The 72,089-nt window shown below is 41.9% G+C and overlaps 2 pseudogenes; both read right to left on the reverse strand.

The window, feature by feature from the left end:
* Positions 1 to 35,437: 35,437 nt before the first annotated feature.
* Positions 35,438 to 44,191, reverse strand: LOC148030261 (inorganic pyrophosphatase TTM2 pseudogene; annotated as a pseudogene).
* A 20,201-nt stretch (positions 44,192 to 64,392) lies between these two features.
* On the reverse strand, positions 64,393 to 66,015 carry LOC148030262 (inorganic pyrophosphatase TTM2 pseudogene; annotated as a pseudogene).
* Between the last annotated feature and the right edge of the window lie 6,074 nt (positions 66,016 to 72,089).

The following is a 72,089-nucleotide window of genomic DNA, read 5'->3' on the forward strand; positions in this document are numbered from 1 at the left end:
AAATTCAAGGTTGCAGAAATGCATAAGGTATGTGAAGCCTGTCAATTTGGAAAACAAGCAAGGAAACCATTTCCTAGACATGTTCAAGAGAGTAAGAAGCCATTGGAATTAATCCACTCTCATGTGTGGACTACTAAAGCTGCATCTGTTGGAGGCTGTCATTATTTTGTCACTTTTATTGATGACTATAGCAGAAAAGTTTGGGTATATTTTATGAAAAATAAAATTGAAGTTTTTGGGCATTTCAAAACTCTTAAAGCTATGGTTGAAAAAGAAACCGGCCTGCAAATAAAATGCCTAAGGTCAGATGGAGGGGGAGAGTACCTCTCAAATGAGTTTGCAAGGTTCTTGTAGGAGCATGGCATAAAGTAGAAATATTCATGTGGTCATATCCCACAGCAAAATGGAATTGCAGAAAGAAAAAATAGGCATACTGGAGAGGTATCTCGTGCCATGCTCAATGAAAAAGACTTCCCAGATTTTTACTGGGCTGAGGCAGTTGCTACAGCAGTCTACATAATGAACAGGACTCCCACTGCAGCAATACATGGCATGACTCTAGAGGAGAGGTATATTGGTAGGAAACTAGATATTTCTCATTTGAAAATTTTTGGTTGCATTTCCTATGTTCATGTGCCAGATGAGTTGAGATCCAAGTTGGATCCAAAAGCTGAGAAGTGCATCTTTATTGGTTACTCTCTGCAGCAACAGAAAGGGTATAGATGCCATAACCCTTCTACTCGTAAGTTTACAATGAGTAGAGATGTTGTTTTTGATGAGATGAGTAGCTGGTATAAACCAGTAAATGTGATTGATAATGTAGATGCATAAAATAGTAATGTTGCATAGAATTCACAGCAGCAGTCACAAGATATTAGTGGACCTAGAGTGTCCTCTAGCAGTGGTTCACATTCTTCGCCATGGACAGGCAGATTGAGATCAGAGAATCTCCTCAAAGCAATGCAGATAGTGGTATGCAGGTATCACGAAAAGGCAAAGAGAAGTTAGATTAGGCCATGTTTGATGTGAATGTAGGTCACTCTTATGTGGATGGTGAATCCAGTGACTCAGAACAGAGCATTGATGATGAGTTGGGTATTCATTCTGTTTTTACACCTGGAGTAAGGAAGACCAGGGATGTTTTGAGAGCACCTAGAACTGAGCCTACTTTGCGCAGGTCTATCAGAGGTAGGTATCCTATGGATAGGCTGAAATATGATGGATTTAGAGCCATTCACTATGCCTATATAGTCAAAGTGATACATGAACCAGATACCACTTCTTTTGAGCAAGCCATGGGAAAATAAAAATGGGAGAAAGCCATGGATGAAGAAATGGATGCCTTGGAAGAAAATGCTACATGGGAATTGGTACATTTGCCTAAAGATAAGAATGCAATTGGTTGTAAGTGGGTTTATAAGGTGAAGTACAATGCAGATGGTTCTGTGAACAGATACAAGGCAAGATTAGTAGTCAAGGGGTATGCACAAATATATGCCATTGATTATGAAGAAACATTCAATCCGGTTGCAAGGATGGCAACCGTAAGAGCAGTCATTGCTATGGCTGCATCAAAGGGATGGTCTTTACATCAGATGGATGTAAAGAATGCCTTCTTGCATGGTGATTTGCAAGAAGAGGTCTATATGGTGCAGCCACCAGGTTATGTGCATGCTGTTCATCCTGAGTTTGTTTGCAGGTTGAAAAAAGGCTTGTATGGCTTGAAGCAAGCACCTAGAGCATGGTCTAACAAGGTAGGACAGTGTCTTGTCACTATTGGCTTTCAGATTTCCAAGGCAGATTTCTCACTTTATGTGAGAAAAACAGAGAAAGGTATTATGCTGCTTGTCATTCATGTTGATGATTTAATTATCACAGGTGATAGTGATGAAGATATCCTTCATGTGAAAATGCTATTGAAGCAGAAGTTTGAGATGAAGGATTTGGGAGAGCTGCGTTATTTCTTGGGCATTAGGGTGATTAGATCACCAAGTGGGATACGGCTCTTGCAAAGGCAGTATGGATTGGACATGTTGTCCAAATATGAGATGACAGGCTGTAAGCCTATTTCAGTTCCTTTGGAGCAGAATGTGAAGCTGAGCGGCGCAGATGCAGGTGAGCTTCTTGAAGACCCTACTATGTACAGACGCATAGTACGAAGTTTGATTTATATGACTATTACCAGGCCAGAGTCGAGCTATGCTGTTGGATTGGTAAGTCAATTTATGCAGGCTCCAAGGAAACCGCATTTGCATACGGCTAGACGCATACTCAGGTATGTGAAGTCCACATTGCAGTATGGACTATTTTATGAGACTGGGAGGCTTGTGCCATTACAAAGAGCTTGAGAAGCTCGGGAAAACCATACTCATTGTAGATCTAGAGCCCATTCTCCTTCTAAATTGTTTGTAACAAATATCAGATTCACTCCCAAACAGCACTTGTCTCTTCTGTGAGATTGAGCATGAACCAACTGAAGGCAAAACGTTCAAGTCTAAGTATACACAAAGTAACAAATGTCACACACATAAACTTGTTGGTGGATTCCACACCTCGGATGCGCAACAGTATGACATCGCAAGGTTTTACATTATAAAGCAACTATATAATCCAAAGTACGAAAAGAGCATGAAGGTGGCCAAGTTTAGTGTTTCGACATCACAAAGCTAGCAATCCAAATGGATCTCAAATCCGAGCGCATTTGGTCTCTCAAAAGTGAAAAAACCACTTCGATCGGAAACACAAGAAAGTGAACCGTTTTTCTTTTTAAAAAAATCTTAAAGCTTTCTTAAGCTTAGATCTCAAAAGACACCATCTTGCAAAAACATTGGGGGGGGGGAGGGAGGTGCCATTTTTTTTGGCACCCCCTCAATCATTAAAAAATTCCATTTTTGGCTCTACAATGATGAGAGGGACCCTCTTTCGCTGTAATCTCCACCAATTTTTGGCTTCCTATCATTGCAGAGATCATTAAATTTGATGCATTAAACAAAGAGATCTGATTTTAGTATTTCTCTGTTCTGTCTCCTCTTGTGGATTATTCTTATGGATCAATGTAAAAGAGATGGGGATGGGCTGAGATGGAGGTTTTTGGTCAAATGATGATGCTGAGGTGGAGAAAGATGTGAATTAGAGTTGGATGGATCGTCAATTACCGAGGAAGAGCTTTAGTAGGTATCCAACATCGAAAAATGTACATCATAATGAGTGGTTCTATGAGAAAAATATAGATTTACTATTTTATGATGAATTCTTGTTTGAAATGGTTAGTAATGCTTGTACTCTCAATCATTAAAAAAGTCCATTTTTGGCTCTACAATGATGAGAGGGACCCTCTTTCGTTGTAATCTCCACCAATTTTTGGCTTCCTATCATTGCAGAGATCATTAAATTTGATGCATTAAACAAAGAGGGCTGATTTTAGTATTTCTCTCTCCTGTCTCCTCTTGTGGATTATTCTTATGGATCAATGTAAAAGAGATGGGGATGGGCTGAGTGTAAAATATTACACGACGCAGCGAACAGAATCTGAGAAAGAGATAGAGAGTACACAACAGATAAGAGGAGAATCAGTAAATTCTTTAACTCCAAACAACTGATACAAAGATGGCTCTGTCCACCCGTGCGCTTCCATTATGTGAAGCTTAGATGGCGATCTAGACAGAAGATAGGTGAAAAGCTTAAGGCTAGCTGGAACAACAACTCTGACTGGTGAGTGAGAGATGGCTGCGAAGGGTTTTAGCTTTTATAGCCCGCGAAGGTCGTAATGACCGACCTACCATATGAGCCTCCACTAGTCGGCCAAGGAATATTCCAGGGAATATTCCCTTTACCACAATAGGGGCCCCTTTTAACTCCCTTACACCGCAACTCGATGCAATGCGCCTAGAGTCGCTACCAGCTTAACCACTTCGTCTAACCCAAGGATTAGACCCACAACAGTCACCTTTTTGCCATCCAGTCACATACACCTCATCTGATATACAAGTCAGGACTCAACCAATGTCCGGGCTCACATTTGGCTTCTCCTCATAATGGGGGCCTTACAACTTTGAGCACCATGGATCATTGGTAGCACCTAATGAGGGTGGGGCATTGATCATATCTAACACTGAGATGGAGGTTTTTGGTGAAATGATGATGCTGAGGTGGAGAAAGATGTGAAATAGAGTTGGATGGATCGTCAATGACCGAGGAAGAGCTTTAGTAGATATCCAACATCGAAAAATGTACATCATAATGAGTGGTTTTATGAGAAAAATGTAGATTTACTATCTTATGATGAATTCTTGTTTGAAATGGTTAGTAATGCTTGGATTTGATTATTACCAATCCTCTATTTGATTAGTCATATTGAAAGAATCATGAAAAAATCAATCGTATAATAATTGTATACAAAATATGTAAAACCCAAGACTAGGCGATTGAAGAGAATATATGCAATTTTTGGTGTTCATTTGCCATTCCCATGGAATGAAACATGTTAAGAAAATCGTTTTCCAAAAGATTAATCTATTTAAACCTTAAAATCGGTAATTATCTATAATTTTCTATAAATAATTAGAACAAATAAAAAAAGAAAAAAAATAGATTTTTTGTATCATAAAACTAAGAAAAAAATAAAATTTATGTTTATGGACATGTGATGAAGCTAAAACATGAGGTTTATCCATAGTTCAGTCCTATTTCTTTGTTACAGTGAGTTTTTATTGCTTTTAATAAAGAAATTTATATTAAAAACCATATCTTACACCTATCAATGCATGCAAAATTTTAAACGGTAGGCAGTAAGGGTGTTGTTGAGTGGTTGAAGTACATTAAATGATGATGTTCATGGTGCATATCATATGGATTTTATGGTTGTTTAAAATTTAAAGGGACTAGTAGCACGAGGAAGCTTGGTTCTAGCCCTAAGCAATGAAGTACTATCGTAGTAAAAGAAAAATTATAAAAAAATTATATTCTCACCTTCACATTAGTGATTTTCAATGAATATTTGTTGGACCATGATGGTTATATTTACCCTTGCATTGATGCACCACGTGGTATCGTATCCTGGATGCGTAGCACATGTTCGTATGACTGATGTGACCGACATTGAGAGTGTGAGGTATCCCAAGCCGTAGGGCTAGATATTTGGTTGCTTGGGGGTTATTTAGTGAGGTTTATCTATCATCTCTTGGATCATTTAATTAAAAGAGTGGACTTTTTTTCGAAAGTGTTGTCGAGCCGTGCTGCTCTCGACATCGTCTCCTTCCCATTGAGCATTCAATGAACTCCATCGAAATGGTTGGATAGGTAATATTGTCACTCCTTTGAACATTGAGGCATGGAGCAACCTTTATCAAGAGTTGATGACTTCACTCCGTGCTTCCCTTTGTCACGCTTCCCTCATCTTCTCCTTCGTCACCATCTATCATCCTCCCTAATATTCTTCTTCTTCTTTATAGCCATCTACTACCTCGAAAAAGCTAAAAAGCATCATTCTTAATCATCAATGATGATGTTGAAGCTACCATTGATAATATCGTTCTTCACTTCCATTTGAGGCAACAAAAAAGCATCACTGGGCATCAATATGCATCAAATGGGCAAATGCCAAGAAGCATCAAACATTAAATGTCAAGTGCTGCCCTATTTTTGACAGTCCTGGGACTGTGTATACAGTAATGGCTGAAGGTAGAAGCACTCGCATAAATCGGCGGGAGCCAAGATCCAATGCCAAGGAGTCCAAAGATGATCGAGAAGGTTGCAAAAATTGTCGGGAAGCAGGGGAAGGAGCTGGAAAGGCCATGAGGGGATTGACCCAGTCTTTTTTTTTTAAACATTCCTAATTTTTGACTCTGATTGTCATTAGTGATTATGTCATTACTGCTGAATAGCATTTGCAGAAGGAAGTGGGCTTCAATCCCAAAAATGGGCATTTTCTTCATCACCATATATCGTCCTTCCCTAATCTTCTCCTTCTTTATAGCCATCTCCTACTTCGAAAAAGCTAAAAGCATCATTTTGTAGTTGCACATACCTAAAACCACCTTTGAAGTCAATAATGCAAGGAGGTGCTTAATTTTCGCTACAACATCTAGTAGGCCACCCACCTACTATTGTGGAAACATTTTCAAGTTCATGCAAGGTATAACATAAAGAGCAAGCTCTCGCATATGCTTGCATGTAGCTGCCACACTCCGTAGGTCTTTAGGTGATAGCCTATTAAGAATAGACATTAAAACTTCATTGGGTACATCCCAAATAGCTTGCAAAATAGTTTCTTAGTCATCCTTAGGAAGCATTGTAGTATTGAAGACCTTCTCTCCCTTAAGGGAAGGCAGGGACTTAAAGATAGCATGCATGTCAAATTTAGCCTTCTTCATTTTCTCTAGCAAAATATAATGCAATCAGCAGCCCATAAGCTAACACTCTCATGTGTTCCAAAATTCCAAAAATGTTGCATTATCACATTCAAGGAGCATTACACCTCAAAAGATATCAAGTGAGGCCATTTTCCAAGGTATGTGTAGTCCCAATAAACTTTGTCAATACCGAATGTATCTTTTAACAATGCGGAAAATTGTTTATCATGCAACAACATACTTTTTGTTGAGCTTATTTTATCATCATAGCAAGTCTCCACCATCTTTAGAAGGAATGCAAGTGTCAGATGTAGTAATACCCTCGTTAATTATCGATGATATGAGCAGATAACTTTTAGCTTTTATGGACTGGTAAATATTGAACCAATTTTGCTTATGAAGAGACATATCATCTGCACATTGGCAACATCTGAAGAGCAAGTCACATGAGGAAAGTCCAAAGCGAAGGAACAAAATTACAATATTTTCCTCTAGTCTTTGAGTCTTCAAAACGGAAACCTTCATATGAACCTATTTTTCCATGCATTGTGCCCTATCAGGAATATGCTTTGGAAGAGAATTTCATGCCCAATCATTCATGGGGTTTGCAATTTAAAATCCATGCCATGCAATCTATCAAGCGATTCTTTCACACAAAAAATTATGAATGCATTGAAGGATTTGTCCCTAGCCTAACTACAATTAGTGCTCGTTCATCATGCAAATGCAAACAAGAGAGATGGGCAACAGAAAATGAATTCCTAATGACACTGACTAATGTGATCAAATTCTTGGTGAAAAACTCCACCCTCAGATTTGCAGGGGTGGACATGCAACATCATGACATTCTCCCCTCCAAACCGCTAAGCTTGATGATCAATGCAATCTCTTCATCTTTTGTAAAAGCATCTACAATGTCCACATTTTCCTCTTCATCATCTCTTGGCTCAAGTCCATCATAAATCTCATCTTCCAATTTTTCAACTACATAAGCTGCATCATCTCTTCTCTTGAGTAATTTGATTCTTTTTCATATAATTGGAATTTGCAAGACCATGCCATCAAGCTCTGTTAAGGAATATGTAGCATTGTTATGGACATACTACACCAAATAGGGCCCAAACCTTGCGGGTATCACTATATTGATTGTCTAGAGACTGCAGCCATAGACCAACACCCAATCTTCCTCTTCAATATCTTTAGGTCTCAATCTGTGTCTGCTATCAAAGCGGTCTTTGTTGAAAATTCTGGCTTCTTTTAGCTCTTGAATTGCTTTTTCAATGTCTTTAGATCTTCTCTCCAACTAATGAATATGAAGAGCTAAAAGATCCTCTTTAGTCATCTTTTCTTGTTGCCACGGTAAAGCACTCCAAGTAAGTGTGCAAGTCTCTGTGATTGGCTTTTGCCCACAGATCAACTCAGCTGGCATATAGCATGTAGTTACACTATGAGTAGTGTGATCAGCCCATAATGCATAAGGCAACAACCTAGGCCACTCCGTGACCCGTCCACCGCGCATGCTTTGGCCAAAGCTTTCACAATCACGCGTATGGCCTCTTTCGCTTTTCCCATTGCCTTCTAGATTATATGCCGAATTCAAAGCAAGTCTAATGCCAAGGTGAGATAAAAACTCGCTAGCCTCATTAGCATCCAGCTCACCTCTATCTGCAATATTTTTTCCAATACATCCATACTTGCAAATAACATCCTCCAACATAAACTTACAAACCATTGATGTAGACTTCGTCCATAATGCTCTTCCTTCCACTTGATTTGCGAGATCTTCTCATGCCAAAACAATATAGTGCATCTGCTGTAAACCAATAGGCATAGTAATCAAATCAAGAACCCACTTGTAGTGAATACACAGTAGGTAGGTAGGATGAAGCTCATCTCTATGTGTCACTGAAGAGAAAAACTAACAACAGTGCGTGTCTCAACAAATTGTAAGATATCTCTATACTCTCCACCAATAGCGATATTTAATCTTCTCATAGGTTGCCCAAACAGCTCGATGTCTAGCCCAAAAGCTTTCATGAAATTCTTTCATGATTCGTACCTTTGAAGCTTTGTCACATACAACTCTCAATGGCTGCCTTCCTCACTTTTGTGGATGCTTCCAAAATAGCCCACTTTGCAAGAAGGAACCATAATCTTTTCTCTTGATCTTTTTGAAGTCTGTATCAGTCCACCCTTCCTTTCTAGACATAGTACTCAAATAACGACTAATCTATAAATACTCTCCTATATGCAAAGACTCATCAAAGCTTTCCAAAGCAGACACATGAGAAATATGATCAGCATGCATGGCTGAAATATCAGCCCCATCATCAACATCATCAATGCAAGAAAAATCCATATCATCATACCTCACTCGTGGGCTACTAGGTTGTCTTTACCTACTATGTGCTCGAACTCAAGATTCATGGATTATAAGTACCCGATCCACCTAAGCATGGCAATATCTAGAGTAGAACAACTCATGATCATACCTACAAGAGGAAAACAATCAGTGTTGACCACCACATCAACTCCAACAAAGTACTCTCTGTCATTCTTGAGAGCCCGAACAACTCCCAAGAGCTCCATCTTAATATGTGAATACCTATATTGCCGCTAGTTTAGGACTTTTGCCCCAAATTGAATAGCATACCTATTCCCATCTACATTCTCTTGGCCAACAGCCCATCCAATGCCAATAGGACTATGTATCAATAGTAAGAACAATAGGTCTCCCATACTCATAATTTGGTTTTAGAAGAGTTGGAGTGGCTCTCAATAATTTCTTCAGTTTTTGCATAGCTTTACTATGTCTCATCTCCCAAGAGAAATATTGCCCTTTTCTCAAGAGCTGGTAGAGATCAAATGCAATATGAGAAAAATGAGGAATCCAAAAAAGATAAATCACACAAGCTCCAAGAACCTTCAAACCTCCGAAGTAGAAGAGAAAGTCTTTGCAATCTTCTCTATGGCATCAACCTAAGAAGGCTTCTTGCCATAATATCCACACATGTGTCCAACAATCAAAACGTCTCTGGCTCCAAAAATATATTTCAATCTTGACAAGGTCAAATTCACATCTTCTAGCTTGCAAAGAATCCTCTCAACATCTCTAATATGTGGAGCCATAAAGAACCTGCATCCATGATCATCTAAAATCTCATCCTTCTCTTTCTCCAAACAACCTTTAATGGGCGGATCATCAATGAAAGGCATGGTAAGCTCTATAACAAAATCTCGTAGAACTTTGTTCATCCCATTCATCATATAGGAGATCGAATTAGTAGCTCCTTACGGAATCATACACATTCAAACAAGGCATAAAGGTGTCTTCATTATAGTCAAATCTTTGCTCTCAAGGGCAAGCTAGAACTAGTCATATCCGAAATAAATGTCATCGAGTGAATAGATAGCACGTCCACCAAAAGATTCGGCAAACTCATCCACAATAGGTCTTGCACCAACATTTCGAATAGTGACCTTGTTCACTGGTTGTAAGTCCTGTATGAATTTGAGTGTCCCATTCTTCTTAGGAACTCTGAACCATCTATTAGAATATGGAGCTAAAGGTGGTTCTAGATTTTCCATCTTGATCCACTCATTCAAAGCTCTACCAACTTGAGCAAGTGAGCCCTAGGCACAGGAATAGAACGTAGATTCTAAGGGACATGCGGAATGGTAAAAATAACCACAGGTGTCACAATCTTAGGATCAATGCATCCAATCTCATGTGGAAAAAAGAAAAAAGCTTTCCCATGTCTACACAACATCTCTTCAAAACATCTCACCTCTTCTCGAAGTAGAAAACCTTAAGTCCCAATCTTCATTTCTTTTAGTGTCTCAGCTAAAAACTTATGCCCGATACATGTAGGATCTTGTAAAGGAGGTTGCAAGGCAGCTCTCCTAACCATTTCATCACTGTCCAAAGGTAGCGGTCATGCAATTGGTCTAACCTTCTTGTCAATTGTGTTATATTTTGTCTGAACTCTGGCTTCTTTGCTACAACCTACGAATTTTAGCCCTTGTTAAAAATACCATGGTAAACACAAACTTTGTTGTGTATAAACAACAACATCCAACTCTTTTTTCTGAAATATGTCAGCAAATAATACTTTTTGCTGAGAATCCTCAGCACCCAAATTCTCTTGAAGCTTGAGATAAAATTTTTTGCAATGCATCGCCAAAGAATGGACCTGTAAGACATATGGCAACTCTTGATTGTCTCTATCTGGTCTTCCTTCTGCAAAACACCTGCAAGATTCAATTCTTTTTTTTCTTTTTACATACTTCCTGGCAGCTCTAGGCATATTAGAATTATATTGAAAACATAAAGTACTTTTAGTGGATACATCATAAACACATGAGTAAAAATTGTCGTTGCCAAGATGTGAGAGCTTTCCCTAACTCATACCAATATCATTTCATAAGACTGTGGTACCTAACAAAAATCTGGCTCTCCTTTTGGAAGAGGGGAATCCCTCAAGGAATCCTTTTTTGCTAATGGTTGACACAAACTATCATGAACTGGATAGCCCTCTTTTCATCCTTACTTCAGATTTGTGCATAAGTAGATCCATTATCTAGAACATTAGTCTCCATCTAAGACTCAGCAATAAATGGCTACCCCAAAATAATAGAATAAGAACAAGAATCATGTATAAAGAAATGATAAGTCTGTGCCAACCATGACCCACATCAATTGGCCATCTACTGGTATCATATAAACCTCACACTATGACATTACTCTTTTTGAGCCATGATCCAAAAGACCAACACAAGGAGTCTCTATCTCGCCAAGCTTGACTACAGTCTCTGTAGTCGCACGAGCCCAATGGCTATGAGAAAAATGGATACGAGGCACCAATCTAGGTGCATGTTCACTCTCATCAGCATATTGTACGGGCTAAAGTAAAGGATGAAGAGACTTCTTGGATTGCATTCATAAAGCTCCATCTGTAGACTCCTCAATAATCAACTCATCAGTATCAATCTCCTCAATCTGCAACATCATGAAATTCTCTTTTGGCAATCCCCAAGACTTCTCCAAGACTAAATTCAATTTTGCAATGAAGCATCCAATTCTCAAGTACATTTTTGAAGTCCATAGCCGTCTCAATGTTGGAAAGTAGCTAGAATCTAGGTTACTTTTTTGGCTTCGGATCCTTTGTCTTTGGGGCCTTCTGATCTTCTTGTACTTTCGGCTTCTCAACATTAGCCATACTCTGCTCCGGTCCTGAAGAAGAAGGCTAAAGAACTGGATCACTCCTCCTAGTCACCCTCTTTGATCCTTTAGGCTGATCATTATCTCTTTTCCTCTTCTCTTTAACAAGCACTTCAAATCCTTGAGATTTTGCGATGTAAGCACAGATAGAAAAGACATCAACTCGATCATTCTATCCAGTTCCTTTTCTAATCATATCTCCTATGGTTGAAAGTTCAGATGATGAAGCTTTTCCTTTCTTCCTTGCGTGTAGTGCATAGGACCATAAATGAGATTTGACCTTCAGTAAAAACTGCTCCAAGTGAAGATCATAGGTAGTAGCTTCTCTTACCACCTCCAGCATCACATAAGAAGAGCACAAAAGAGACTCCTCTAGTAATTTCTTCATACCTCTACCAAACTTTGGTTAATCTGTTGCTTTATACCAAACTTTGGTTAATTCGTTGCTTTATATCTCCAAAACATATAATCTTATCCTTCGAGACTACTAACTTCAGCATTTTGCATGTTCAAAATCTTGGTTGTCCTTCCACTCATGGACTGGACTATCGCATCACATGCAACTGTAATATTTCCGCACACTGCGTACCGTAAATATTGCCTTCCCGCACGCCGTGTAAACCCTGTGCAAGGGTATTCCCTACTTCGTAATTCTTTGTAACTTAATCCACACCATGCACGTTCAAAATGAGGTCTCCACGTTGAGAATTAGAGGCCGAGATTGGAGACCGTAAAAGCCGCAAGGGAACACCCTTTTTGAAGGGGCAATTTGGATAAATCAAGGCAATTTTTTTTTAATTATTATCCCTTCCCCCAGCCGATGCATGGCTGGAGGAGAGGGAGTGTGGGGAGGAATGGCCAAGGAAGGAGAAGGTCAGATTGCATGAGGAGGAGTCCTCCACGTGTGTGGAGGCCCTCTTTTCCCCCCATGCCTATATAAACACCCCCTTTTGGAGAGGGGGGAATAAGAAAGATTGCGGCAGAAGACTGTCGTGTGGAGGAATGCCCTGAAGGAAGGGGTGAAGAGAGGAGGCCGGACGTGAAGGGAGGTGGTCGGGCTGTGAGAAGGAGGGGACGGGCTGTGTGAAGGGGAGGGAAGGTCCCCTTGTGGAGGGAGGTCGCCGTAGAGGAGAGGATGCTGTGCGGGAAGGTCGCTGGACGCTGGGGAGCCGCCACCTCGCATGGAACCACCAGGCCGCCGCCGTCCTCGCCTAGACCACGCCCTTTTCCTCCCATGATCATTGGGACCCCCCCCAACGTGGCCACGTGCTGAGAGAAGCTTCTTAGAAGCTTCTCTAGGAAGCTTCTAAGGGGGCTTCTTAAGCCCCCCTTCCCACTAGTCCATTCATACCCCCCCCCCCCCCCCCCCCCCCCCCCGAGACTTTGAAGGGAAGAAAGCTACGAGCCTTCTCACCAATCACCCAATAAGTCCATCTCGGGACTTTGAGGAAGAGGAGGCTACAAAACCCCTTCCCACTAGTCATCCATGGGCCGGGATTTTGAAGAATAAGAGAGGAAGCCCATAAAGGCCCCTCCCACTAATCACTTACAAGGCCGGTCCTTGGATTTTAGGGAAGGAGAAGAAGAACTCTAAAGCCTCCATTCTTGCAAGGCCCATTCGCAAGAGCCCTTTTCCGCGAACATCATCGTAAGGCCCACAAAATCCTTCCTAAACCCGGAATTTCAAGGTGGATTAAAGTTCTCAAACCTCCATTGTCCAAAGGACCTCATAATAACCCTAAGGCCTTCCCAAGTCAAATTCCGCAAGTCGGAACTTCGGTCAAGGAAGCCATATCTCAAAGGAAATTGCGCATACAAGGGAGACGGACCAAGGTCATAAAAACTGCAAGCCAAGGCAAAAAGTTGAAATCCACAAAGGCTAACTGGAGATCGAATTCGCGATGGCCTCTAGAAAGATCACAAGGTGCGATGCGGGAGGTTCACCCCGAGCATACGTGGATATTTCCCGGAGTCCGCAAGTCCAGGTTTTATCTATTTGGATTCCACACAAAAGTATTGAAATTATTTACGATAACTTCACGAATTAGGAAGCACTCATGCATGTTTGAATTCAACTAGTCAAGTTAAATGCAATTGGAAAATGAATTGGCTATTTGAACATTTATTAGAAATAGCTCAAGATATGAAAATTGATCATTGGTATGTTCAAGGAATGAATGAAAAAAAGCATAGGGTGTCCATGCATTTGTAGGACCTTATTAGCAAGTTTCCTTTTGTGTATTCAAAAGTGACAAGCCTAGGACAACTGTTGCTTCATTACAAGGTTAAAATTATTGAGGCACACCTTTTTACTAGGCATGGAAAGATTAATGGCATGTCCCATTTTTAGATAGATCTTCCTTGTAATGATTCAGGAGGAAAAGTTAACACCCATAAGATGTTATTCGAAAAGGAATAGAAGGGCACGAAAATGATCTATGGACTTGCAAGTGGCATGATTATTTGATGTAAGTCCTAGTAGGACCTAGGAAAGTTAGTGTCCAGATTATCAGGCATTTTTTTTTCTTCGCCAAGGAAGGATAGGGTTATTGTGAACTATGTGATGCGTAGAAGCAATGAATCGCATGTTTACACGTATTGGTGTAGTTGGGAACTATTGATCTAGTTTATTACCTTTGGGAAGGGTTCATCCTTGTCGCAAGACAAGTATATTGTGTTGTCTAAATCACATAAACCACAAGGGATTCATTTGGGCATGGTTCAGTCGATATGATAAGTATCCCAAGTGCTAACTAGGGTTTAGTGCGGTAAGAATTCGACCTAGTTTTACACTTGTTGCCAAGTCAAAACCCGCAAACCCAAAGATCTTACACATATTCACTAAATGTCGAGTCAATTGGATGCTCATGCATAAAATGATCTAGGGTTTCATCCTAAGGATCACTCGTACAGATGATGAAACTCCGACTGAGTTGGAAATTCCTAGGGCCGTGGGCCAATATAATTAGGAATGGATTGGTTAAGAAGATACCCTAAACCTTGCTACTCGGCTGGAGGTAATTCCGTGACCGGAAAACGCCATTCAATGGATGGAATGATCCCGTGGAATAGATGCAACACATGTGCAAAAGTTGCAACATCGTATAGACTTGAGATTTGTCCACAAGAGAGTTTTGTCATTTCTCGAAATGGGGTTGGCAAGTTATTGAAAGAATTTAACTTACAAGAGGATGAGTAATCATCCTTTCTTGGAGAATAATTGCCAAGAAAAAGGAGAGTTAGGTATTTGCCTGAAAAGCAAATGACCAATCAATAAATTGAAGCGACATGGTCGCCAGGATTTACTATTACCTAAGGTATTGATTAAGTTGGGTTAACAGGGTATGGCCCTAACCCAAGGATAAAAGGGTGAACAAACAAACCCTTGGGGATCTTGCCAAGTCGCAATTTGATCCCAGGTCGAATGCTGGATGCATTCGGAGAGAATGATTCACTTTTTAACAGTTGGCCAAATAAAATGACCACTGGAATTGATTGTGCTTGTAATAGTTTAGAAAGCACTGTTTGCATTGTTTGCTCAAGGAACTAAAGGATGAAAAGATATCTAAAACTTCAGGTTGAAGCCTGAAGGGAGAGGCAGCTTCAGTTACCCCCGACTGCCTGCCTGACCCTAACCAAGGGGGTTGTTAACCGCGCCGGGAACGTGGACCGAACCCGCCGTGAGAGGTCTCTCCGTTGAGTTCTGCTTGGAGCACGAGGACGCTTGGGTGCCAGGGGGGGCTCTGGCCGTAAATCCCTCGCCTTCCGGGCCCTACACAAGAGACTAACGTGACTCGGGATTGGATCTCGAGGCCCGCATACTAGTCTACGGGCGGAAACTTGGATTAGTGATCCCTGGTGGATTACTGGATAGCCTTCGGGCGAATTATGAATACGCCTACGGGCGGGAACTCCTTGTATTTCAAATATAAAAGGATAAAATGATAATAAGGAAGTTGTTTGACATTGTTTTCTTTATGTCCTGTGATAAGATTACGTGAAGGAACCAGTGCATAACAGGGTTAATCAAAGAAGCTGTTTGTATATGTCAAACTAATGTGGTAGGTAATTACATAACTAAAACAAACCGAGGAAAGTGCGGAGGATGGACCATGGGTCCATCCTATGGATGGGTGGTCCCGGTTAGCCGGGAACTTTTCTCAAAGTCTTCAACGAACAGAGGATGATCGTCATCACCGAAACAAGTAACAAGAACGATGACTTAGAATTAACTATTACCCGATTCGCGCTATTTTAGGGGAACGGAATGGGACTATGCCTTGTGGCAGAGAGGTCAAGCCTTGCATCCCTCTCGTTTCCCATTCTCCTTGAACCAAGTGCAGTGTGAATCCGCTTCGGATCTGGCGTTTCTGCGTAAAGTAGTTCGCTCGGGTCTGACGCTAGTTGTTGCTAGCTAATGACCAAACAGGAAAACCCAAATTCAGGTCGATCCTAAGTGGGAACGGCCAGGATACTTCCGCTACGTGGCAGACGCGGGAAGACCTAGATCGCAAGTCCCGTAACATTCCATGGGAGTACCGGGCGGAGCTTTCTAGACATCCTTCCCGATGGACTGCTAAGACGTGTCCGGGATGATTCTAGTGGACACGTTACAGCAACGGCGAACACTATCATTTCATGAAGAATTTGTAGGAGTAGAAGAAGTTGGGGCAGAAATTAGAGTTGGGCTAAGTGGCTACTGCTCCCTTTTTTTCATCTTAATTTGAAGATCTTTCAAGTTCTTTGAAATTTCTTGCACCATATCTTCAACAGTCAATTTTGCAGATAGTCTGGCAACCGTAGTAGGAATAGACACATGATGAGAAATAGGAGAAGAAGTTGATGGAACAACTAGAGAAGTAGGAGAAGTCGAGGAAGGTGAAGACATAGTTGATGGTGATTGCATTCCATTCTGCAAGCGAGCCTTCCATCTGCGTCTCTTTGTCAATGTAGAAACTGCATCGACAACATCCTACCAATCAGTGTTCAATCCCATAGACTGCGTACGGTCTTCAAGAAGCTCTCCCAACTCCTCTTAAAGTGTAGAATCAGTTGCTTGCAAGAATAATTCCACTTTCTCCGAGCTTAGAGCTCTTTGCTCTAATGCATCCAACTAGTTGTATCGCTCTTCGAACTCCTGCAACAATTCGGAAACATTAAGTCCTTTGTTGGGCTGATAGAACCACTCTCTGAATGTCTTCCACGTAGCAATACCATAATCCTTCAGAAAATATTCATCTTTGAGCGATTTCTTGAAAATTTTCCAGTTTGAGTCTTGCATAAACAAATCAGTCACTCTAAACCGCAAAGCAGGTGTGACAAGCTATAGGATAGAGTTGCTCCAATTGGATGGAACTCTGAAGAAGTGCATTTGGATTTCAAAGGCTTTAAGATATGTTGAAACATTCTGGCCATCAAACAATTTTTACTCACTAACCACAGCCTTAATCACCTCGCTTGCACCATGCATATGTTCTTGTTCTTGATTCAACATTCATTGTTGATCCAATTGTTGTTGATGTAACTACTATTGCTACTGCGTAGATAATTGCATCTACTGATTCTACATCATAATGATCGAAGAAAAGTTTTGCAATAAAGTCTTCATCCCATCAATGGAAAAGGAAGAAGAAATCGATAAAGTGAGTGGATTATTCAAATAGTCTCCCATCTCAATGATGAGAAGCGACGCTTTCATGCTGGGTTCACCAAATGTTGCACAAGGTTTGCGCGATGGTTTATGGAAGTCACTCATCATAAGGACGCTTAGCAAGATGGGACAAAAAGGATTAAGAAGAGTATTCAAGTCAAGATAAATACATGGAGTGAAAGAATGGTTAGGATTGTCATTCGATTGATTTCATGTGTCGGCATGATAAGGAGAAGTGGGAATACTAAGATTTCAATCTTCTCGATATATTCTCATACATAGATTTCCTAAATTTTTAAGGTTCAAAGGTTGAGAAAGGCCTCTTCCACTTAGCATGCCTCTCAACATTACTTCAGGTCATCATCTTTAGAGATAAAGCTGACATTGGCACCACCTTGCAATGGCACATGAACAACTAGTCTTCCTTCTCCCATAAACATGCATGTTGAGGACTGTTGTGTCATGTGGTCCATGTATAAAACTTTTTTTCTTTAGAATGGCATCTTTGTTCTCATGAAAAGGCACCAGGAAGTGATAAATTATCAACATGGTATCACTCATGACTAGAATACTATCGTTTTCAAGATAGGATGATTGCAACATCTAAGCCTTGACCTCTGTAACATTCCCAATTACCAAGTACGCATTGTTCGCATGAACCTCTACTTAATAGGAGGTCATTAATTGAATAAAGGCAAATTTTTTTATTAATTATCCCTCTCTCCTCCAACCGACTGTCGTGCTGGAGGAGAAGGGAATAGCAAGAGCTATTAAGCTCCTTTTTGCTGGAGCTCGCAGGGGGGGCCGAGGGCATGCGTGATGCCACGAGAGTGGGGGGGGAATCCCCCTCCCCTCACCTATAAAAGCCCTATGCCATGGGCGTAAGGGAGAGGGGGGGATAACGCTACCGTGGAGAGCCGCGCCACTCTGCTGGCCGTGAGAGAGGGTGAAGATGGACAGAAAGGAGAGAGATGATGGCCAATGTGCCGTGATGCTATCATGGAGAGAGAGGGAGTAAAGAGGAGTCATGGAGGAGCGTAACGCTGCTGGTTGTGAGGGAGGTGATCAGCTGAGTAGTCGAAAGGCTACTAGAGAGGAGGAATAGTGGAGGGAAGCTCTGCGTTAGGAGGGAGGTGAGAAGTACACTAGCTGTCGCCGCCTGAAGCTGAGTGCGCCGCCAGCATCTCCATTTGCCGCCGTCTGAAGCCGAGGATGTCCCCAGTCACCAAATCGATGGCTTCCTCTCCCTCCACGTGGCTTCTTACAGCCATAGAAGCTTCCAAGAAGCTTCTTGGAAGATTCTAAGGGGGGGGGACCTCCCTAAGCCTCTTTTCTATTGCAAGTTCCATTAAAGTCCATTCTAACCCGGGTTCCTTAGAAAGCCCCCTTCCTATTGCCTTCCCAAGCGGGTTTTTATAACCCCACCCCCCGGGATTTAAGCACCTTCCCGTGGTCCATTTAAAACCCCCTTTTCCATGGCTTTCCACAAGCCCTTCCCACCAATCATGCACAAGGCTAGCCCTAGGATTTTAGGGAAGGAGAAGAACTCTCAAGCCTCCATTTCCTCAAGGCCCGTTCACAAGAACCCTTTCGCGAACCCCCTCTTTTTCGAAATAAAGAAGGCCCAAGCCAAAAACCCTAAGGCCTTCCATAAGCCAAATTTCGTAAGCCGGTACTTCTGTCAATGATCTGTACTTCCAAGGGAATCTCTGCGTATGGATCTCACCGAGTCCACAAGTCCAGGTTTTTACTAATTTTGATTCCATGCAAAAGCATTGCATTAATCATGATAACTTCATGGATTAGGAAGCACCTATGCATGCTTAAAATCACCTAGTCAAGTTAAATGCAACTGGAAATAAATCGACTATTCAAACAATGATTAGAATTAGTTCATGACATGAAATTTGGTCATTGGTATTTTCCATATAAAGAAATTGTCTATCCATTTAATGTCCTTAATAGTATGTTGCCTTGTCGTGCATGTCAAAGTGACGGCCTAGAACACCTATTGCCTATCATTATAAGGTTGAGATTATTAAAGTGCACCTTTGACTAGGCATGGAAAGATTAATTGCACGTCACATTTTTAGACAAATCTTCATTGAATGATTCATTAGGGAAAGTCCTTAACCCCGTAGGAAATAGAAGAGCGCGGAAATGATTCTAGGAATTTGCGTGTGGCATGTGATTGTAAATTGGAATAGGTCAATTCTAGAATTTTTTTTTTGGCATGAATTTCACTACGTTGTAGTCAGGAAAGGAGTGCATGTTGCACATTTGTCATATGAAAAATTTCATTCATCAAGAGTTGTATTTAGGGAAAGGTTGCATGGTTTATTGAAGCATGAAATCATAAAAGCTTAGAAAAAGAATTGTGGGCATGATTCTTGAATGCAATTCCTAGTAGGATCAATGGAAGTTATACCGCAATTTAACATGTGTTTTGATCTTAACAAGAAAAGTTAGGGTTATTGCGAATTTAGGGGTACGTAGAAGCAATGAATTGCGTGTTTACGTGAATTGTGAGATGTTACAACTAGCTTTCTCCTTTAAGATCAAGTTAACATCTCTAGGGATGGTTCGTCCTTGTCGTAAGACAAGTAGATCGAATTATCTAAATCGCCTAACCCGCAAGGGATTCGCATAGGATGGCTCAACCAATACGATAAATAACCCAAGTGCTAACTAGTGTTTAGCACGTTAAGGACTTGACCTAGTTTCACGCACTTGTTACCAAGACGAACCCTTGAACCAAAGGTCCTACCCACGTTCACGGAATGTAGGGACAATTGGACGCTCATGCATAAAACGATCTAAGGTTTCTACCCTAAGGATCACTCGTTCAAATGATGAAACTCGGATTGAGTTGGAATCCCTAGGACCGAGCATTGTCGGCCTAGTGTAATTAGGAATGGGTTGGGTAAGAAGACACCCTAAACCCTGCTTCTCGTCTGGAGATAATTCCGTGACCAGAAAATGCCATTCAATGGGTGAAATGATCCCATGGAATAGATGTGACACTTGTGCAATAAGTTGCAACGTCGCATAGACTTGTGGTTTGTTCACAAGAGAGTTTTGCCATTTCTTGGAATGAGGTTGGCAAGTTCTTACGCAAGTTTAACTTGCAAGAGGATGAGTAGTCATCCTGTTATATCACCTTTCTTGGGAAAAAAAAATTGCCAAGTAAAGGGAAGTTAGGTATTTGCTTGGAAGCAAATGATCAATCAATAAATTGGAGCGACATGGTCGCCAGGATTTACTGTTAATAAAACCTAAGGTATTGGTTAAGTTGGGTTAACAGGGTATGGCCCTAACCCAAGGACAAAAGGGTGAACAAACAAACCCTTGGGGATCTTGCCAAGTAGCAATTGATCCCGGATCGAATATGCTGGAGGCATTCGGAGAGAAGGATTCACTCCTTAACAGTTGGCCAAATAAACGACCACTGGAATTGATTGTGCTTGTAACAGTTTAGAAAGCACTGTTTGCATTGTTTGCTCAAAGAACTAAAGGATGAAAAGATATCTAATGCTTCAGGTTGAAGGCCTGAAGGGAGAGGCAGCTTCAGTTACCCCCGACTGCCTGCCTGACCCTAACCAAGGGGGTTGTTGACCGCGCCGGGAACGTGGACCGAACCCGCCGCGAGAGGTCTTTCCGTTGAGCTCTACTTGGAGCAGGAGGATGCTTGGGTGCCAGGGGGGCTCTGGCTGTAAATCCCTCGCCTTCCGGGACCTGCACAAGAGGCTAACGTGACTCGGGATTGGATCTCGAGGCCCGCATACTAGTCTACGGGTGGAAGCTTGGAATAGTGATCCCTGAGGATCACTAGATAGCCTTCGGGTGGATTATGGACAAGCCTACAGGCGGAACTCCTTGTATTTCAAAGATAAAATGATGAAATGATAATAAAGAATTTGTTTGATATTGTTTTTCTATGTCACATGATAAGATTACGTGAAGAAACCAGTGCTTAACAAGAGTAATTAAAGAAGCTGATTGTTATATGTCAAATTAATGTGTTAGATAATTACATAACTAAAACAAACCAAGGAAAGTGTGGAGGATGGGCCATGGGTCCGTCCTACGGTTGGGTGGTCCCGGTTAGCCGGGAACTTTTCTCAAAAATCTCGAAGAACAGTGGGATGATCATCATCATCAAAACAAATAACGAGAGCGATGACCTAGAGTTATGTCTTACCCGATTTACGCTATTTTAGGGGAACGGAATGGGACTATGCCTTATGGCAGAGAGGTTGAGCCTTGCATCCCTCTCGTTTCCCATTCTCCTTGAACCAAGTGCAGCGTGAATCCGCTTCGGACCTGGCGTTTCTGCGTAAAGTAGTTCGTTCGGGTCTGACGCTAGTTGCTGTTAGCTAATGACCAAATCAGGAAAACCCTAATTCAGGTCGATCCTAAGTGGGAATGGCCAGGATACTTCCGCTACGTGGCAGACGCGGGAAGACCTAGATTGCAAATCCCGTAACATTCCATGGGAATGCCGGGCGGAGCTTTCTAGACATCCTTTTCGATGGACTGCTAAGTCGTGTCCTGGATGATTCTACTGGACACGTTACAACCTCAAACACTATAAGTTGCTACAGCTGAAGTTGCAACCTCAAACGTTGTTGTAATAGCTATAGCAACATCAAATTTCCTCATTGTAATGAGTGTTAAGGATTTGCAGATAAAGAAAAATCTATTCCAGTGTGCTGGGAAGAGAGGGCAAGAACGATTTCCTGCATGATAAATTTCTTGCAATTCTACATATTGGTAGTTGTGTTGTGCTAAAACGTCATCAATTTGTATCTGCATTGTGGTTTGAACTCCACAAGCTCTTGCATTAGTGTGCTAAGGAGAAGCTCACCCCCATGCTGAATCAATGATTGAAATCATAATCTTCACTTTTTTAGACCAATTTGCAATCACAGGGACCTTGTGTCATTAAGCCATGTTGGTCTCGTTTTGCCATACACGCAGCTTTATCGGTAGTAACCTTTATCACTAGTAGCTAATGGCTTCCCTCCGTGCTTCCCTTTGTCATGCTTCTCTCGTCTTCTCCTTTGTCACCATCTTCCATCCTACCTCGATATTCTCCTTCTTCTTTATAGCCATCTGCTACTTTGAAAAAGCTAAAAACCATCGTTTTTAATCATCAATGATGATGTTGAATCCGTCTTGATAATATTGTTCTTCACTTTTGTTTGAGGCTTCTAATTTTTTTTTTTTAAAATCATTCTTTATTTTTTACTTTGATTGTCATCAATGATTTTGTCATTGCTGTTGAATAGCATTCACAAAAGGAAGTGGGCTGCAGTCCCAAAAATGCCCACTGCAATCCCAATATTTTCTTTGTGCTGGGCTGGTGCATCATTGGTTCCATCACCAGTGAGCAGAAACCACTTTGTGTTGTTCTTTCAAGTGCTCTACAAGGATTAACTTGTCGTGTGGAGAGGACCTTGCAATCACCTGTTGTCGTGATGTTATGAGGACATAGTGTGAAAATGTATGGAATGCATCATCATCCGACTTCTCTATTGATCTAGAGAGTCAATGTGATCTGAGCCATTAGTACTAGTGCGAGTTGCATGAATTATTCGAAAATACTAGATTTTTGGATAATTTTAGTCTATTTTTATATTATTTAATGTAAAAATCCAAAAAAGTTAGAAAAAGCTTCTAGATTAGGATGGCATGCAAAAAAAGCTAGTTGCTTTTTCAGCCAGTTAGGGAATTTTCACAAGAAGGACAGATTGATGAAATCGCGCACGATGCAATCGCGGTAAATAGACTAAAAACTGCAGATTGAACTGAAAGAAGAAGAAGAAGTGATCTGGGAGATCCGTGAGCAAGTGTCCTAAGGTTTTACTCCCCTTTCGGAGCTAACGGAGCCATCAGATTTGGGTTTCGGCTGATTTTTCTTATCTACGTTTTGGGTCTACGAAGGAGCTCTAGGAGAACTAATGCCTGGAGATTGCTTCTGAGTAGAGCAAAGATTCCAGGTTCTTTCAATACATATTTTTTCAATTCATTGTGATTTGTTTTTTTCATGTTTACCACTTGGGTATTCTCTATCTTCTCTTCCATCTCCTATCTCTACTTCCTTCTACTTCTGATCCCCGGTGGATTCGACCTTTCGACAAAAACCCCTCCGACATTGGTGAACCCGATGTGAAAGTCGACGGAAGGCGGGTAGACATGGGTGACTTATCACGAGGCATAGTTCCCGCTGTGAGTTCTATGGCGGATTTGAAGCAATATATTGACAGGTGTTCTTAGATAATTGAATTTGGAGATGCAAATATTGGTTTCAAAATTTTTTTATTGGACACATGTAGACAGTTGTATGAGCAACAGAAGCAGATGGAAGAGCAAGGACAAAGCATGTTGGAAGAGGTGAAGACTGAAAAAGAGGATTTGATCAGGGATTATTTTCATTGGATGACACAAGAATTGGGTTTCTTTGATGGGTCATATGCAGCAATATATCTCAACTATTTTGACATAGCGATGCAAAGGCGCGATGTGCCTGAGGTACAAAGGGTTGTCTATTTTCTCTAGCTGGTGCAGCAAAATCTTAAGGACCGAATTGAGGTAATACAACAAAGGCATGGTGCAACTTGGAAAGGGTTCAAGGATGCCTTGAAAGAAGAATTCCTTGAGTCTGACAGTGTTGATACACATGTGCATGATAGCAGTGATGGAGTTGTCTTGCCTACTGTAGTTTCTGTTGATGTAGATAATACTGGGAGTTTATCCAGTGATACTTCTTTACAGGTGAATGACCATGTGCAGGAGGCACATTCCTTACTTGAGGCTCTGGTTGATGAGTGTTTGCAAGAAGATGTTACCCTGTGGAAGGCTTCTAATGAAGCTATAGTCGAGGTTGTCTATTCAAAGTTGGTGGTTGAATTATTTGCTCCAGAAGTGAAAGTGAATGCAACTTGTGATTCTATGACACGTTTACAAGAGACTACTGAAGATATAGAGAACCACAAGGAAGAGACAGAAGTGTTAGACCAAAGGACTATGCAAGAAACATCTGACTCTCTGGCTACTTGTTTGCATGCATATGACAAGAGCATGTTGGCAACATTGAGGTATTTTATGAAGAGGCAAAGGGATCCATGTGTGGTTCATGTGAGACTCACTTGATTTCTAATGCAGGTGATGAATTTAATACTGTTGCTATGGATGAGGCTTGTGCTCAAGAGGTTCCACAATATTTGGAGTAGGGTAGTCAACAAGATGAGAAGGATGCACTAGATGATTGGACAAATGCATTGGAGGATGTCGTGGTAAGGGATGATGAGGATGCACAAGAAATTATGAATACTTTTCTTGATGTGCAAGAGGCAGAATCATTGTTTACTATTGAGCAGTCAGTTCTTGATGCTTTATGTGTTACAGGTAACATAGAAAAAGATGCTTTGGAAAAGGAAGTATCAAAGCCAGGGGATGCCAAGGAGACTATGCTTAAAGGAACCATGCCTATGGCTCTTACACAGTACAGTGGATACCTTATTTCTGGATACTCATGATGCTATGGATGACTTGGATATGGATGATGTTCTAAAGATCTTGGATATGAAAAATCAAGTAAAGTATCAACATGGATTGCTTCCAAAGCAATGGATTCAGAAGGAGCAAGGGTGTTGTTATGTCTATGAAGATGGGCACATTGTGAGTATGTTTATGGTATCCAGAGGGTCTTCAAAAGTGAAGATATATGGCTTGAATACATTGATAAAACCTTATGATCCAGGAGGGGCGAGTTTGGATGGTGAGATGTTCCTATGTTGGATGGAAGAGCATTGGATTTTTTTAATCCTGGAGGTGCTTTGTCTGTGCAGGAGTTACTTTGGAAAATAATGTTCTGGTCCTTCATCCAGGATGACTATTTTGTGGTGCATACTGGAGGATGCGCATGTTCAGAGGGGGTGGATGTCGTGATGTTATGAGGACATAGTATGAAAATGTATGGAATGCATCATCATCCGACTTCTCTATTGATCTATGTGAGAGCTTTCACTCAACCACCAAGACCCACGGACCGCTTATTGTTTCAAGCGTTCCAAGTCGAGCACTAATGGCTACCTCTCACATAACCAACGCGCCATCCATATCTACGGGTGTAGTGAGCTTACCTCTGTGCCATTCGAGTTACCTCCTCTCTCGCGCACTCCGGTAGCTCCATGATCCAAGTGCAAGCTTCAGGAAAGCTCCATCCCCAAGCTCCACGCTCCAAGCTCCATTGCCGTGAGCAAGACAAGAGAAGAGAAGAGAAGAGAAGAAGAGAGAAGAAGATGGAGAGCTTCTCCTCCCCGGTCCCTCACCCTCACACACTCACTCCCTCACACTCTCACACTCCCTCTCTCAAGCACAAGCTCAAGCAAGCAAGCAAGAAGAAGAAGAAGAAGAAGAAGAAGAAGAGGAGAGCTACTTTTGGCCACACACAAGAATGAGCTTCTCATTCACTTTTCAACTTTATATACAAAATCCTAAATCCCTTTTGGGCGGTCATCCCCTTTTCCCCTTTTTTACATGGCCGACTATAGCCTAGGCCCTTTTTCCCATTGTCCTTCTATCTTCCTAGCTTCCTTTCCACCGCCCGTCTACATTTACAAATTGCACGGGTGAGAGCCCGGTACTCCTTGAATTAAACCATGATGCGCTTATGCTCTTTTACAAAAGCTTTGACTGGCGCTTTTCCTTATGCGCCTTTCTCCCTTATTTAGGACTCTTCTCCTTGTGCATCTTTGTCTTCCATTTCTCTTTGCCTTGACCTTTGCCTTGGCCTTTGTCTTTTTCTTTTGCTTTAGATTTTTTAGATTTTCCACCTTCGTTCGTTTGAGGGTTAACATTACCCCCCTCCTAGACGAGTGCCAGTCCCATGGCACTCACCGTCGCAGGTAGCAGGCTGTAGCATGCATCGAAGACGTGGGTGACAAGGATACCTGTGGTTTCCATGGAGGAGTTTTGGTGATGGTGTGGAAGAAGGTCCTGGGGGATTGTTGGTGGCCAAGGTGGCTGGTGGAAGGTTGTTGGAGTTGGCGGTAGGGCTATTCTGTGTTGGGGATTGCATTGATGGCCAGCAAAAAGTGTTGGTTTGTTGGGGATTCTGCACATGACGATTATTTGCGGGCTTGTCAGACGGTAAGGGATAGGCATTCAGAGTTGGGTGTTGATGAAGAGCGAACGACACTTTCGTTGGAGTCTTCAACACCTGCAATTGAAAACCTCTCATGTGGTCTTTTCCTAAGGGTAGTGCCAGTCTTCTCTATTGTGCACAAGACATAGTGCAATTAGTTTAGGAGACAGGTCGAACTCTAAGCAAGCCGAGAGTATTGTCCTGCACTTGAGGACCCAAACTGTGTATATACTTCGGTGCAGGTATTAGGTGAGTGCTTGTGCATACTTAGATATTACTTAGCAATGGGTCAGTGAAGCAAGGGGCTAAGTTGATGGAAAATTTTGTCGATGAAGACGGGGAGTACACTTGAAGATTGCTTGAGACATCATTATGGTCTTGTCAAGGCCATGTAGCATAATTGAGCTCCTTGATGTCTAGCTCTTGGTAGCTAGTGACTACTTGTAGTGCTTGAAAAGTATAGTGTACTTTTCCAGTGTCTTTCATGCCTTGCTTACCAGTGTTGATTGTAATGGCATTGAGATGGAGTGCAAAAGAAATGGCAAGTGGTTCAAGGTGACAGGTCTAACCATAGGCGAGGCGAGCTCCCTAGGTATGTCCTGCCCTTGATGTGCCCTGAACAATTGTGGGGGATGTACAAAGTGCTAGGGGATTAGGGACGGAGCCAGCCGACCAAGGTCACTGGACGTACCTAATTTGAGAACCCCTAGGTGTGGTGTTGTGATCGTGTGTGTTTTTTTCTTTTTCTTTTTCTGGTTCTTTTTCTTTTTCTTTCTTTCTTTCTTTCTTTCTTTATTTTATTTTATTTTATTTTCTTTTTTTCCCTTTTTTTAATGGGAAAAGTGTTTACAATCAATGCCATACATTGAGGCTGTTAGCCTTCCATTTGGATTGAGAAATGTTGGGATTCAAAGGCTATGAAGAATTGATATTACAGAGATGATTGTGTCACCAGCCTTGATGCTAGAGGAATTGTTGTTGAGATGAAGAGATCGAACAATTGAAGTAGTACTTGGAGTGAGCTGTGCATGGACAACGGCAGAGCATCTTGCAAATTGAATCCTGGATGATGAAGAGACGTTTGCTCTTATTGAGAGTGTGGCTCCTGCCCGAACATAGAGTTTGGCCAAGAAGGAGGAGGTAATTGATGATTATGCTTTGGCATGCTCAGTTGCAATATGTGCTTTTTCTGCAGAGGTGTCCTTGGGTTCTCATCTAGTGGCGTTTCCGTCATGGCTTTTGTTTCTTGGTATTCCTATCACTTCCTCCATAATGGTTCTTTGTGGGGTTGGTGGTCTTGTGGTGACTTGGATATTAAATGCTTCTAGACATTGACCTGTGTCATTCTGCATCCACTTGTCACTTCGTGAGAGTATATGCTCACTTGCATTAAGTACATCCAACCAATGCAATCATGTTAAAACATAATTTTTTAGAATGCTATGATGCCCATCCCCTTACTTGTTAAGGTTGCATACATTAACGGTAGGTGAAGGAAGTATGTACAAGTGGGGATCTTGCCCCATTACTCATAAAAAATAAAAAGTTATGGCATGATGACTTGTCAAGCTACTTGTACATCATAGGGGCTTAGTCGATAGGTACTAGGCGAGGTGAGTCCAGTTGGCTAGGCGACCGGGGCAGTGCTGGTGCGGGGCTCCCGTGAGGTTGGGCAGGAAACATGTCGACTGGGACATGAATGGTGTAGTCCTGGGCCACGACCATTTCCAAAATGTCTTTAAACAGCTCATTAAATTCTTCCCTGTCCTGAGTCGCCTTTTCTCCCTTGAGCATCTGGTGCCCGAGCGTACGTTGAGGGTTTGTGCCACTGGTGTTGCCACCTACTGCACATTTCTTTGAGTCTCGACTCTCTTGGCCCGGGGATTCTTCGGCCTTCGTCCCGGTCGATGTCTCTTAAGCCCTCGCTTCTTTGCATATTTCTTGAGAGTGGGTACATGGCGTACCGGTGGAGGGGCACGTGCCGCATGTTCCTGTCGGTAGAGCGAAGAGCGTCCTTGCAAGCCAGCTGTCCTAGGCTCTCCATGTTTTTCTCATAGGGGGACTTGCAAGGTGCGAACCAAGGGCTAGGCCTTGATACAGGATATTGTTTGCATGGAAGGGATTTTAGTGTGGTTTATCAAGGGCATATGACAAGAAGGGGAGGGGTGAGGCATGCAGTGTTTGTTGTAGAGGGATGGCCCCCATGATGATGTTCGTTTTGCCTCCAGCCATTAGTAGATATTGGCTTATGCTACGTTGTGTGGACTGGTTGTCTTGGAGTGGGACAGGGCACATCCTCGAAAGGATAGACCAAAAAGGGAAGAAGGTGAATAGAAAGGGACTACACCCTGTCTACACCATCAAAGTTGTTGGTCAAGGCTTCCTATGGCAGTAATGTGGGTTGCATGCCCTTCACTTGGAGGTGGGGATGGTCACACGGCTTTTAAATGCGTGATGGGAGGAGGACTTGAGGAGCTTAGCCTGTCAGACCCAACTCTTCTCCCTGCACTTGACTATCATTGCTTGTGTGTGTTGACATTTGACACAAAAATCAGTGTTTATTTATATACATATTTATGAATCCATGTCACTTCACGAGGATAAGAACAAATTGTAGAACTCAGGGTTGTACTGGAGCGTAGCACACGCATCCAGCACTCGTGGCAGCTTACTTAGTACCGATAGATATTTTGCCACATCGAGCAGCATGGACCCTTGTCCGAGTCTACTGGAAACATGTAACTCCTCCTCAGTGAGAACCTTATCAAATAGAGAGTTTTCTTGGCTAGGTTCAGCCAAGTGCGTACCCCGAATGGTAGTCAACACTCGAAGGGAAGTTGGTGCCACATAGGTTGGGTCTCTTTGGGATCGTCAACACTCGAAGGGAAGTTGGTGCCACATAGGTTGGGTCTCTTTGGGATTGTCATTTGGCAAATCACTCCTCAAGACTATTATGATTTGGGCTCCTAGTTCGACCATTACAATGCGGTTTTCACACCAACGCTGTTCAAATTGACTTCGGCCCTCTGTTAGTTGCTTTAGTTGCTCTATCTCTAGGAGATTTGGTTGGCAGAGCACATCATTGAATGTTACACTTAAGTGTAGATCGTCGGCTTCCTTGTCATAGATGAGTCGCATGCGTTCATGCAGGAGCCTGTTATAGTGCTCGTCAAGGTGTTCTTGCTCTTCCCAAGATAAAGGAAAGGGCAAGTAATCTTCAAGCTGCTCCTTGGGGATTGTGCCCACGTCCGCAAGGACGTAAACTCATGCGAACACCTTGAGCTTAGAATCCAACTCATCTAAGCATTCTGCGATACTTCTATGTTCAACGAGGGCTTGCTCGGTTGCCATCTCATGCAAGGTTCTAGGAGTTTGTCTAGGCTTTAGCATAGCTGGGGGTTCAGGCCTATATGAGCAAGATTGGTCAACGCTAGGATTGCTCATGCTCTTGGGGTTTCCATGTTTCTCTTGAGGCTTGATTATTGCGTCATGGTTCTCCTTGGGTGTGACTGGTGTGAATTCGTCATCCCGTCGTGACAGTGTTGTATCCACTCTTGATTTGTCAATGTGAGTTCTATTGTCAGTGGATAGAGTGTTGCAAGCAGCCATTGATGGTAACGACTGCTTTGATTTGTCAGAGCACATGGATGTGTCTGAGGTTTCATCGCTATTAGGAGAGACATCAATGGATTCACTAGTGGGTGGACTTGGTGCTTTATTCCCCAGCTCTCCAGCGCTCTTGGTGTCAATGTTCTTGGGATCCACAACCACCTGTGATTGTTGTTGTCTTCGTTGTTTTCTCCTCTTTTTCTTGGTAAGTGAAGGTGCATATCTTTATATGCAAAACTCCAAGTTTGTAGAGCTTCTTGAGCAAATGTAGAGATCACCTTTCTCATTTCCTCTACATCTGTAGAATTAAAAGTAATAGACGATCCAATTTCATCCATTTTGTAGTTGCACATGCCTAAAACCACTTGTGAAGTTAGTAGTGCAAGGAGGTGTTTAATTCCCATTGCAACATCTAGCAAACCACCAATGGTTGTTTTGGAAACATCTTCAAGTTCATGCAAGGTATAACATATACAACAAGCTCTTCCATATTCTTGCATGTAGTTTCCACACTCCGCAAGTCTTTAGGTGACAGCCTTCTAAGAGTAGACATCAAAAATTTATTGGGTAGATCTCAAATACCTTGCATGTAGTTGCCACACTCCGCAGGTCTTTAGGTGACAACCTACTAAGAGTAGACATCAAAACTTTATTGGGTAGATCCCAAATACCTTGCAAGGTAGTTTCTTGGAAATCCTTAGCAAGAATTGTAGTATTGAAGACCTTCTCTCCCTTAAGGGAAGGTAGTGACTTAAAGATAGCATGCATGTCAAATTTATCTTGCTTCATTACCTCTAGTGAAATATAATGCAATCAGCAGCCCAGAACTTGACACTCTCTTGTGTTCCAAATTTCCAAAAATGTTGGATTATCACATTCAAGAAGCATTACACCTCAAAAGATACCAAGTGAGGCCATTTTCCAAGGTATGTGTAGTCTCGATAAACTTTGTTAATATCGAATGTATCTTTTAACAATGCGAAAAATTGTTTATTGTGCAACAACATACTTTTGTTGAGCTTATTTTATCATTATAGAAAGTCTCCACCATCTTCACAAAGAATGCAAGTATGGAATGTAGTAATATCCCAATTAATTATCCATGATATGAGCAGATAACTTTTAGCTTTCATGGATTGGTAACTATTGAACCAATTTTTCTTATGAAGGGACATATCATCTGCATTGGCAACATCCTAAGAGCAAGTCACATGAGGAAAGTCGAAAGCCAAGGATCAACATTACAATATTTTCCTCTAGTCCTTGAGTCTTGAAAATGGAAACCCTCATATGAACCTATTTTTTCGTGCATAATTGTGCCCTATCAGGTGCTCGTGCATGATACAAATGAAAAAAAGAGACACACACAATGGAAAATAAATTCCTAATGATGCTGACTAATGTGATCAAATACTTGGCGAAAAACTCCGCTCTCAAATTTACAATGGTGGTCGCACAACATCATGACAATGGTTAAGGATTAATATCCATTACCATTCATTGATCAAATTTTGGATCAATTAGCGGGTAGGAGAATTTCTTCATTTATAAATTTCTTTATTGAATATAATCAAATAGCTATTATAGAGGAAGATAAGTTGAAATCTATGTTTATCATTGTCTTCGGTACTTTGGTGTATCATGTGATGGCCTTTGGTCCACGTAATGTGCCTGGTTCTTAGAAAATGAATAGTTGATAAAACCTTTGGGGATATCTCCCAAGAGGAGTTAAAATTCTTTATTGATGATCAAGAGGTAGCCACCATAAGGGAAAGACAATGATCATTTTGGAAAAAAAATTGAGCATTGTAGACAATTTTGCATTACTCTTAATCCACAGAAGTGTGTCTTTGGAGTGCCCTAGCTTGTTATTCGGCCATGTGGTTGATTCAGCTAGTATTGCAAAAATGAGTTGGAAAAGATAAAGGTTATAGCTACTATGAGCCCACCACAGACTCCAAAAGAGGTACATAGCTTCCTGTGATTAGTGAGATATTATCTGAGATTTATTAATGCACTAGTAAAAGAGTATTGCCATTGATAAACTTGTTATCCTTTAGCAGTTCATTTGAGTGAAATGAAGCCTGTCAAGTATCCTTCGAGGATGTGAATGTGGAAGTAGCGAAAGCGTCAATCCTAAAAGCACCTAGAAGAGGTAAAGTTTTCTATATATCTTTGACAGCAACAATGCATAGTATCAACTGTTGTTTAGCCCAAATTTGGGAAGAGAATGGTATCATCCAATTGCCTTTGTTAGTAGAAATTTGGGAAAATTTGAAGTCAATTATACATACATGGAGAAATTGTGCATTGGAATGGTCTTTATAACGAAGAAATTTAGGCATTATATTCTCTATGAGAACTGATATTTTTCACAAAGGCAGAAGGCCTTAGATTGTTGCTAAACAAGTTAAGGCTGCTTGCACATTTAGCAAAGTGGTTAATCACTTTGCAAGAGTTGGATTATGAGATTAGGAGTAAGCCACTAAAGTTATAGGGTATTGTGGAATGTCTTGTGGATTTCGAATAGCCCAAGGAAGTTTTGGTTGAAGGAAGTGACACTAAAGGTTTATTCAAGTCTGAAAAGAGAAAGATCAAGAAACAAGCATTTCACTTTTTGATTATAGCAGGTGCTTTGTATTAGAGAGGATTAGACAAAACTTATCGCCATTGTGTAGTACCTAATGAGGTACCATTCATTCTTGAGGAGTGCCATGATTTAGCATGTGGGGGCTACTTTGTTGGATAGCTTACCACCACCCAAAAATCTCTCCATGTTAGCTATTGGTCGCCATCAATTTTCCAAGATGTGTTTAGTTATGTTAAGCATTATGATGTCTGTCAAAGATACGATGAAAGGGAGAATCGTAAAGTGATCTCTAAACCCCATTATGTTACTTTACCCTTTGAGAATGGGGTATCAATTTTGTGGGACCAATATACCTTTCATCAACTATGGGAAAATGATATATAATTGTACAATGGACTACTTGACAAACTGGTCAAAAGCTAGAGTAATGGTGAAGGATAATGCTAAGAAAATAGCCAGTTTCATTATGGAGTAAATTGTTTGTTGTTTTGGTCTACCTAAGGAGATAGTGTCTAATCAAGCGACACACTTCTTGGATAAGGTTATCGTAGCTTTGATTGAAGCTTTGAAGATTAAGCACAATAAGACTACCCTGTATAATCCTCAAGCGAATGGTCAGGTTGAGAGTACAAAAAAACAGACGGCGGTCGAAATCTTATCTAGGATCATATTAGAAAGCAAGCGTGATTGGGATAAGAAATTATATGTGGCAATGTGGGCTTGCAACACAGCATTTAAGGGAGCTACAAGCCACACCCTATTCAAGCTAGTTTTTGGGGAAGAGTGCGTTTTGCAATTGGAAATAGAGTTGTCCACTATGGAATTCGCTCTCAATCATTTGTTGGGAGAGGAAAAAGCATTACCAAAGAATTATTTACTTTTCTTGCACATCTTGATGAGATTTGGTGCAAGATCTATTACATCAAGAAGTAGGGAAGAAGAGAATGAAAGCCCTTCATGAACTTCAGGTTAAGTAGTATAAATTTGTGAAAGGTCAGTTGGTGTTGTATTATGATGCTCATCATGAGCTATTTCTACATAAATCGGAACCCAAATGGGATGGACCATATAAGATTATAAGTTTAGGAAAGAATGGTTCTACAGACCTTTTAGCAGATTTGGAGGTAGAGTTTAAGAATAAAGTTAATTTTAATGAACTAAAGCCTTATTATGTGTAAGGAAACCTTTTGTTCATCTCCTTTTAAGACAAAAGTCTCAATTTCAAGTGCACCTTCTGTTCTATCACTTTAAACATTGGGCTTGGTGCCTATCCAAGGCCTTCTATCTAGGGCCTTCACGATTCATCTTTAACATGCAGTAGGTACCAAGATGATCAGATGGGATGAATCATTCCCTATCTTGAGCATCTCTATCTAGAGCAACATTACCACCAAGGCCAAGTGATTTGATGGAGTAAATGTTATTAGGTTATTGAGTGGCAAGATGGATCTTTTACATGGGAGATTAAGGTCTATTGTCACCATTGTCAAGGAATTCTAACTAGCATTCATATCAAGTTCAGTGAGAAAGGAGGAATTATACATGTTGTACATCCTTTGTCTCGGCTTGAATTTGATTATAATAAGTATGGGTGAGTTGATTAATATGGTGTGGCCTATTAAAACAACGTGTGGGTTTATACTCTATATTTTGACCGAGCTTCCAAACGGCCAGCTAAATATGCAAGTGTTGGTGTGGTCATTAAATATCCTCGACATAGGATTGTCATGAAGATGGGAGTCTATTTAGGACCCTCTTTTACTAATAATATGGCAGAATATGAGGCCTGGATCATGGGGCTACATGTAGCCCGATGTGGTGGTATTCCTCGATTATTGGTTAAAGGTGATTCACAGTTTGCAATCAATCAGCTAAATGGAACCCATAGTATGCGAAATCCCATCTTATGGATGTATCTTCATGTAGCCTTGGATATGTTGCATATTTTCAAGATGGTGACCTATTAGCTAGTTCCTCGCAAGAGTGGAATTGCTTTGTGGATTCCTTGGCTAATTATGCTTTTGTTGAGGATGTATTTTTCAATTGTGCAACTTATGGGAAATTCCCATATTCCCCAATATGGTATTCAGGGGGATTAGCTAATAACTTGATACACTTAGTATAGGGCATGAGAAGCCCTAATCCGTGGTCAGTTTTTTGCTTAGTAGAGTTATGTTAGGACTAAGGATTTATTTTAGTAGTACACTGTTGAATGGTAGTAAAGTGTTTTATTCCATAAGGCCAAAAGGCCCATTTCAGTTAGGTTCTCACATTTTATTCCTTTAGGCCAAGAGGGCCATGTGTTTTTTTTGTGTCGGCATGCTTAATGGTTTTCTGTTTCAATGATTGCATCAAATAAGTTTGACGAAGTGCTTGGAGGGAGCCTTTGTTGCACGGGATCTTGTTGTGGCCATTCTAGGTGGTGGTGTCATGACCTCTTTGGTGGTTCTTTTAGTTAGTTCATGCACTACAAGGGATCGGGCTCATACCCGCGCTCCTAGCCGCACAAAATGACTTGGGAAAAAAAGTGTCAGGCCCGTGTAATAGCGCGTGTATCATCGCGGCCAGAGACATGCGTGTAAAAGCGCGTGTACAGTGACAGTCAGTCGCGCGAATACACGACCCCATACACGCGTTCTGCGCAGTTTTGCTGCAAATTTACACGCGAATCTAACAGACTATCCGCGCAAATATACGCGATTTTGACAGATGACATGCGCTTATACACGCGATTACAGAGGGGGAAAAAAAATCCAGAGAGTGCTTTTGGGTGCCTCTGGAAAAAAAAATCAGCAGCTTGTGCCTGTTCAAGAAATATACCGTATGTAAGTATACATATATATGCAATTAAATAAACCGAAATCATTCATTTAGAGTTTTCAAGTACCTGTCGACCGTATGGTCTCATGGCCGCGTCAAACTGCGCATCCGTAATACGTCCCTCGTTTCTGAAGATGGCCCACGTGTCACGTCTGCTGTTGCGGCAAGCATACCCAGTCTCGTGGGCTGTGGGCCTCCTCCCCATAACCCGTCGCTGTAACATAATCAAGATAGTTTGTAAGATCAAAACAATCATAGAATCAATGAATTTGGCAAACAATCAAATAAAGAGGCAAGTTACTTACGAACTCTGCCTCCCACGACTCGACGCCGCCAGATCCGAAATGCGACGATCCAATGGTCTCCATCTGGATCCGTCGTGCCTCCACATGCTGCTGCTCTTCACGCCTCCCTCTGCGTGCTTCTTTGCCTCCTTCCACTCGCGTTTGTGGGCAGTGGCAGGTTTCTCACAAGGATAGCCACCCGCAGCTACATTCACCCCATCATCGTACGCGAGTTTCTTAAGGTGAGATCTTTTATTACTTAAGATCTCCCTTATTCGCGTCCTTCCCCATACATTCGAGAATGTCGCTCGTGGGGGATTGGGGTACCGACTATGTACACTATCTAGGACCTCCCTAACTAACCGCTATCCTGATCTTTAAATTTTACAAAACAGTTTCTATACATGTTTGAAACTACCCCCCGCATATACTCCATCACCTCTTTCCCTCTCGCATCCATGACTACCCCGCCCCTATCCGTAACATCGTAGAAAATCTCTCCCTCCACCTCTCTTGCCTCCTCCGACTCCTCACTGTCTCCTCGTACATGCCTCCCTCCATGCCCTCTCTCACCGCGTGCCCTACTACCCCCCCCACCAAAGCACCCGCCGCATAATCCTCCACTCCCGCTCTCCCTACTGCGGCGTCGGCTCTCATCTGTACTGCGGGAGTAGCCATGACTAGGGGTGGCTGCACGTGACTGTGTACGTGACTGTGGCTGTGAGGGAGCACGTGATGGTGGCCGTGAGCCCTCACGTGACGGTACAGAGGAGGGTGTGCGTGAGTGTGTCCGTGCAGGGGTGTGTCTCCTCGGTGAGCGTGTATGCGCAGGGGTACGTCTCGCCGAACTCGCAGGCGTAGACGGCAGTGGAGAGGCTTGTGTACTTGGGGGCGCGGTGTGACCTGGGAGTCTAGGAGGAGGATGGGCATTTCGAATTAGTGACGAAATTCATGAAAAACAAAAACTCTTTCCTCTATCTTGACGGACATTGTCCATCAAGGGAGAAATGACTAAACACATACACAAGGGTTCCTTCTTCTCTCTTTCCTCTATCTTGACGGATGTCGTTTGTCAAGAAATAAATAGTTAAGCACATATACAATGTGTGTGAATTCTATCCTCTGTCGCTTTCAAGTACACATAGCACGGGTGGAAAGAAAGAAAGCGACAGATTTGCCAAAACAAACAAACGACAACCAACCTCTTTGAAAAGTCTTTGAAAAGTGAGTTCGTTGATTCTTGCTTCTCTCTCCCTTTTTGTGTTGTCTGCACCCTTTGCTTCTTTTGGGTAGTCCAAGAGGGAGAAGGCTGGTTGGAAGAGGCAGGTTCGGGGGTTTGGAAGAGCTGGAGGCAGAGGTACTGTAGCGACAAAGAAAGAAGAAGAAGAAGTGTTTTGAAAGAGGGCTTTTGAAAGAAAGAAAGTGACGCGCGCGGTAGGTAAACGCAAAAATCACGCGTGTAAAAGCACGTGTAAAAGCGCAGCAGAATACATTGTAGACGCGCCTGTACACGCGACACAGAGACTGTTTATACTTTTTTTAAAAACTGATTGTTCTTGTGTATCCATTGTTTTGTGCATAGGATGTGTATGATTTCACTAAAAACTGATCCTACTTCTGTATTGGTTATTTTGGACATAGCATGTCATCATCCTCTTCAAGCAGTTCTGGTGAGGATGAGACAATGCGTCATCGTGATCGCGACGTGTGGCTGGCACAAAGGATCAAGTGTACGTGTAATCGATGTCAAGGGTGCATTGTACGAGCGCGTCGAATTACATTGAATCACATCTCGATGTATGGAGAATGGATTCAAACAGGTTTAGAGGTGAGAAGATGTGAATTGAAAGTATTAAAATAACTCATGGTGTGCAAATTAATGGAGCGCGTTGTAATATATATACTGTGATTGAAGCAGGATGCAGTACCACAACCTAACATGGTGCCATACGCACGGCGAGAGCATGCAAAGCGTCGACGAGATGATGCTGGAGCTTCGGGATCTGTTGTCGGAGATGAGTGGGAAAGGGATGACAATAGCCCTGCACCCCACGAAGTTGTGGAAGAGGAAGTGTTTGATGACATGGTGCGGAATCTTTTTAGGGATGATCACAAAGGTGTGGACGACAATGATATGGAACAAGAGCATCTCTACAACGCTTCATCGACACCGGTTTTTGAAGGGTGCACATTCTCTATTTTACGTGCTTCACTTGAACTGCTCAATATACAAACAGTTTATGGATGGAGCAATGCAAGTCTTGACGCATTATTGAAGTAAGCATTGTAACTTGCAAATTTGAGTTAGTGGTTTTTGGTTTATAGTATAGGGTTTAGGGTTATGGGCTAATTGATGATATTGGATGCAGGCTATTATCAAACATGCTTCCAAAGGGGAATAGACTACCCACCTCAAGAGACAAAGCGAGGCGCTATGTGACATCTCTTGGAGGATTGGATTATGATCGCATACATGCATGCGTCAATGATTGCATTCTCTTTCGTGGGACGCATAAGGAGGCTCGACAGTGTCCCACTTGTGGTGAAGCAAGGTATAGAACAGATGTGAAGAGTTTTGATGTACCTCGTAAAGTCTTGCGACACTTTCCTATAATTCCTCGCATCAAACACATGTTCAAGTGCAAATCCATAGCAGAGCTCATGTCATGGCATTCCTCGCATCGATCGGATGATGGCATGTGGAGAATTCCTGCAGACACTTCTGCTTGGAAGCATATTGAAGATGAGTGGCCCAGCTTTAAAACAGAGCCCAGAAACTTGAGACTTGGCCTAGGTATGGATGGAGTGAATCTGTTTGGTTTCAAGAGCACCGCATACAGCGTGTGGCCGGTTGTGTTGGTGAATTACAACCTTCCACTATCAATGGCGATCAAGAAGGGACATCTTATGTTATCCCTTCTGATTCCAGGGAAACATAAAGTCAAGCATATGGATGTTTATCTTGAACCGTTGATTGATGAGTTGGAGGAACTATGGAGAGGTGTTGCGGTAGTGGACATTAGTAGGCCTCCCTCCTCTCGACACTTCGACTTAAAAGCAGTGTTGATGTGGACAATGCATGACTTTCCAGGATACAGCGATTGTTCTGGTAAGAATTCTAACTACCTCCCGACTCTAATACTACTAGCTATATCAATTATAACTATTGACTTTATTATTCTAACTTTTTTTTTATTTTAACAGGTTTGAGGACATCGGGTAAACATGCATGTCCTATATGTGGCCCTTCATTGGTACATGAGTATGCTGATGGTTTGTGTAAGACCATATTCGATAATCATCATCGATTTCTCCCATCAGATCACCCTAAATATGCTCCTATTAAGAGGAACATTCATCCACAGACACTTCGTGCAAAAGATTGGAAGCGTATTTGGGAGTCTTCAAATGTTCTTCCTCCAGATGGCATGAACAGGTACATCTCCATTGTTTTCAATCTTGTTTTGTGTAGTCTCTAAAGTTGGAATAAAGATGACAGTCTGCAATCCCTTGTGTAGGTACTCCATTTTTTTCCGGCTACCATATTGGACCCATCTCAAGATCAACCATCTTCTTGATCCCATGCACATCTTCAAGAATGTGGGATCTAGTATTTGGGAACATGTTATTGATAAAAGAGACAATGTTAGCGTACGGGAGGACTTGCAGGTCGCAGGACGTATGCGTCAAGCTTGGCCACGAGAGGAGGGTGGGCACGTTCGTCTTCCGCCTGCTCCCTAGATTATATCAAAGAAGGAGGAGAAGCAGGTAAAGCAAGCCATCACCACTTTGCGTACTCCCACTGGATGCATGAGATCGTTGAAGGGAGCGTTTACAACCACTAAGAAAAGAGGGGTTGAGCAACTACATGGGTTGAAGTCCCACGATTGGCACAAGATGCTCCAAGTAAGTGTTTTCCAATTATTGTAGGTTGAAATTAAATTTTGTAATGCCCTAACCCAAATATACATGTGCTCTTATGTGCGCAGTTCATACTACCTACTAGCATCGACCATTGTGCAGACAGGAGTTTGAAAAGATGTATTTATAAGATGGGCGAGCTTGTGAGGTATGTAAATCCCATGTAAGATCACCCTTCATTATACCTTGCAAAATGAATGTGCATGAGGTATAACGTACTGTGCATTTATTTTTCAGATATGTTAGTTCCAAAGCAATTGATCCAGCCACATTGGATGATGCGCGTGTTATGGCAGTGGAGGTGGTTTGTATGGTAGAGGAGACTTTTCCGCGAACCATTCTCACAAGTCAACTACATCTCATTGTGCATTTAGTGGATGAAATTGCTTTATGTGGCACTGTGCATGCCCGTTGGATGTTCTTCCTAGAGCGCTTCATGAAGACCTTAAAAGACTTTGTGAGGCAAAGTGCAAGGCCCGAAGGAAGCATGGCTGAGGGTTGGTTGATACAAGAGTCTCTTGTATATATATCAGAATTTCTTGATCAGGTGGATAGCTCTTTGCCGCGACTATGGAGCAATGAAGAGGACTTGAGGATGACGTCTATTGTGCCTCAAGGAAAAGGACAGAGCAAAGTAATTGAGAGAACATTGATTGATGATCTTAATTTCACTTGCATCCTTAATAGTGATGTGATGAGCAGATGGGTTACAAGATACGAGGATGCAAAGACAAAAAGGCAAGTAGACAGAGCTCTCTTTCGGAGGCAACATGGCTCTCGTAAGGCGTACCCTAAGCATCTAGCAACACTTTCGAATGATATTCATGTTGATTGGTTGCATGAGGAAATGGAGAGAGCAGAGAGAGATGAGGGGCTACATATCACGGCGGAAGAATGGGAGTATGCACGAGGATGCATGTTAAAGGTACATAGAACAAATGTAAATTTGCATTCTTTGTAAGTGATTGGCTTTTCATATTTATTCACATTAATTGCTTACATAGATATTGCTTATATTTTGGTCCAGTGCACTATGTTCAATGCTATATGGTGTGAAGGCAAGCATTTTCGAACACAAAGAATAGATGAAAAGAGGAATACACAAGATTGCGGTGTCATTAGTAGCTTTGAGGGAGCCAATGGAAAAATGGATGATTATTGTGGCACAATCCAAGACATATACAGACTTGACTTTCGCCGCTTCTTTGTGTATGTTTTGGATGTCAAATGGAAAATGAACGTGGTGGAAAAAGGGCCTAACGCAACGATAAAATGCCATGCAAGTGGCTATGTAACTATTGACTCTACAAAGTTTTGGCAAACAAAGAAAGATAGGCTCGTATTGCCACAACAATGTGAGCAGGTATGCATTTTTTTACAAATGTGTTTCATGTACATATATATCTAAGCTCGCGCACCCCTTGACTTTTGATATGCTAATTAATTAATGAATTATGTGTATTTGAGCAGGTTATCTATCTGCCAATGGTGCATGACAGTAAATTGTGGTATGTCATCCCTATTGCACCACGTTCCAAAGTAATGTATAATACATTCACTGATATGGAGCATATGGAGGATGTGGCAAGCCGCAAAGAAGATGATGTCGAACATGCCAATGTAGATGATCATGATAATGAGGATGAGCGTGCCATTTCTCATGATCATGAGGATGACCCTTCCATTGAGGATGATGGTGATGATGATGAGAATGATCAAGGCATCGGTACCATTATCAATGGGCAAAATAGCGATAGTAGAATAAATTTAATCGTAGCCTTACAAATTGATCAAATGGATATTGATGTTGATCGTTTGGCAAGGATGGATCTTATTGAAGATGAGATCGAACCCTAACCAATCCATCACTGTATTGTTCCAAATTCATGACATTTCTATTGTATACTTTGTCTTTCAATAACCATATGAAGATATATTTTTCAATATATTACGTTGTTGTAAGTGCATGTAGTGGGATTTTGTAATGGTTTGTAAACACTGCAATGCACAATGACATTTTTAAAACTTAATGGTTTTCTGTTTTGAAAAGAAATGGATTTCTGTAGTTAGGCTCTGTGTCGCGTGTAACAGAGCGTGTATTATGACAGACTTAACGCGCAAATACACGTGCCCTCACATGCAATTATACACGCGCCTGATACTGCTGTAACTATACACGACCATACACGCGCTCGTAACTTGGCGCATATACACGCGCTATTACATGCATGTATACACGCGCCCGATATTGCTGTAAGTATAAACGACCATACACGCACCCGTAACTTTTCGCGTGTAATGGACGCGTGTATGGCGGCATTGTGTTGTAGTGATGTTGGAGCACTTGGTTAGCGACTTACTCTAGATTTTTGTAAGATTATATTGGGTCTATGCCTTGAGGATCTTCATGCCTTGATTTTGTCAAGGGGTAAGGTGAGAGCTGTTCTTGTGCTTTTTTTAGTATATTTTTGTGGGAGCATGATGCTTTTTATGATTCTTATTTGTGCAAATTAGCTCATGGGATTCAACAGGTTGAGTCGCCCTATCCCTTGGTTGCCAATGAGAGTGAATTTTAAAGGATACTTTTGAAGCCAAAAAGAGCCCGAGAGGCCATAAAAGACCAAATTTTCATGCAAAATGAAAGGGTTGCATATCAAAGAGCTCGAGTTTTTCTAAATGGAGTTTAATGCCAAGAAGCCAACGCAAGTCTCGGTTAGTTGATCGAAGTTCGTTTGACCCCCCATTTAATCCCCACAAGATTTCATGTTATGAAGTAGCTATATGACCCGCAAGCGGTGTCGAAGGGTTTTCAAAAGCAAAGTCACAACCACAGAGGACTTTGAATAATTTGAGGATAAAAGGTCAATCTAGTGAGATCACATTCAATTTGAAAGCTCAATTTTTGATAATATGTGACATATATTCAGCTTCATCTGAATGGGAACCTTTCCAATAAACATCTTGACAAAAATTCATGTCATGTTAACAGCCTGTCTTTTCCAAAGGAACAAGGAAATCTGAAGTAAGATCTAAGGGGTTGGAATAGGATCATGAAGACATCTTTGTATTCAGGTACAGTTTTTGTAGATACATTCAGCTCTATTGTATAGATTAAAAAAAAATTTGTAACAGTCAACCAGAGAATGATGCTCTGCTTATATTCGGCCTATACAGTGATGTAGGCCAACAATGCTCTTTGAATCAAGCTTTTCAAGACTCAAATATTGGGTGATCATGAATCTCTTCCGAAATCAATCAATCAATCAAACAAGGGTTTGAATCAATGTCACCTCTTGGGTCATGCAAGGTAGCAACACTCAATAAGCAAGCTAAGAGGATTGAATGAAAACCACTTCGTTCTGAGGTGAAGGGTGCAATCAAAAAGATAAGAATGTTGACGGAATGGCAGCACCAACCCACATTTGACAGGGACAGAATTTGCAGTCCTTATAACTCTCTGCTCCCATAATATCCTTTCTGCAAACCTGGATAAACCTCCGGTGCAGCTGTTCAAGCTTATCAACTTTCACAGAGACAGAATCATTTGTATAAACTTTGCTGACACGCTTTAATATTGTTGCAGTCGTATAACCCAGAACCATCAGACCACCTAAAAGGCAGACACTGACTTCAAAGGTTATCCATGGAGATATTAGAAAAGGGCTGTCTGTTAAGCATTCCTCGAACATGAGACTATATCTCCCATCCCTGTTGCGCATCCTTAAATACGATTGGCATGTTTCAGGATCTTCCCCCGATGGCAAAAGATATATATCATAAGTCTCTTCTGTTGCCTCAGTGTGTATGGAGGATAGAACTTCTCTAATTTGCTCTTCATCTGCAATTCTTGGGGACTTTAAAATATAAGTTGGACTCTGGAGTCCAGAAAAGGGATTAAACTTGTTAACTATCGTGATATGTGCCGTTTCCAGGTCTGGCTCAATGAAAGCTTTATTCATAGGATAGACTGTTTCAGAAACTTGTTGTATGATGTCTTCTGGGGCTTGACCAGACCTGTTGATGTCACGAAGCACACGTTTCACAAGATCGAAATGCACACCTCTCACAGAGACTCGTAGATCAAGTACAAGCCGAAGTTTCTCACTTAAAGCATAAATGCCCTCTATGATAACAATTCGAGAAGAAGGAGCTTCAATCCTCCTGTAGCCGGTACGACAGCTAGTTTTGAAATCATATATAGGTATGTCCACAGCCTTTCCATCCTTCAAATCTTTTATATTATCCAAAAGATACTCATAGTCTGTTACCCGTGGATCTGTGAGTCTGTGACTTTACTTATCGCCGTGGTTGACCCAAACCACACGTCTAGCTAAGTTCTTCGCCAGGTCCTGGTCACACCCGTCGATGACAATAGACATGACACCATCGCCTTGCATGCTCACACCGCATCCCCATTGCTATCTTTCCTTTCTGGTTAATTGTCGAGATTCACGATAACAATCGATGGAAAGTTCTGGATACTTAGAATCAATTCTTGCCAGCGGGCATGCCAGTTCCAACTCTGGGATATTTGTGCGCAGCCTGACAGATGTAAATGGCTGTTTGCCCTCAAACAATTCTGTACCTTTACTCATCTCCAATAAACACTGCCACTGCAAATCTAGCTCTGCAACTATTGTGTCCGAAAGGACAAACACATTTCGACACTTTATTTTTCCCACAATTGTCACTACAAGACGATTGTGACCTGCGCTGCCTTCCTTGTCATCGATGCTTTGTCTTCCAAGCTCGTCAACTTTGACTTCTTATCCTTTAGCTTTGCTGTGTCCTTAATCTCCTCAACACATTTTCCTTCTCTTGTCATTGTCACTTCAGCACTTTCTCGTCTACCTTTAGACTCCTCTGTTTTTGTGTGCAAAGCACGAGCTGTAGCTTCGTCTTCATCATTGTTTACTGCAGGTCGTCTCCTTCTCTTCCACTTCAGCTCCTTTACCCCCTTCCCGACTAGAAAAGCGGCCCCCCCTTCTTTCTCTCGTCATCTTCGTTTTTGCTTCCCTCCAAAAAGCCCTCATTTCAAAAATAGTCCTTCTTGCTTTTTCTTTCAGCTCCTCTATTCCTGCCCCATCATATACAACCAAGGTACCACTATTGTAGATGCCTTGAGAAGATATAGCAGCAGTCATAGAAGATCTAATGCATAAGCTAACATGCATGACATTTTGAAAACATTGAACTTCACAAAGAACTCTACCAATCACACCTACGAATATCAAAGCACCATATACATAACCAATCTTAGAATCTGTGCTAGTCTCAGCCACATCTCCCAAAGCTCTTGTGAGCTGTTGATCAAAACCTCCTCATCTAGGTTGACTGACTACTTGGCAAGACATGCCAACTAGAGCATTACTGATAAGTTCCTCTTGCTCCAAACCCTCTTCCACGCAGAACAAAAGTATAAACACAACTAAATATGTACAAAGTATCAAATCCCACACACACAACTTTTGGGTGGATTTCACACCTCAGATGCGCAGCAATACAACATCCACCCCCTCTAATCCTGCGCATCCTCCGGATGGGCCAACTACCCATGATCATTATCATCAAGATCCACAAATAGATCAATCTCTTCATTGTGCATTTCTAGTATATCAACAAGATTATCTGTCATATCATCTGTCTCTTCCATTGGAGTTTCTTCTCGTTGCTCTTCTCTTGCAAATTCTTCCAATGCATAATCCTCATCATCTCTTTTCTTGAAAATCTTGATTCTTTTTCCTACAATGGGCACTCTAAGCACTGTCCCATCCAATTCTGTCAGCTCATATGTTGCATTATCAAAGACATATCTGACTATATACAACCCAAACCATCTTTTCACCATCTTACAAAAAATCTGCAATAACTTCCTCATTTTCCGCATGACTCTAGTGTGGCTCTCATCCCAAAATAATTTCTGCCCCTTTCGAAACAACTCATATAAACAATCAGCTATGTGTGCAAAATGAGGTATCCAAATCATATAAAACACACAAGCTTCAATGAATCTCCGTATCTCTGAAGTGGTAGAACAATACTCCGTAATCTTGCCTATAGCATCCACCTTATCAGGTGAGGGTTTGTGCCATAATATCCACACATATGTCCAACAATGACAATCTCATTCACTCCAAAAATAGATTTTTGCCCTGATAGTGTCAAGTTCACTTCTTCTAACCTGGCTAAAATCTTCTCACAAGTTGAAATATGATCAGCCACAAAGTATCTACATCCCTGCTCATTTAGACTCTCATTGTTCTCTTCTTTTGCACACCCCTTAATGGGCACATCATCCAAGAAAGGCATAGTAAGCTGAGGTATATAATCACGAAGAGACTTATGCATGGAATTCATCATATGCGCAACAGAATTAGTGGCACCTTGAGGCAAGGTACACATCCTGACAAGCCCAATAGGAGTTCTCATGGTGGTTATGTCCTTGCTTTCCAAAGCCAGCTGAAACTGATCATATCCCGAATACAAATCACCTAAAGAATAGATGGCACGTCCAGCAAATACTTCTGCAAACTCATCCACAACTGGACCTATACCAGCATTCCTAATAGTAACTCTGTTTACTAGCTGCATGTCCTGTATAAATCGGAGAGTACCATTCTTCTTTGGAACCGTAAACCACCTGTTTGAGTATGGTGCAGATGAAGGCTCAAGAATTCCCATCCTGATTTTCTCATTCAACAAATCAATCAACTTTGGCAGGTGTGCCTTAGGCACTGGAATAGGTCGGAGGTTCCATGGAATATGAGGAATAGTAAAAATCACCATAAGAGCAATAATATCTGGATTTACACATCCAATCTCATGCGGGAAAAAAGCAAACCCCCTTCCATGTCGCTCAAGCATCTCCTGAAAGCATTGCTTCTCTGTACGTAGCAAGAAATCACCATTTCCAATTTTCAATTCAGCAAGAGTCTCTGCTGAAAATTTATGGCCTATATGCTCCGGATTCCTCAAAATTGGCTGTTTGGCAACCCTCTCTATTTGTTGATCACTGTTAGGTGGAAGCGGTACAACTACCGGCTTCACCTTCTTATCCACAGTCTTGTATTTCCTGTCAACCCTGGCTTCATTATGCTCTTCTGCATTACTCAAATCTTGCTGTAAATCAGCAATTCTGCACTCTAATGGCTAAATATCCTCAGCCCTTTGCTCTATGGACTGCATAAGAATAGCCCTAAACTCTGGATGCTAAAATATTTCAGCAGTAAACTCTGTTGGCTGAAAGTTTTCAGCCCTCTGTAACTCTATAAGTTGATCATAATCAGCCGGAAACTCTGTTTGCTGAATTTCTTCAGCACTCAACATTTTTTGCTGAGTCACCTCAGCGTCTGACTCAATCTGTGACACAAAATCTAAAATTTCATGAAACATGTCTAGGGATTGCACTAATACATTACTGTAACAACTCTGCATATCAGTTTTCAGCATATTTTCCATCTCTATCATCGTATCTACACAAATCATACTGTCATATATCCCATCTATATGCTCATCATCCTCTAAAATTCCTGCATTTTTCAAATTTTTCTTCTTCCTGCATATGTACTGCCTGGCAGCTCTAGGAAACATAGAAGTCTTCTGATAACTCATTGAACTGTTTGCTGAAATCCCAACAAAACCGGAGGAGAAAACACTACTGCCAGGAGGCGAGAACTCCAATCTCCTCTGCTCTGCACCACCGTCGTCTCGCGAAACGGCGGTACCTAATGAAAACCCAAATCCCTCACAGTGGGCAAAGGTGCATCTCTAAGAGTATCTCTGTTTCTAACATGGTTCACACACACAGTCATAAACTGTACTGCTCTCATGCCAACTTTACTGCGAATCCGTGCATAAGCAGATCCATCATCCATTACCTTTGTTTCCATATGCATCTCTGTGATGGATGACTGTCCAAGAATTATGGGATAAGAGCATGAATCCTGCACAAAGAAATAGAAATCCTCCTCTACATCTCCAATAGAAACCCTGACACTAGGACAAGCAGCATACAAATCACCTGTAGTGTTGTTGGCGGCTCTCATACGCCACCCATGCTCTACATCCATAGGCCATCTGTTACTCTCATAAACTCCACGAACTATGAGATTAATCTCTGAACCATGCTCCACCAAAGCAACATAAGGCACCTGTTTCTCTCCAATTTTTACCATCGTCTCTATGGTTTCCCTAGCCCAATGACTCTACAAAAAGTGACTATGCGGTATCAAGACAGGCTCATTAGTTTCAGCATAGTGCTGTAACATGTCCACTGGAACCCTCTAGAACACGTCTTAGCAGTCCATCGGAAAGGTTGTCTAGAAAACTCCACCCGGCACTCCCATGGAATGTTGCGGGTTTTGTCATCTAGGACTTTCCGCGTCTGCCACGTAACGGAAGCGTCCTGGCCGTTCCCACTTAGGATCGACCTGAATTTGGGTTTTCCTGTTTGGTCATTAGCTAGCAGCAACTAGCGTCAGCCCTGATCGAACTACTTTACGTAGAAACGCCCGATCCGAAGCGGATTCACACTGCACTTGGTTCAAGGAGAATGGGAAACGAGAGGGATGCAAGGCTCGACCTCTCTGCCACAAGGCATAGTCCCATTCCGTTCCCCTAAAACAGCGTAAATCGGGTAGGATGTAAGTCTAGGTCATCGTCCTCGTTATTCGTTTCGGTGATGTTGATCATCCTTCTGTTCATCGAAGACTTTGAGAAAAGTTCCTGGCTAACCGGGACCACCCATCCGTAGGACGGACCCATGTCCATCCTCCGCACTTTCCTCGGTTTGTTTTAGTTATGTAATTACCTACCACATTAGTTTGACATATACAAACAGCTTCTTTGAATTAACCCTGTTATGCACTAGTTCCTTCACGTAATCTTATCACACGACATAAAGAAAACAATGCCAAACAACTCCTTTATTATCATTTTATCCTTTTATCTTTGAAATACAAGGAGTTTCCGCCCGTAGGCGTATTCATAATCCGCCCGAAGGCTATCCAGTAATCCTTCAGTGATTACTTAATCCAAGTTTCCGCCCGTAGACTAGTATGCGGGCCTCGAGATCCAATCCCGAGTCACGTTAGTCTCTTGTGCAGGACCCGGAAGGCGAGGGATTTACAGCCAGAGCCCCCCCTGGCACCCAAGCGTCCTCCTGCTCCAAGCAGAACTCAACGGAGAGACCTCTCACGGCGGGTTCGGTCCACGTTCCCGGCGCGGTTCACAACCCCCTTGGTTAGGGTTAGGCAGGCAGTCGGGGGTAACTGAAGCTGCCTCTCCCTTCAGGCTTCAACTTGAAGTATTTAGATATGTTTTCCTCCTTTAGTTCATTGAGCAAACAATGCAAACAGTGCTTTTCTAACTGTTACAAGCACAATCAAATTCCAATGGTCGTTTTGGCTGGCAAACTGTCAAGGAGTAACTTCCTTTCCTCCGAATGCAGTCCGCAATTCGTTCCGGAATCAATTGCAACTTGGCAAGATTCCTATCATTCTTGGGTTAGGGTCATACCCTACCCATACTTTAGTGTTTAGTTGTGGTAGGTTCCAGCGACCATGTCGCTTTGGTTTATAGTCTGGTCATTTGCTTCAAGGCAAATACTTAACTTTCCTTTTCCTTGGCAAATTATTCCAAAAGTGAGTAACAGGATGATTAGACATCCTCTTGTAAGTTAAATTCTTTCAATAACTTGCCAACCTCATTTTCGAGAGATGACAAAAACTCTCTTGTGGACAAATCTCAAGACTATACAATGTTGCGGCTTTGTGCACAAGTATTGCATCTATTCCATGGAATCCTTCTATCCATTGCTTAGCGTTTCCCGATCACGGAGTTTTACCTCCATCCGTGTAACAGGGTTTTATTGGGTATCCTTCAAATCATTCCTAATTAGGTTTGGCTCATGATTCTAGAAATATGCAACTTCGTCAGAGTTTCGTCATGATCCTTAGGATAACCTTAGGTCATTTCATACATAAACATCCCACTGCTTCGACATTTTGTGAACGTGTGTAGGATCTTTCGATTCACGGTTTTTGTCTAAAACTAGGTCGAATTATTATTGCACTAAACCCTAGTTAACACTTAGGATTCCTATCATGTCGACTCAGTCATGTCTATACGAATCCTTGTGGTTTGGATTACTTAGTCAAATTCCATTACGCTTGTCCTGCGACACGGATGAGCCTTCTCAAGGGTAATAATCTAAGTCTAACGGGTAACAATACTTACAACTACACCAACACGCGTAAACATGCGATTTATTGCCTTTACGCATCACATGATCCATGATAACTTTAACTTTCCTTGGTAAGGTAAAATGCTTGCCAATCTGTACGCTAACTTTCCTAGGTCCTACTAGGATTTACCAATCAATCATGCCTACTACTTGTAGTCCATACTTTCGAATACTATGCTTTGACCCTAAATGCAGCTCTTAACGATGGCATGACGACTACGCAATACACAACGTTCTCCTAGCTACGAAGTAGATAATGAAGTTTATACAAACTAGTGTTAATTTATTCCATCTTACAAGCTATTTGCAAGTCCATACTTCACTTTAGTACTCTATTCTTTCCGGAAAATACCTTATGGTGTTAACCCTTTTCCTCTGAAGTCATTGCGAGAAGTATGTTGCCTAATGTGCAGCACACACTTATTCCTACCATGTCTAGGACGGAAGATAATGTACTTATAAATTCCATTTCTTTGCCTAAGTTTAGACTCATTACCTTGATGATGTACCAAAAACTACATGCAACTAGCCTTCTACTCGTTCAAATTCACGACATATATCAATCTTACCTAATGTTCAAGAGATGCCTTGTTACATGTATTTCTTTCCAATTTCCGTATGCATTAAAATTAAACGTAAAAATGCACAATTTCCTTTATGAGCTAAGCGCGCCTAATCATTTCCTTATGCGGAAATAACTCGAAAGAACCTGGACTTGTGGAGTCGGGGAGATGTCCACTTGCACGTTCGGAGATGAGCCTTCCGCGGTCGCACCTTGCGATCTTTTTGGGGCCATCGTAGACGTAAATTCGGTTTCTGAATTCGCTTTCGTCGTCTACGGATTGTTTTGTCTTGACATACAACCTTCCGGCCTTTGCCTTTCCTCGTAGGCGGAAGATTTCTTTACGGAATGTCGCTTGCGGTAAAGGGGCTTTAAAGACTTATCGCGGAAAGCCTTTCCCGACGGTATAGTGGGGGTTCTTACGGCTTCACCTTCCCCTTTTCAAAGTCCCGGAAAGGGGTATTAATGGATCGTTGGGGAGATGTCGTGGGAAAGGGCCTTTGGGAAAATGGTGGGAAGGCCCTTTTAGGAGGCCCCTCTTAGAAGAAGCTTCTAAGAAGCTTCTGAGCTTCCCATGGAAGCACGTGGGTGGAAAGGGGATCGTGCTTAGCGTGGCGGTGGCCTGGGCTGGCCAGCGGACAGGGTGGCAGCGACTGGGGCTCGTGGCGTGGCTGGCGGACCAGCTGCTGGCGGCGGACTGGGCGTCCTCCTTCTGCTCCGCGATCAGCACGGCGTCCTCTCCCTCTCCTCCACGGCCGACCTCTCCTTCAGCTCCTTCCCTCACAGTCTCCCTTCTCTCTCCCCCTCTCTAGCACACCCCCTTGATGGGGGGTGTTTATATAGGAATGGGGGTGGGGAAGAGGGTCTCCACCCACGTGGAGATCTTCCTCATGCAATCCCTCACTTGGCCATCCCCCCTCCACACTCCCTCTCCTCCATCCATGCATCGGCTGGGGGAAGGGATAATAGTAAAAAAATTTGCCTTAATTTAATTAAATTGTCCCTCCCAAGAGGGTGTTTTTGCGGGTCTTGCGGTTTTGATCTCCCGGTCTTGATTTACCAAAGCGGAGGACCCCATTTCACACGCGCGGGTCACACATTACACTGTCAATGATTTCAATGCAAGAGATACCCTTTGCACAGGGTTTACACGGTGTGCGGAAGGTTAATATTTACGGTACGGTTACGCGGAAATATTACATTCTCTCCCCCTTAGAAGAATCGAGATGTCCTCATCTCGAGATAAACTGGGGATATTGAAGATTGAGAGAGCTTTCATCCATCCAGGTAGCATCCTCTTCGGGATAATCTTTCCACTGGACGAGGCATTCCTTCAAGGTTCTGGATCTTAGTCGTCTCACCCTAGCATCTAAAATCTTGTCCGGCCTTAGTTCAAGGACTCCTTGACTAGGCATTACAATTTGTTGGTCATCAAGTACATGATTAGGGTTAGGTACATACTTCCTTCTTCAATAGACTGTTATGGAATACTTTATGAACCTTTAGGTTTTCAGGGAATTGCAGTCTATAAACATTAGGTCTTAAGCACTTGAGGATCTTGTATCGTCCACAATACCTTGGACTTAGCTTCCTGCAATCTCCTAAGGATAGAGAACTCTTCTTTGGGCATACGTGAATGAAGACCATGTCTCCTTCCTCAAATATTCTATCTTGACACTTCAGTTTCGTGTATGCCTTCTATCTATCCTTCGCAGCTTTGATGTCCCATGAAAGTGAAATCATGAGCTTCGCACAATATCTTCTATTTAAATAACTGGCTTGCTCGTATACATGCTCTCATTCTATAGTAGACATGTCCATTATTGACAGAGAATTCACGATACTTAGCCTCTAGCTTTTTGTTCTTGGTCCTTGATAGAGACTTCCCTTAGCATCCTTTGATAGGCTAGATCATGGCATCCTTCCTCTCTAGCTAGCTCAAGTATTAGGTCGTTGTCATGGACACCTCGGTAGCTAGAGATCTAGCTATTGATAGATTTTGCAAGATTAGTGAATTAAGGAATGCCTTGCGATTGAGTGCATCAACAACTACATTCTCCTTTCCAGGTCGGTACTTGATCTTAAAATCATATTCCTCCAATGCTTCAATCCATCGACGTTGCCTCATGTTGAGCTCGTTCTGGGTAAAGTCCATTTGAGGCTCTTATGATCGGTTACTAGAGTGAACTTGTTTCCCAACAGATAGTGTCTCCAAAGCTTTAGAGCATGGATGACAGCTAATAACTCCAGATCATGAGTCGCATAATTCTTTTCGTGACTCTTTAATTTCCTTGAAAAATACGCTACTGGATGACCTTCCTGCCTAAGAACACACCCCAAGGCAAGAATGCTGGCATCGGTTACTACCTCGAATTCCTTATTGAGATCAGGAAGTTTTAGGATCGGTGCTGATACCAAACTTTGCTTCAACCTATCGAAGCTAGTTTGTTTGGTAGTTGACCATGCAATGGACGTTTGCTTCCTCAATAATTCTGTCAAAGGTGCTGCAATCAAAGCATCGTTTTTGATAAAGATCCTATACCATCCTGTCAAGCCAAGAAACTACGTATCTCTTTGACAGATACTGGTATTGGCCATTCAAGCATATCTCTGACTTTGGCTGGATCTACTGATATTCCTTCTAATGATACGATGAATCCCAGATATTCAATCTGACGTTTGAAGAATGCACACTTCTTCATTTTTGCATACAACTTATGAGACCTCATTGTCTCCAACACAATCCGCAGTTGGGCCTCATGATCTTCTTCCTGTTTAGAATAGACTAAAATGTCATCGAAGAAGACAAGCACGAAATCATCAAGATATGGTCTAAAAAATATCCTGCATTAATCTATTGAAAGTGGCAGGTGCATTTGTAAGTCCGAATGACATAACCAAGAATTCAAAAGTGCCCATATCTTGTATTGAAGGCCGTTTTTGGAATATCCTCCTCCTTGATCCTGATTTGATAGTAACCTGACCTGAGGTCAATTTTGGAGAAGATCTTTGCACCTTGAAGGCGATCAAGAAGCTCATTTATTCTAGGAATAGGGTACTTGTTCTTGGCTGTTGATTAATTCAACCCACGGTAATCAATACATAGTCGAAGTGTCCCATCTTTCTTTTTCTGGAATAGAACTGGAGCTCTCCATGGGGAATTGTTGGGCCTGCTGTAGCCTTGGTTTAACAGCTGCTTGATTTCACTTTAGTACTCTATTCTTTCCGGAAAATACCTTACGGTGTTAACCCTTTTCCTATGAAGTCATTGCGAGAAGTATGTTGCCTAATGTGCAGCACACACTTATTCCTACCATGTCTAGGACGGAAGATAATGTACTTATAAATTCCATTTCTTTGCCTAAGTTTAGACTCATTACCTTGATGATGTACCAAAAACTACATGCAACTAGCCTTCTACTCGTTCAAATTCACGACATATATCAATCTTACCTAATGTTCAAGAGATGCCTTGTTACATGTATTTCTTTCCAATTTCCGTATGCATTAAAATTAAACGTAAAAATGCACAATTTCCTTTATGAGCTAAGCGCGCCTAATCATTTCCTTATGCGGAAATAACTCGAAAGAACCTGGACTTGTGGAGTCGGGGAGATGTCCACTTGCACGTTCGGAGATGAGCCTTCCGCGGTCGCACCTTGCGATCTTTTTGGGGCCATCGTAGACGTAAATTCGGTTTCTGAATTCGCTTTCGTCGTCTACGGATTGTTTTGTCTTGACATACAACCTTCCGGCCTTTGCCTTTCCTCGTAGGCGGAAGATTTCTTTACGGAATGTCGCTTGCGGTAAAGGGGCTTTAAAGACTTATCACGGAAAGCCTTTCCCGACGGTCTAGTGGGGGTCCTTACGGCTTCACCTTCCCCTTTTCAAAGTCCCGGAAAGGGGTATTAATGGATCATTGGGGAGATGTCGTGGGAAAGAGCCTTTGGGAAAATGGTGGGAAGGCGCTTTTAGGAGGCCCCTCTTAGAAGAAGCTTCTAAGAAGCTTCTGAGCTTCCCATGGAAGCACGTGGGTGGAAAGGGGATCGTGCTCAGCGTGGCGGTGGCCTGGGCTGGCCGGCGGACAGGGTGGCAGCGACTGGGGCTCGTGGCGTGGCTGGCAGACCAGCTGCTGGCGGCGGACTGGGCGTCCTCCTTCTGCTCCGCGATAAGCACTGCGTCCTCTCCCTCTCCTCCACGGCCGACCTCTCCTTTAGCTCCTCACTCACAGTCTCCGTTCTCTCTCCCCCTCTCTAGCACACCCCCTTGATGGGGGGTGTTTATATAGGAATGGGGGTGGGGAAGAGGGTCTCCACCCACGTGGAGATCTTCCTCATGCAATCCCTCACTTGGCCATCCCCCCTCCACACTCCCTCTCCTCCAGCCATGCATCGGCTGGGGGAAGGGATAATAGTAAAAAAATTTGCCTTAATTTAATTAAATTGTCCCTCCCAAGAGGGTGTTTTTGCGGGTCTTGCGGTTTTGATCTCCCGGTCTTGATTTACCAAAGCGGAAGACCCCATTTCACGCGCGCGGGTCACACATTACACTGTCAATGATTTCAATGCAAGAGATACCCTTTGCACAGGGTTTACACGGTGTGCGGAAGGTTAATATTTACGGTACGGTTACGCGGAAATATTACATTCTCTCCCCCTTAGAAGAATCGAGATGTCCTCATCTCGAGATAAACTGGGGATATTGAAGATTGAGAGAGCTTTCATCCATCCAGGTAGCATCCTCTTCGGGATAATCTTTCCACTGGACGAGGCATTCCTTCAAGGTTCTGGATCTTAGTCGTCTCACCCTAGCATCTAAAATCTTGTACGGCCTTAGTTCAAGGACTCCTTGACTAGGCATTACAATTTGTTGGTCATCAAGTACATGATTAGGGTTAGGTACATACTTCCTTCTTCAATAGACTGTTATGGAATACTTTATGAACCTTTAGGTTTTCAGGGAATTGCAGTCTATAAACATTAGGTCTTAAGCACTTGAGGATCTTGTATCGTCCACAATACCTTGGACTTAGCTTCCTGCAATCTCCTAAGGATAGAGAACTCTTCTTTGGGCATACGTGAATGAAGACCATGTCTCCTTCCTCAAATATTCTATCTTGACACTTCAGTTTCGTGTATGCCTTCTGTCTATCCTTCGCAGCTTTGATGTCCCATGAAAGTGAAATCATGAGCTTCGCACAATATCTTCTATTTAAATAACTGGCTTGCTCGTATACATGCTCTCATTCTATAGTAGACATGTCCATTATTGACAGAGAATTCACGATACTTAGCCTCTAGCTTTTTGTTCTTGGTCCTTGATAGAGACTTCCCTTAGCATCCTTTGATAGGCTAGATCATGGCATCCTTCCTCTCTAGCTAGCTCAAGTATTAGGTCGTTGTCATGGACACCTCGGTAGCTAGAGATCTAGCTATTGATAGATTTTGCAAGATTAGTGAATTAAGGAATGCCTTGCGATTGAGTGCATCAACAACTACATTCTCCTTTCCAGGTCGGTACTTGATCTTAAAATCATATTCCTCCAATGCTTCAATCCATCGACGTTGCCTCATGTTGAGCTCGTTCTGGGTAAAGTCCATTTGAGGCTCTTATGATCGGTTACTAGAGTGAACTTGTTTCCCAACAGATAGTGTCTCCAAAGCTTTAGAGCATGGATGACAGCTAATAACTCCAGATCATGAGTCGCATAATTCTTTTCGTGACTCTTTAATTTCCTTGAAAAATACACTACTGGATGACCTTCCTGCCTAAGAACACACCCCAAGGCAAGAATGCTGGCATCGGTTACTACCTCGAATTCCTTATTGAGATCAGGAAGTTTTAGGATCGGTGCTGATACCAAACTTTGCTTCAACCTATCGAAGCTAGTTTGTTTGGCAGTTGACCATGCAATGGACATTTGCTTCCTCAATAATTCTGTCAAAGGTGCTGCAATCAAAGCATCGTTTTTGATAAAGATCCTATACCATCCTGTCAAGCCAAGAAACTACGTATCTCTTTGACAGATACTGGTATTGGCCATTCAAGCATATCTCTGACTTTGGCTGGATCTACTGATATTCCTTCTGATGATACGATGAATCCCAGATATTCAATCTGACGTTTGAAGAATGCACACTTCTTCATTTTTGCATACAACTTATGAGACCTCATTGTCTCCAACACAATCCGCAGTTGGGCCTCATGATCTTCTTCCTGTTTAGAATAGACTAAAATGTCATCGAAGAAGACAAGCACGAAATCATCAAGATATGGTCTAAAAAATATCCTGCATTAATCTATTGAAAGTGGCAGGTGCATTTGTAAGTCCGAATGACATAACCAAGAATTCAAAAGTGCCCATATCTTGTATTGAAGGCCGTTTTTGGAATATCCTCCTCCTTGATCCTAATTTGATAGTAACCTGACCTGAGGTCAATTTTGGAGAAGATCTTTGCACCTTGAAGGCGATCAAGAAGCTCATTTATTCTAGGAATAGGGTACTTGTTCTTGGCTGTTGATTAATTCAACCCACGGTAATCAATACATAGTCGAAGTGTCCCATCTTTCTTTTTCTGGAATAGGACTGGAGCTCTCCATGGGGAATTGTTGGGCCTGCTGTAGCCTTGGTTTAACAGCTGCTTGAGTTGTTCCTTCAACTCAATTACTTCCAATATAGACATTCTATAGGTTCTCTTCACAATTGGCACAGCTCCTATTATTGGTTTGATCTCATGATCTACTTCTCTTTGAAGTGGGAGTTATGTTAACTCTTCAGAACTACGTCCCCGTATTCCTTTAGCCAAGTGACCAAATCACTTTTATCAATGTTCATAGTCAAGACAATCGTTGATTAAAAAGTTTTATTCCATTCATATCAACATAGCCCTTTCGGGGTGCAATTATTTCTTGGGGCGATGGAACAAGTTAATACATTAATTCGAGGAGAATAAGATATTATTGCATTCAGCTACAGGAACTGAGTAGTAGTACGGATTAGGGTCATCGATTTTGAGGAATTGATAGTCCATTGGAAGATTAGGGTATCTTTTCCTTTGATATCCATTCTTCTCATGACGTCCCAAAACCTTGATTCGGTTGGCAGGAATTCTTTGAATCACTTCTCCGTATACATACTTATTCCGGTTAACCCTTCGATCTCCAACCTGTAGGGTTGCGTTTGCGTGAGCCTCAACAAAGATGAACAGCTTCACAATCTTCAAATCCTCCATCCACTTGATTCTCTTCAAGTTAATTTGAAGGTACGCAGGTCGATAGGCAGTTATGTAATAGATCCCTGAAACACCCATCCATCTCTGTTCCATGTACACAGGCGATGGGTTGTAAATGCGGTCTAGGATGTTCATCATCTCAACCCTCTGTCGATAATCCGTGGAATGCATGGCGGTCATAAACATGACTTGGAACACTAAGAACCTGTTCCATGCTTCATAATTCTGGAAGACAGCAATCAAAGTAAGGAAATGTTTGGGACACAACATTCGCTTTACTTCTTCTTATTAAAATTTCCTAAAAACAAGTCCTTTGTTGGTTTTCTCTGATACCAACTATAACGTGTCCACTGGAACCCTCTAGGACACGTCTTAGCAGTCCATCGGAAAGGTTGTCTAGAAAACTCCACCCGGCACTCCCATGGAATGTTGCGGGTTTTGTCATCTAGGACTTTCCGCGTCTGCCACGTAACGGAAGCGTCCTGGCCGTTCCCACTTAGGATCGACCTGAATTTGGGTTTTCCTGTTTGGTCATTAGATAGCAGCAACTAGCGTCAGCCCCGATCGAACTACTTTGCGTAGAAATGCCCGATCCGAAGCGGATTCACACTGCACTTGGTTCAAGGAGAATGGGAAACGAGAGGGATGCAAGGCTCGACCTCTCTGCCACAAGGCATACTCCCATTCCGTTCCCCTAAAACAGCGTAAATCGGGTAGGATGTAAGTCTAGGTCATCGTCCTCGTTATTCGTTTCGGTGATGTTGATCATCCTTCTGTTCGTCGAAGACTTTGAGAAAAGTTCCCGGCTAACCGGGACCACCCATCCGTAGGACGGACCCATGGTCCATCCTCCGCACTTTCCTCGGTTTGTTTTAGTTATGTAATTACCTACCACATTACTTTGACATATACAAACAGCTTCTTTGAATTAACCCTGTTATGCACTGGTTCCTTCACGTAATCTTATCACAAGACATAAAGAAAACAATGCCAAACAACTCCTTTATTATCATTTTATCCTTTTATCTTTGAAATACAAGGAGTTTCCGCCCGTAGGCGTATTCATAATCCGCCCGAAGGCTATCCAGTAATCCTTCAGTGATTACTTAATCCAAGTTTCCGCCCGTAGACTAGTATGCGGGCCTCGAGATCCAATCCCGAGTCACGTTAGTCTCTTGTGCAGAACCCGGAAGGCGAGGGATTTACAGCCAGAGCCCCCCCTGGCACCCAAGCGTCCTCCTGCTCCAAGCAGAACTCAACGGAGAGACCTCTCACGGCGGGTTCGGTCCACGTTCCCGGCGCGGTTCACAACCCCCTTGGTTAGGGTTAGGCAGGCAGTCGGGGGTAACTGAAGCTGCCTCTCCCTTCAGGCTTCAACCTGAAGTATTTAGATATGTTTTCCTCCTTTAGTTCATTGAGCAAACAATGCAAACAGTGCTTTTCTAACTGTTACAAGCACAATCAAATTCCAATGGTCGTTTTGGCTGGCAAACTGTCAAGGAGTAACTTCCTTTCCTCCGAATGCAATCCGCATTCGTTCCGGAATCAATTGCAACTTGGCAAGATTCCTATCATTCTTGGGTTAGGGTCATACCCTACCCATACTTTAGTGTTTAGTTGTGGTAGGTTCCAGCGACCATGTCGCTTTGGTTTATAGTCTGGTCATTTGCTTCAAGGCAAATACTTAACTTTCCTTTTCCTTGGAAAATTATTCCAAAAGTGAGTAACAGGATGATTAGACATCCTCTTGTAAGTTAAATTCTTTCAATAACTTGCCAACCTCATTTTCGAGAGATGACAAAAACTCTCTTGTGGACAAATCTCAAGACTATACAATGTTGCGGCTTTGTGCACAAGTATTGCATCTATTCCACGGAATCCTTCTATCCATTGCTTAGCGTTTCCCGATCACGGAGTTTTACCTCCATCCGTGTAACAGGGTTTTATTGGGTATCCTTCAAATCATTCCTAATTAGGTTTGGCTCATGATTCTAGAAATATGCAACTCCGTCGGAGTTTCGTCATGATCCTTAGGATAACCTTAGGTCATTTCATACATAAACATCCCACTGCTTCGACATTTTGTGAACGTGTGTAGGATCTTTAGATTCACGGTTTTTGTCTAAAACTAGGTCGAATTATTATTGCACTAAACCCTAGTTAACACTTAGGATTCCTATCATGTCGACTCAGTCATGTCTATACGAATCCTTGTGGTTTGGATTACTTAGTCAAATTCCATTACGCTTGTCCTGCGACACGGATGAGCCTTCTCAAGGGTAATAATCTAAGTCTAACGGGTAACAATACTTACAACTACACCAACACGCGTAAACATGCGATTTATTGCCTTTACGCATCACATGATCCATGATAACTTTAACTTTCCTTGGTAAGGTAAAATGCTTGCCAATCTGTACGCTAACTTTCCTAGGTCCTACTAGGATTTACCAATTAATCATGCCTACTACTTGTAGTCCATACTTTCGAATACTATGCTTTGACCCTAAAAGCAGCTCTTAACGATGGCATGACGACTACGCAATACACAACGTTCTCCTAGCTACGAAGTAGATAATGAAGTTTATACAAACTAGTGTTAATTTATTCCATCTTACAAGCTATTTGCAAGTCCATACTTCACTTTAGTACTCTATTCTTTCCGGAAAATACCTTATGGTGTTAACCCTTTTCCTATGAAGTCATTGCGAGAAGTATGTTGCCTAATGTGCAGCACACACTTATTCCTACCATGTCTAGGACGGAAGATAATGTACTTATAAATTCCATTTCTTTGCCTAAGTTTAGACTCATTACCTTGATGATGTACCAAAAACTACATGCAACTAGCCTTCTACTCGTTCAAATTCACGACATATATCAATCTTACCTAATGTTCAAGAGATGCCTTGTTACATGTATTTCTTTCCAATTTCCGTATGCATTAAAATTAAACGTAAAAATGCACAATTTCCTTTATGAGCTAAGCGCGCCTAATCATTTCCTTATGCGGAAATAACTCGAAAGAACCTGGACTTGTGGAGTCGGGGAGATGTCCACTTGCATGTTCGGAGATGAGCCTTCCGCGGTCGCACCTTGCGATCTTTTTGGGGCCATCGTAGACGTAAATTCGGTTTCTGAGTTCGCTTTCGTCGTCTACGGATTGTTTTGCCTTGACATGCAACCTTCCGGCCTTTGCCTTTCCTCGTAGGCGGAAGATTTCTTTACGGAATGTCGCTTGCGGTAAAGGGGCTTTAAAGACTTATCGCGGAAAGCCTTTCCCGACGGTCTAGTGGGGGTTCTTACGGCTTCACCTTCCCCTTTTCAAAGTCCCGGAAAGGGGTATTAATGGATCGTTGGGGAGATGTCGTGGGAAAGGGCCTTTGGGAAAATGGTGGGAAGGCCCTTTTAGGAGGCCCCTCTTAGAAGAAGCTTCTAAGAAGCTTCTGAGCTTCCCATGGAAGCACGTGGGTGGAAAGGGGATCGTGCTCAGCGTGGCGGTGGCCTGGGCTGGCCGGCGGACAGGGTGGCAGCGACTGGGGCTCGTGGCGTGGCTGGCGGACCAGCTGCTGGCGGCGGACTGGGCGTCCTCCTTCTGCTCCGCGATCAGCACGGCGTCCTCTCCCTCTCCTCCACGGCCGACCTCTCCTTCAGCTCCTCCCTCACAGTCTCCCTTCTCTCTCCCCCTCTCTAGCACACCCCCTTGATGGGGGGTGTTTATATAGGAATGGGGGTGGGGAAGAGGGTCTCCACCCACGTGGAGATCTTCCTCATGCAATCCCTCACTTGGCCATCCCCCCTCCACACTCCCTCTCCTCCAGCCATGCATCGGCTGGGGGAAGGGATAATAGTAAAAAAATTTGCCTTAATTTAATTAAATTATCCCTCCCAGGAGGGTGTTTTTGCGGGTCTTGCGGTTTTGATCTCCCGGTCTTGATTTACCAAAGCGGAGGTCCCCATTTCACGCGCGTGGGTCACACATTACACTGTCAATGATTTCAATGCAAGAGATACCCTTTGCACAGGGTTTACACGGTGTGCGGAAGGTTAATATTTACGGTACGGTTACGCGGAAATATTACAAGTGCATAGGCTGAACTCTCTTCTCTATCTGTGGAAAAACAGAAGCATTCTCAACCATAACCTCATCCTCATCCTCATCCAACTCCCCAATCAAAACTCCCTGTGTATCAGTAGTAGGCAATGCATGTCTTTTCCTCTTCAGGACCTCTTGAAACTGATCTTGAAACTCTCTTTTCGAGATGCCCAAAACCTCAGAAATAGTAAAAGTCACCTCACTGCCAAGTATCTTGTCATTAAAGATTTTCTTCATGTCTGTAGATATCTCAATATCAGACATCAATCTAAACCCTGGCTGCTTTCTCTCTCTAGGCTCTTGCCTCTTTTCTCTCTTTTGAGCATCTTCCATTTGTCGTTCTGGCCCTGGTCTCAAAGACGGTCCTGCAGTAGGTGGAGTAACAAACTCACCCCCTCTAGTCTTTTTAGCTGCACTTGGATTTTCTTCATCCCTCTTATGCTTCTCTTCAACAAGTACATCTAATCCCTGAGACTTAGCCAAGTAGGCATAAATAGAGTACCTGTCAACAGGCGAATCCCAACCTGTCTCAGATCTGATGCTAGAGCCTGCACTAGTCAAAATAGTTTGCTGAATTTTTCCCTTGTTTGTAGTCTCCATAGCATAAGTCCATAGTGCTGACTAATTGTCTGATCCTTTCTCAATCTGGACTCCATATGCAGAAGCATCCTCTAGCTGTCATATAAGAAGTACGCGCAGCCATGTCATCCACTAACTTCTTCATTTTGCCTTTCCCAAAGTTGGTAGCAAGCGGAGCTCCTGTTTCAGTCAACCAAATCTTACCATCTTGTCCCCAAAATACCAAATTCTTCCTCCTTGCATCCTGAAAAGATTCACAATCCCTGCAATGCTGATGGTCCGTACTATCACACCAAATACATCTTCGATCTCTCCTAGGTGCAGTAGGAGCATTCCTAGGTGCAGTAGGAGCACTAGAAGAAATAGTAGGCACAGTCGAAGCAAACTGCTCTTTCAATTTTCCCACTAACTCTACTTTAACTGACTCCAGTGTCAAATCCGTTATGCCTTTGATTATGTCATCAAGAGAGGTAGGCACCGACGGAGTGGATGGTTTTGGAGCAGAAGGTGCAGGCATCGGTCGTGGAACAGGAGAAATAGGAGGAGTAGAAACAGTAGGCACTGGCATAGACCAAGAAATTGGCTGAGGAGGAGAAGAAATAACAAGGATAGAAGTAGGCATAGGAGCAGAAGAAGGTGTCGGTATCATAAAACCATTCTGTAGACGGGTCTTCCATATCCTCCTCTTGGTCAAAGTCGAGACTGCATCCTGGGCATCTTGCCAATCCGTTTTAAGTCCCATAGGCTTTGTGCGATCCTCAACAAGCTCTCCCAATTCTTCCTGAAGAGCAGGATGTGCAGCTTGCAAGAAAAGCTCAACTTTTTCAACATCCAATGCTCTTTGTTCAATAGCATCAAGCTGATTATACCTCTCTTCAAATTCTCGAATCAACTCTGAAGCAGCTAGACCTTTGTTTAGCATGTAGACCCACTCTCAAAATGACCGTCGTGTAGCCATCCCAAAGTCCTCAAGGAAATACTCTTCTTTCAGGGCCTTCTTAAAATCTTGCCAATGCGAATTTTGAATAAAAAGATCAGTCACTTTTTCCCTCAAGGCAGGTGTGACAAGATGAAGGAAATACTTACTCATAAGTCCAGCTGGAACTCTAAAAAACCCCATCTTGATTTCATATGTCTTCAACTATGCTGAAACGTTACGGCCATCAAATGGCTTCTTCTCATTCTCAACTGCTTCAATCACCTTAGTCACGCTGATTGCATTCTCCTGCTCCGAATATAGTTGCCTTTGCTGAGACAACTGTTGTTGATGCAATTGTTGCTGCTGCTGCATATACAATTGTGTCTGCTGATTTTGAAGCTGCATATACATGGACATATTCTACAAAATCTGCTTTAGATCATTTGTTGAAGTACTTGACGCAGTAGTCAATGATGGAGCTAAAGTAGAGGACGCAGCTGGAATTGTAGAAGAGGCTGAAATGGATGCTGAAGTATCTCCCATCCTGAAATTTCTGCGACGCTTTCACGTCGGGTTCACCAAAGATGTCAAAGGGTTTTCGAAAGCAAAGTCGCGACCACAGAGGACTTTGAATAATTTCAGGATAGAAGGTCAATCTAGCGAGATCAGATTCAATTTGAAAGCTCAATTTTTGATAATATGTGACATATATTCAGCTTCATCTGAATGGGAACCTTTCCAATAAACATCTTGACAAAAATTCATGTCATGTTAACAGCTTGTCTTTTCCAAAGGAACAAGGAAATCTGAAGTAAGATCTAAGGGGTTGGAATAGGATCATGAAGGCATCTTTGTATTCAGGTACAGTTTTTGTAGATACATTCAGCTCTATTGTATAGATGAAAAAAAAACTGTAACAATCAACCAGAGAATGATGCTCTGCTTATATTGGGCCTATACAGTGATGTAGGTCAACAATGCTCTTCGAATCAAGCCTTTCAAGACTCAAATCTTGGGTGATCATGAAGCTCTTCCGAAATCAATCGATCAATCAAACAAGGGTTTGAATCAATGTCACCTCTTGGGTCATGCAAGGCAGCAACACTCAATAAGCAAGCTAAGAGGATTGAATGAAAACCACTTCGTTCTGAGGTGAAGGGTGCAATCAAAAAGATAAGAATGTTGACGGAATCGCAGCACCAACCCACATTTGACAGGGACAGAATTTGCAGTCCTTATAACTCTCTACTCCCATAATATCCTTTCTGCAAACCTGGATAAACCTCCGGTGCAGCTGTTCAAGCTTATCAACTTTCACAGAGACAGAATCATTTGTATAAACTTTGCTGACACGCTTTAATATTGTTGCAATCGTATAACCCAGAACCATCAGACCACCTAAAAGGCAGACACTGACTTCAAAGGTTATCCGTGGAGATATTAGAAAAGGGCTATCTGTTAAGCATTCCTCGAACATGAGACTATATCTCCCATCCCTGTTGCGCATCCTTAAATACGATTGGCATGTTTCAAGATCTTCCCCCGGTGGCAAAAGATATATATCATAAGTCTCTTCTGTTGCCTTAGTGTGTATGGAGGATAGAACTTCTCTAATTTGCTCTTCATCTGCAATTCTTGGGGACTTTAAAATATAAGTTGGACTCTGGAGTCCAGAAAAGGGATTAAACTTGTTAACTATCCTGATATGTGTTGTTTCCAGGTCTGGCTCAATGAAAGATTTATACATAGGATAGACTGTTTCAGAAACTTGTTGTATGATGTCTTCTGGGGCTTGACCAGACCTGTTGATGTCACGAAGCACACGTTTCACAAGATCGAAATGCACACCTCTCACAGAGACTCGTAGATCAAGTACAGGCCGAAGTTTCTCACTTAAAGCATAAATGCCCTCTATGATAACAATTCGAGAAGAAGGAGCTTCAATCCTCCTGTAGCCGGTACGACAGCTAGTTTTGAAATCATATATAGGTATGTCCACAGCCTTTCCATCCTTCAAATCTTTTATATTATCCAAAAGATACTCATAGTCTGTTACCCGTGGGTCTGTGAGTCTGTGACTTTACTTATCGACGTGGTTGACCCAAGCCACACGTCTAGCTAAGTTCTTCGCCAGGTCCTGGTCACACCCGTCGATGACAATAGACATGACACCATCGCCTTGCATGCTCACACCGCATCCCCATTGCTATCTTTCCTTTCTGGTTAATTGTCGAGATTCACAATAACAATCGATGGAAAGGTCTGGATACTCAGAATCAATTCTTGCCAGCGGGCATGCCAGTTCCAACTCTAGGATATTTGTGCGCAGCCTGACAGATGTAAATGGCTGTTTGCCCTCAAACAATTCTGTATCTTTACTCATCTCCAATAAACACCGCCACTGCAAATCTAGCTCTGCAACTGTTGTGTCCAAAAGGACAAACACATTTCAACACTTTATTTTTCCCACAATTGTCACTACAAGACGATTGTGACCTGCGTTGCCTTCCTTGTCATCGATGCTTTGTCTTCCAAGCTCGTCAACTTTGACTTCTTATCCTTTAGCTTTGCTGTGTCCTCAATCTCCTCAGCACATTTTCCTTCTCTTGTCATTGTCACTTCAGCACTTTCTCGTCTATCTTTAGACTCCTTTGTTTTTGTGTGCAAAGCACGAGCTGTAGCTTCGTCTTCATCATTGTTTACTGCAGGTCGTCTCCTTCTCTTTCGCTTCAGCTCCTTTACCCCCTTCCCGACTAGAAAAGCGGTCCCCCCTTCTTTCTCTCGTCATCTTCGTTTTTGCTTCCCTCCAAAAAGCCCTCATTTCAAAAATAGTCCTTCTTGCTTTTTCTTTCAGCTCCTCTATTCCTGCCCCATCATATACAACCAAGGTACCACTATTGTAGATGCCTTGAGAAGATATAGTAGTAGTCATAGAAGATCTAATGCGGAAGCTAACATGCATGACATTCTGAAAATATTGAACTTCACAAAGAACTCCACCAATCACACCTACGAATATCAAAGCACCATATACATAACCAATCTCAGAATTTGTGCTAGTCTCAGCCACATCTCCCAAAGCTCCTGTGAACTATTGATCAAAACCTCCTCGTCTAGGTTGACTGACCACTTGGCAAGACATGCCAACTAGAGCATTACTGATAGGTTCCTCTTGCTCCAAACCCTCTTCCACGCAGAACAAAAGTATAAACACAACAACTAAATATGTACAAAGTATCAAATCCCACACACACAACTTTTGGGTGGATTTCACACCTCGGATGCGCAGTAATACGACTGCGGGAAAGTTCATGACGATGGCCACATTTATAGATTTTGACATCTCAAAGCTAGGTGTATAGATGGATCTCAAATCCAAGCACGATTGGTCCCTCAAAAGTGAAAAAAACACTTCGATTGCAGTGTGAACACAAAAAAGTGAACTTGTAAGCTTAAATCTTGGTTTAAGCTTAGATCTCAAAAGACACCATTTTGCAAAAAGATGGGGGAGAGGGGGGCGGCATATTTTTTGGCACCCCCTCAATCATTAAAAATTTTGATTTTTGGCTCTACAATGATGAGAGGAACCCTCTTGACTGTAATCTCCACCAATTTTTTGCTTCCTATTAGTGCAAAGATCATTGATTTTTTTCATTAAATAAAGAGATTTGATGCTTGGATTTGATTGCCAATCCTCTGTTTGATCAGTCATGTTGAAAGAATCATGAGAAAACCAGTCATATAATAATTATATGCAAAACATGCAAAACCCAAGACTAGGCGGTTGAAGGGAAAATATTCGATTTTGGGGTTTTTGGTGTGCATGTGTCATTCCCATGGAATGAAACATGCTAAGAAAATCATTTTCCATAAAAGTAATGTATCTAAATCTAAAAAATAATAATTACCTATAATTTTCTATAAATGATTTAAAAAAGGAAAGAAAAATAGAAAATTTTAGGTTTTTTGCATCATACAAATAAGAAAAAATAATATTTATGTTTGTGGATATATAATGGAGCTAAAGCATGAGGTTTACCCTTAATTTAGTCCCGTTTATTTGTTAGAGTGAGTTTGTATCGCTTTAATAAACAAAAACTTGTTAAAAAACCATGACTTACACCTATCAATGCATGCAAAATTTTAAAAATGTGGTTCTTGAGTGGTTAATGCACATTCAATATTGATGCTTCATAGTACGTATTATATATAGTTTACCATTTTTTAAAATTTAAAGGGATTAGTAGCATATGAGGAAGCTCGCTGCTAGCCTAAGACAAAAAAGCACTATCGTAGTAAAAGGAAAATCATGAAAATAATTGTCTTCTCACATTCATGTTGTTGATTTTCAATGAATATTTTTTTGAGCATGGTGGTCATATTCACCCTTGCATTGATGCACCACATGGTATCGTATCTTGGATGCATAGCACCTGTTTGTATGAGTTATGACCATCGCTAGAGAGTGTGAGCTATTGAAGCTATAGGGCTAGATATTTGGTTCCCTGGGGGTTATTTAGTGAGGTTTATTTATCATCTCCTGGATTTTTTAATTGAAAGAGTGGACTTTGTTTCAAATGTGTTTTATGTTCACAGCACATCTTATAGCCAATCCTTGAGGTGTAGGAGAGCCGTAGTAGTGGAGCCGCGGTGATCAACTGAGGGATGCTCCCTTTGTGTGTGCTACATGTTTAGGGAATCCTTTTGAGGAGTGTGGGAAAATAATATCTGTTGGACTATAAAATCGGAGAAAGGTGAAGGTTTTAGACGCTACTAGCTGCGAGGCCATGCGGGGTGGTTTTAGGTGAGTAGTAGAGGTGTTGGGCCCGTTTTAGGTCTCAATAAACCGAAGTGAGAGCATCCTTTGTGACTTGTAACCTTTTGCATTTGAGTTTCAAGTTCTCTTTCTTATCTAAGTATATAAAAAACTTTAGAGTTGGCTATAGGCATAGCTTGTACTACTTCTATCTCAAAGTTTTGATTCTAGAGTTTTGTATTATTAGGATCCTAGTCCCATGTTGATTTTGGCTCCTCTCGATAGGGTTAATTGGGGAGTGTGGATCCAATCACTTCTAGCTAATTTGCAGCACATCCATTAGACAAATAATTCTAAGTAGTTATTAGTTGCCAAGAATGTGGTTTTCTCATCATAATTAACTAGGCCATCCATCATGCTTGTTGAGAATGACAAATGATGTATGCTCTAGGAAGAGATGTCCTAAATCCCATATACACACTAAGGAGAGTGGAACAACCCAACTACTATAAAGCATTGTACTTGACTATCAATTTCAAGATGAGTAATGCAATATCATGGTGCTTTGTAATTTTAGTTAGTATCATTGTCATTATCAGTCTCTTACATAAGATTGTATTTATGAGTCCAAGCTTCCATCCTGGAATCTAATTCACTTGTGTAACATTTGGTCTTGTCATTGTCCATGTCACTATGAGCCTAGTCTTCATTTTCCAACCTCCATAGCTACCATGCTATAGATCCTTGTTTTCAACATGGTATCAGAACTCATCTGAGCGTTGGATAACTCCATACACTACTTCTCTAGTCTCTCTTCATCTTTGGTCATCTTTGTCCAGCTCTCATGACTCCATTTTCAACTTCACCTTCATCTCCCCAATCAGAGCCTATCTCAGCTAGCTCTCTTCTAGAGACTTGTTATCTTGCTTAGGATGCAACTACATGTCATATCAAACATCACATTGGTTGTTCTATGCACTGGCATTATGAAAATTGGAGATCGCTTGCTATCTTGCACCATTTATAGTTTGTACTACTATTCTCCTTGCATGCGATGCAATCCTTGCTACCACCATAGGGCTTTGTAGCCCCCCAAGTGGGCTAACCTCACCTAAGAGGGTTTCTCAAAATTCTTCTTCTACTGCTCACACTGAGCAAAACCCTAGTTGTCTATATGTTGGCAACCATAGCCAGAAAACTGAAAGCTTGACTTTCTATTACTATTATCATTAAAAATGATTTTAATCACTAAGTTATATACTCTAGAGCTCACTATAGATTTGGAAGTGCTTGAGTAAGCTTAGGAGTCATCCACAAAGATTCAAGAGAAGACCAAGACTCCATACCCATTTCACCTCAAGCTTTCTTTTCACTTCATTTTCAAACCTCTCTTAGCTCAAAGAAGTCCCTGCAATTCTGATTTGGTGATTCACTCAGTTTCAGCAAGTCTTTTTCCCATCAAATAAAAAAGAAGGGGAGAAATCACCAGTAACATCAAACTCAACAGAAATATCTTCAAATCTTTAGGCATAGTATATATTGATACTTAACTAGTGTTTTTGGCACTAATCTACTTGTGTTCTTGGGCAAATCACTTTCTAGTATTATCTCAGCTATTTGAAGCTAATCAACATGGTAGAACTCAAACGAATAGCCAAGTTAATTGGAGAAGGCTTTCATGCCTAGAAGGAGAAGACTGTGTACCACACCTTATGCAAAAGGACTTGTGGGATCTGTTTGAGGATGATGTAGATAGCAAGAAGGAAGATGATGAAGATGGGTTCGTTGAAAAAGACAAAGGAGTGGAAAAAGATGAACAAAAAGGCTCTAGGCATCATTTCCTGGGGACTATCTGATGATGTATTGCACCATATCTCCAACATCAAAGATGCTAGAAAGGCTTGGGATTAGGTTGACATGATCTTTGGAAGTCAAGCAAAAAACTATAAGGTCAAGTTGTTAATTTAGTTCTATAAGATTACATTAAAAACAACACTCCAATGAATGTACGTATTAACAAATTCAAAATTCTAAAAACTCAAGCTGCCAGTTTGAAAAAAACAATAGCTGAAGATGAAGCCATTGTTGTACTCCTTGCTAGTGTAGACCAGGATCCTTATGAAAATCTTGTCTCTACTCTAAATAATGTACCTAATTTTTCACAAAAATATATTGAGCACTCTCTTCTTGATGAAAGAATAAAAAAAAGAACAAGAATGTAAAAGATGGTGTCCCATCATCTAAGGAAAATCTCTTATACACCAAAGGAGTTGTTGGAGCAAAAGGTCAAGGCCGAGGATTTAACTCCAACAACAAAGATCAGATGACATGTCATTATTGAGACATGCCATCATTGCCTTGATTGTCAGTTGTTCTCTTCAGTGAGGCATACAGATGAGCTTCATACTACGCTATGTATTCATTACAAGTGGGTTCTTGATTTGATTACTATGAGTGTTGGTTTATGGTAGCCGCACTACATTGTTTTAGCACGTGAAGATCTCACAAGTCAAGTGGAAGGAGGAGCTTTACAAATGAGGTCTACTTCAGTGGTTTGTAAGTTTCTGTTGGAAGATTTTATTTGCAAGTATGGATGTATTGGAAAAGTTACTACACATAGAGATGAGCTGGATGCTGATGAGGCTAGGGATTTTTTCTCTCACCTTGGCATTAAACTTGCATTCACTTTGGCATATAATCGAGAAGGCAATGGGAAGACCAAAAGAGGCCATCTGCCAAAACTGTGAAAGCCTTGGCCAAAGCATGCGATGGGTGGGTTAGGGAGTGGCCTAGGTTGTTGCCTTATGCCTTATGGGCTAATCGCACTACTCATAATGTGACTACATGTTATATGCCAGTTGAGTTGATGTATGGGCAAAAGCCACAATCATGCCTATAGAGACTTGCACACTTACTTGGATTGCTTTACCATCGCAACAAGAAGAGATGACAAGAGAAGATCTTTTGGCTCTTCAAATTCATTAGTTGGAATGAAGATCTGAAGATATTGATAGAGCAATTTGAAGACTCAAAGAGGCTAAGATTCGCAACAAAGACCACTTTGATAGTGTAGCAAACATAGATTGAGGCCTAAAGAAATTAAGAAAGGAGATTGGGTGTTGGTCTATGACAATAGTCTAGAAAACCAGTATAGTACTATCTGCAAGGTTTCTAGATGATGGTTTGAGCCCTATCTAGTGCAGCATGTCCATGACCATGCTACATAGAGACTTGCTATGATGATAAAACAAGCTCTACAAAAAGAATGTTGTTGTGTGTTCAATATGAGCATCAATAGCATGTATCTTGCACAGTAAAATAACTTGCCACATTGAAAAAATATACATTTGGTATTGACAAAGCTCATCGAGATTACACATACCTTGGATAATGGCCTTTCTTTGTATCTATTGAGAAATAAATTACCATTGCAATCTTGCTACTACACTTCATGTAATGGAAGAATGTTTTATACCCATGGATAATCCTTAGACAAACATCAACATGTTGCACATGCTTTGTAACCAAAACATCCGGTCTACAAAATCGCCTTGTGAAGAACTTAAACCCTAGTTAAATCTGATCACCCTTAGTGCAAAAATCTTGATTAATAGCTCCTCTAAAACATCGGGCTATTGGATGGTATGTACATGATTATGGTAGTTTTTTTAAAGGGTGATAAGACTGAACTTCGGCATAAAAACAACCAGTGAGTAGTCTTAGAAAAGAAGCTAACAGAGAGAATTACGCTACTGGTCAAATTGGGGTAATATTGGTGGAGGTGGCATAATTGACATGGTCAAAGATGTAAGCACGCTAGTGACAACTGGCAATTTAATAAAAGCATGCTAAAAATCAAATAGTCTTTGAAAAACCTTTAATCTGAAATAGAAAATCCATGGCTTTCCGTTGTGACTCTGTGATTTGTTTTAAGTCGTGCTAATTGTAAATGAAGGTGGTGAGGAGAAGCCAAGGGGGAAAGGTATTAGCAGAAGACGAGGAGGAGAACCCAACAAAAAAAGCTACAAAATAGCAAAACCTGACGAAGATGTTGGGGGTAAAGGCGCCACTACACACTGTAGCAGGTGGTGGGTGCCCGTCATAGT

Source organism: Lygodium microphyllum, chromosome 10 (genome assembly GCF_053477565.2).
Source record: "Lygodium microphyllum isolate KBCC chromosome 10, Lygodium_microphyllum_v1.1.10, whole genome shotgun sequence".
In the NCBI taxonomy this organism is placed as follows: domain Eukaryota; kingdom Viridiplantae; phylum Streptophyta; class Polypodiopsida; order Schizaeales; family Lygodiaceae; genus Lygodium; species Lygodium microphyllum.